The 71,777-nt window shown below is 46.2% G+C and overlaps 1 protein-coding gene and 3 pseudogenes across 1 annotated transcript; 2 read left to right on the forward strand and 2 right to left on the reverse strand.

The window, feature by feature from the left end:
- The first annotated feature begins 7,846 nt into the window (after window positions 1-7,846).
- On the forward strand, window positions 7,847-8,659 carry LOC122125538 (vomeronasal type-1 receptor 4-like). Its single transcript, XM_042700068.1, has one exon. The coding sequence runs from the start codon at window positions 7,847-7,849 to the stop codon at window positions 8,657-8,659; it is 813 nt and encodes a 270-aa protein (XP_042556002.1).
- A 5,078-nt stretch (window positions 8,660-13,737) lies between these two features.
- Window positions 13,738-22,911, reverse strand: LOC122125539 (annotated as a pseudogene).
- A 483-nt stretch (window positions 22,912-23,394) lies between these two features.
- LOC122125540 lies at window positions 23,395-41,454 on the forward strand (annotated as a pseudogene).
- A 28,899-nt stretch (window positions 41,455-70,353) lies between these two features.
- On the reverse strand, window positions 70,354-70,728 carry LOC122125490 (annotated as a pseudogene).
- Window positions 70,729-71,777: the final 1,049 nt, after the last annotated feature.

Raw genomic sequence — 71,777 nt, forward strand, 5'->3', positions numbered from 1 at the left:
ATCAGTCAAATTTGACCCATTCCTTTTCCTTCCCACTTCTCAAGTCCTCTTTTACTCCCTAAGGCCTAATGTTGCCTCCTCCTCCTTCTTCTGTGAGATAGCATTACCCATACTAAGGGTTTCACTTTCCCTGAGAGACTGCTTAGCCTTGGCAGGCATCTTTTCCTTTCATGCCCCAAGTTGGGTGCCAGATGTCGGGTCTTTGTCTGTTCCTCGAAGATGGACGGGGTCCAAGGAAATGTAAGTGTGGCAGCTCACCGGTTCCCCAGCCTCCCTTTGCCTGGGAGACAATCAGACACAGTGGAGAGTCAAGTCAAGCAGAAAAACTCATTTATTAACACACAACAAGCCCTTTTTAAAGCAAAAAGAGCGGGTGGCATGGCAGGGGAGGAAAAGAACCAATCACTGTCAAGTTCACACCCTATCATGCACCTAAGCTTCCACGGTCTGATTATGCAATAAACATAAAGCAAATCGGGCTCTGCCCACTCAACTACCTCTCTCAGCGCCATTTTTGTTGCCCATGTGCTCTACACACAGCCTTGCTGTGTGCAACACCATGGGTGAATGGGAACCTAAGAATGTACAGGTGGGACTGGACTGTACAGGTGGATCTGGGTGCTCAGTTTCTGGCTCATTAACTCCCTCTGGAATGCAGGCCATAGAACCTGAGCTTCGTTTCAGAGGACGGCCATGGTAACTATCGCACCCTGCTTTTCCATCTCAGAGCCATCACAGCAGAATCCTGACCAGTGTCTGACAGTACATCTCTTTACCAGTTTCAGGAAGGGTCCAGCCCTACGTGCCAACCGGAGGGCCACAGAGTGCAGGCAGAGGCTCTGCTAGGCCAGGCACAGTCAGCACCCTGTCACACCCTTTCTGCTTGATCAAACTTTGACACAGTCTTCCCCATCCAATGAAATCTGCATTAAAAAAGTACAATATAAGCGGTTTTGAGAGCTTCCAGAGAGCTGAAGATGTGAGGGTTCGTGGAGCTTAGTGGGTGTAGACAAGGCACTCAGCTCCCATGGGCCTTGCCATAAAAATCTTTTCAGTAGCATCCTTTATGTTGAACCTGTGAGGATTTGTCCCTCGTCCTGATTCCTTTGAGCTGATCAGGTCCACGTGGGGGCAGAAGTTAGGGTGAGGAGTGAACTGAATTAGAGGGGCCGGACTGTGTCTGCTGTTCCATGAGGAAGTGCTTGGTGTGGGAGGTATGACTCAGGTGGTAGAGCAACTGCAGCCGAGCCAATGAGCAAAAGCATCAGATACCTACTTCAATCCCTAGTCTCACATTATAAAAAAAGGAAATGCTTGCTTGCTACTGGGGAAAAATGCTCAAATTTTCAGAGCCACAGCTTTTCTGTTGACTGTGCTCCAACGTTGTAAAGCTGGTTTTTGACATGACAACTTGTACTTCTCATTGTTGCAACAGGTCCACCTATATCCTTGAACGACTTGTTTTTCCCCCATCTCCTCTACAAGTTATACTGACATCAAATATAGTGAAAGCAGTGGTTATACTGTGGGGGAGGGACATACAAAGCAACAAAGAGATAACCTTATAAATGCGTTAGAAACAAATGCATGAAAGAAAAAAAACATTAAAATACATATCTAAGGGTTCATTTTCCTAACATCACATTATCTGACCTTTTCTGCTTGACTCATACATATACTAGATATTGCAAATAAGGGAAACCATGGGACCTATATTTCTTTGGGTCTGGCTTACTTCACTTAATATCATTTTTTCCAAGTTTTTCCATTTCCTAACAAATGGGGCAATGTCAGCCAGAACTTTTATACCAAGTTTTAGAAATATTTACAGAAAGCATAACAAAAGATGGTTGTCTAACAATAAGTATGGATTTAGTTATGCCGCTATACAAGCAATTAGTAAAAGAAGAATTAGAACAGACTACATTAAAATAATAAGCTCCTACAGAGATATTAAACAGTCAATACATAATGACATTGGGCGGTGATACACAATTCGTAATATTTTTTAAAAGTGATTAATTGGGCCAGGTTATGTTGTCGAGTGCAGCCACCAGCATCCAAACATGATGTTGAGGATGCCCATTCATCCACCACAGTCCAAGATTGTACCTGTTAGTAAGATTAGCTCCAGACTAGTCCATTAATTGAGAGTTAGTTCCAGAAATATTGGTAACAAATGGTTGTACATGCCTGCACCTTATTGGATGAGGCTCTCCTATAGATACTACTATTTGTGAAGAGTTAATGCAATGGGGTATCATATCGGATGGAGAAGAATTTGCATGAAGTGGGTGTTCACTTGAGAAAGATGTCATCTGTATATTGTACATTTGATTTTTGTCCGGGATCCAAATTTTATGAGTCATGGATAGCATTATAATACAGCCTGGAATGGAGCCTTTAGAGCTGGTGGTAAAGCAAAAAGGAATTCCAATGTCTGAAGCTGAGATATTTCCCATCTTGCTGTGCTGGATGAAGGGATCCGGGGCTGTATTGTATGCTGATCTATTGACGTGAATGAGTACTTCAACTCCCTTCCAAGTTGTAGGGTGCACAATCGGGGGATCCGGCATGTAAGCCCAATGTGTCAGCGTTTGTGTCATCTGATTGAGCCTCCACAATCCTAACGCAATGCTCAGGGAACCAGCGGGATTTACTTTCTTCCTGCAAAATAACACAAACATGTCCTTGACCCCATGTTAAAACCAGATCAGGCCTGTGCCAATCTCCTGTTAAAGGATCCTTCCACTTAACTTGGGCAAAAGTTCTTTGCTCTTTGATCTCTCTCTCTTTTTTTTTTTCCCAAAAATCGCTGTGCTGTGAAAAGGCCATTACAGTCTAAGCTTAAAAAATTTAGTACAAATAAAGTGTGAGAAGAATATTAACAGGAGAGAAGAGATATAATTCCCCCCTTTTAATTTAAAATTTTGGTGTTTTAATAGCCAGTTGGCTTGTTTAACAATTTCTTGTCCTTGAAGAATATAGGGAATACCTGTAGAGTGAAAAATCTGGTAAGATTTATAAAAAGGTTGAAAAGCTTGTCCAACATATCCCGGACCATTATCAGTTTTAATATGTTTAGGAAGTCCCATATTGGCAAAGCAGTGTAGGGAATGAGCAATACAATGTTTGCTAGTCTTCCCAGTAAAAGGAGTATCCATAACAAAATTAGAGTAGGTATATGGTAACATGGACAAAGTGAAGCCATCCAAAAAATGGAATCAGGCAGGAGTTTAGTCTACTTTTTCCATGGTGGAGGTGGTCAGGGGAATGATGTAGATTTCCTCCAGGTGACTGTCGGGCTGTATCAGCAGCAGCAGCAGGGTCTCTCAGTGGCTCCAAGGGACTGTCACACCTCTTGCAGGGCTGTAAATTTCTACACAGACTGGTTATGGATACAAGTAATACATAGGCTTGGCTGGCTGTGGCCCACTAGTTTTTTAGACTATTTAGATGATAACCCAGAACAAATGACCAAGATGACAACCTTTTTAATTAGATAGTTTTTTAAAATAAGGCTGACTTTTTTAGGCAGATATAGAGGGCTCAGGCCTGTACTACTATTTTCCATGTCTTTTTTTGTCTATTTTGTCACATTTTTTTTTTTATGACTTTGGTCCCTTGTTCGAAAAAGGGGATGATGGGTGAAGATTCATCTGTAACTTCTTCAAACTGACTCAGGGGTGTTGATCCTACCTACCCAGGAACCTATAACCTTAGTCCATTTTACAAAGAGGTTACCAGGGTTAGATGTCATTAAGAACGATATTTCAACTTTTGACAAATGCACAGATTTTTTCTTTTTTTTAATTACAGCAGTGTAGCTTGTTTAGCACTTTGGTTTGTAAAAGCACTTTTAGGAATGCCACCTCTAGTGACCCTAACAATGTCTAAGTCACCTGTTCAGGCCTTTATACAGATGTTAATAGAAACACTCCTAGGTTTACAAACTTTTTCTTGAGCAGATAAACTTTATGTAGCTGATGTTAGCTTAAAAGCTATTGCCAATTAGGGCTTTTGGCACATACAGGGGTTGGGATTTAAACTATCCCCCACATTTTATAACTTTAGATTTTTAGTACTATCACAAGTTTCTGTCCCTACAATGTAGATAGTCATGGATATTAGGCATGCTTACAACCTATCTTCCCATGACCTCCTTGCTCTGACCAACATTTGAAGGGTCATGCACAAATGACTCTAGGATTTGACATTTTTGTCATCCAAGCAGTGGCTTACTGCCTCTGGATGCTCCTCCATTGCTCTTGTCCCAGGAATGTCTTCTCTACACTGGGATAACTGTCTTATCTGTATTTTCCTTAGCTGGTTGCTGGACAGGAACTTGGACGTGAGTGCTGTCCTTCAGCTCTACAACTCAAGGCTAGCACTCTGCCACTATGAGTCCCAAAGCAACTCTGTTTGCTCTTTCAGCACTCTGCTGGATGAGTAGAGGTGACAGTCTCACAGGGACCTTTTTCTGCCCGGGTTGGCTTTGAACCAGTTTGCAGATCAATGAGTCTTATAAAAAGCCACTTTACGCCAATTAAAAGCAACAAGGTGGTCAACATAGAAGTAGCTTTTAAGCATGCTCTTACCTGAAACGTATTAAGAGCCAAAGTTACATCTGACAAACTTATAAGAATCCTCTGTGTTTTGTTCTTGGCTTGCTGGAAACTTAAAAAACATATAAGAAAAAACAGGAATAGTAATCCTAATTTTTTTACTTTGAGGCAAATGTTAAGAACAATTTTACTTTTAAACTTTATATCCAGATATCCATTAGTAATTTTTTAAGCCTCCTATTAATCTCTTTTATTCTTTTATATTTTAGCTTTTAGATACATTAAAAAAATCCCTTAAAATGTCGAGGCCAAGTGTCACTCATTGTCTCTTGGGTGTTTGTTTTAAACCAGATACACATTAAAACTTTTGAACTCAAATGACAATTTTTCCTTGTATGTGCCTTCAAGTGAGCACAGGGGTCCAAGATGACCTTAGAGCTTTACTGTCGGCCCAGAAAAAATATCAGAAGTAATATTAACATATTATACTAGGAAACGAGATCCACTAATATAGCTTACGGTTACTAGATTTGAACTACTTTAATCATTGGATAATCTTATGTGTTAGTATATGATTTGATAAATGACTTTAACTATATGAAGATGTAATAGTCATACTGCAAACATTTTGAATCCCTTTTGTGACTTAAATGTACAAATATTTAAAATTGTGTTGCATTTCTGCTTTGCTGTTTAAGAAAAAGTTGTTTCACACACACAAAAAAGAAGATGTAGCCTATTTCCATCACAAAGTATGACTAGGCCAGGAACAGGAAGGAAATTGTGTCATCTGCTGCCACATCTGTAGAACAACAGATCGCTGTGGAAAATGCAAGTAGTCAGACACAGAAAGGCAAATGCACTTTCTTGAAACACACAAGAACAAGGAATTGTCAGCAAGAACAGAAGGGTCCAGGTGAGGAATCGAGTCACATGCAATGAAGTAGACCAGAAACCCAGGGTGAGGAGTCACTGATGATCCTCTCCTGAGCAAAGTGACAAATTTCTGCTTCAAAATCACAATGGATAATAATGAAAATGAGTAGGGAATTAGAGAAGGAAGCTATCTCCTCAGAAACAACCAGGCACGAAAAGAGATCACGCATCACCCTGCTTTCAGGAATATGCAGGAAATGCTTACCTCTAACTTCCAAAGGGGGTCTCTAGGGATGAAAACATTTTAAGAAAAAAATGGCCATTATTGCCAAAGAAATTCCTGTACAGGAATGTCTCATTCTATTTTCTTTCTTTTTTTGTGCCAGTCCAGGGGTTTGAACTCTGGGCCTGGATGCTGTTGCTGAGCTCTTTTATTCCAGACTGGCATTCTACCAATAGAGAGTGGAGATAAGAATGGCAGATAAGAATCTCATGGGCTTTCTTCACCAGGCTAGCTTTGAACCTTGTTTCTTTAATATCAGGCTCCTGAGTTTGCATCAGTACAGGGTTCCATTTTTCTTTTCTAACAGCATATATGATGATAAAACAAAAGGAGACTGAGATGAGGACGGCTGGGAAGGTGGCTCAGTGGTAGAGTGCTTGCCTAGCATGCATGAAGCCCTGGGTTCAATTCCTCAGCAGCACCTACATAGAAAAAGCCAGAAGTGGTGCTGTGGCATCAATGGTAGAGTGCTAGCCTTCAGCAAAAGCAGCTCAAGAACAGTGCCCAATCCCTGAGTTCAAGTCTCAGAACTGGAAAAAAAAAGCAAGGGACACTTTGGGTAAGAAACTTTGGGGACACATGGCTTACACACCGCTGAGGTTGTTTACAGACAGTCATCTCAAGTTGAGCATCAGTGTCTCCTGCTGGCCTACTGGGATCCAGGAGAGGTAAGCGACTGCACCACTCTCCTGACCCCTGGAGAAGCACCCACATAAAAGTGAAAAGTGTCTTGATAAATGTCACATGGGAGAAAAGAAAAAGTTTACTGAGAACTTGGCTTGCCACCCCAGGTGAAGGGAAAATCACCGCTCCTGCAGGAGACAATCTCAGCTGCGGCCTGCCTGGACCCCTATCTAAGGAGCCCTCTGTAGCTCTGAAGTGCCCATGTGCATCTCAGAAATGACCAACCCTGCCATGCACATCCTGAGAGAAGAGGCGAGCACTTGTGTTCACTGCCACTGGAGAGGCGCAGCCTGCAGGAGAGACTCCAGGTACATGCTCTGGGTAAGATATCACCTTAGGAGCAAGGATTCTTGATTGAACCCGGTTGCATAACAAAGAAACAGGGAAGGATAGGAATGGGTTAGGACAGTGAAAAGAACAGGGGTTCCAAGCCCCTCACCCCCATGTCCTGTTGGTTCCTAACTTCGACTCCCCTCACAGAGTCTGTCCTGGTTTATGTCAAGTGAGGAGGAATTCTGATTGTCCATGGACTGTGGAAGATATGTTCACATAAGTGACTCTAGAATGGGATTTGACCCTAAAATTGCCCCCTCTCTGTCTCTGACATCCACCTCTTTCTTAACCCCCAACATCCCCAATGCAGACCTGGTTCATCTTCCTGGTATTTCTTCTGTGAAATGTGGGCTCCATGTTGAGGAAAGGGTGACACCTGGGACCCACTCCTGCAGCCAGGGTATTGAAGTATAAGTGCATGTGACCCCGGGAACACGTCAGGCATGTTTTATGTTTCTTTCATTAGTCAGTCAGAGAGCTTGAACTTGAGTCTTGTCCATGTTCCTTGAGCCCTTTTTGCTCAAGGCTAGGCCTCTACCACTTTGAGCTACATATCTACTTTCAGTTTGCTGGTGCTTAACTTGAGAGAAAAGTCTCAGAGGCTTTCCTTCTCTGGACTGGCTTTGAATTGGGAATTCAAGGTCTCAACCCCTGAGTAGCTAGGATTACAGTCTTGATCCACTAGGGCCTTGCTTATTTAGAATCTTAGATATGATTCTACAGAGGAGAAATGCAGCTGCCTTCACCTCAGAACCAGACTCACCTTCCTTTAATGCTATTTCTCCAGGTTCACCCATTTCCCTGAACATGTCATCTTCCACTTCCCAATGGATGAATAGAATTGGATTTTTCCTAATACATGAGAGACAGTAGGAGAGTATTTCCAGTGGTTTGAAGGCTGGATGGAGAATGTTGTGTTCCCTTGGCACCATGCAGGCCTCAGTTTCCCAAGCCAGGGCCTCTGAATGAGACTCAAGGAACAGAGAGGATGGGAGATGCTCATGTGTGTATGGAGGTGATCCTCTTAGGCCAGACTGTGGTTGGGTTTGTGGGTAATTTGTCTCTTCTCTCCCATTGTCTATTCCTTTCCTGCATGGGGAACAGGATGAGAGCCACAGACTTGATTCTTAGGCACTTAATTGTGGCCAACTTCCTAAGTTTTCTGTGTAGGAGTGTTCCCCAAACCATGGTGGCTTGGGGCTGGAGAAATTTCTTCAATGATGTGGAGTGCAAAATGGTCTTCTATCTTCACCGAGTGGGCAGGGGGGTGTCGATTGTTAGCACTTGCTCCCTGAGCATCTTCCTTACTCTCAGCATCAGCCAGGGGCATTCCAGGTGGGCAGGGCTGAAGGGGAGAGCCCACAAGCACATTGTTTCCACTGTCTACCTCAGCTGGGGGGTTTTCCTCCTGGTGAGCATTGTTAATCTCAAGTTCATGACCAGACCCAAAGCATACCACAACATGACAAGCTTTAAGGCCTATGGATACTGTTCTTCCGTACATCACGACCCAGCTGCTGATGTGCTGTATGTGGCCATGCTCTCGTTGCCTGATGTTCTATGTCTGGGGCTCATGCTCTGGGCCAGCACCTCCATGCTTTTTATCCTGTACAGACACAAGCGGAGAATGCGACACATCCAGAGGATCAGCGTCTCCACTAGAGCCTCTCTGGAGTCCAGAGCTACTATAATCATCCTCCTCCTGTTGAGTGCCTTTGTCTCCTTTTATACCGTGTCCTGCATCTGTCAGATTTGCTTGTCTGTGATTTACAACCCCAGCCTTGTGCTGCACCATATCTCGGTGTTTACTATGGGCTGTTTCCCATCCCTCTGCCCTTTCCTTCTCACGAGCGGACACTCCACTCCCTGCAGCCTCCTCTTCACCTGCACAAAGAAGAAGAAAATGGTCCTCCCCTGAGGACCACCAAGCTTGCATCTCTGCTGAACTTTGCTTGTCCATTCAACAATCTCCATACCTAGGTAAAAGTCATCTGCTGAGAGATAGAAGTGTGTACACAGGTCCACATCTGCGCATTTGTGTGCTATATATCTGTTTGTGTATTCATCTTTCTCTATTGTGCTGGCCCACAAAATTTTATGAAAGTGGAAATGTTAGATTTTTTAATAATGCTTATTAGGTCATGTCAACTTCTTCCAGAGAATCTGCCCCATTAATTGGTAGTTGTGTCAAATTCAAGATAAACTGGTTCAACTCACCTAACATGTGTTCCTAATTCCATTTTGAGTTTTTTGATTTTTTTTCATTCTTTCTTAATAGTTCCCTATGCAATGAAACAAATAATTCTTAAAGCCCTTTCTGTTCTGGAGAAGAAAGTAGTTGGAAAGAAAATAGCAGGTGGCAATTGTTTCTATCATATTTATAAGATGATTTCTATGTTGCTTTGTATGTCCCTCCCCCACAGTATAACCCATGCTTTCACTGTATTTGATGTTGATATATTTTGTGGAGGGGAAGGGAAAATACAAATCATTTAACTAGGGATACAGGTGGACCCATTGCAACAATGAGATGTACAGTCGTTATGTGGAAAAATGAACTTTACAACTTTGGTGTGGGGGGGAATCAGGTTGGGGGAAGGCGGGAGTATGGGAACGGATAGGAATGAGAAACAAAGAGGAGGCAACGATACTTGATAAGAAACGTACTCGTTATCTCTCCCATATAATTGTAACTCCTCTGTAGGGTATTCTCACAATAAAAAAAAATAAAGAAAAGAAAATAGCAGCTGGGTGTGGTGATTAATGCCTGTGTTCTGAGTTCATGAGGAGGCCAGATTAAAGGATCACATTTCAAAGCCAGTCTAGGCAGAAAACTCTCTGAGACTCTCACCTCCAATAAACCACCAAAAAAAAAACCCAAACAAACATGGAAGTGGTGCTGTGGCTGAAGTGGTAGAGCACTAGCCTTGAGTCAAATTTCCCAGGGACAGATTGTAGGCCCAGATTTCAAGCCCCAGGCCTGGCACAAAGAAGGAAACAGAGAATGAGGGACACAGACACACAGACAGAGACAGACAGAGAAGAGAGAGGGCAAGCCAGCAAAGAAGGAAGGAAGGAAAGAAAGAAGGAAGGAAGGAAGGAAGGAAGGAGGGAAGGAAGGAAGGAAGGAAGGAAGGAAGGAAGGAAGGAAGGAAGGAAGGAAGGAAGGAAGGAAGGAAAGAAGGAAGGAAGGAAGGAAGGAAGGAAGGAAGGAAGGAAGGAAAGAAGGAAGGAAGGAAGGAAGGAAGAAAGGAAGGAAGTCCTGCTGCTGTAGCACTAACCACAAACATCAAGACTCCTTCCTGACAGTTACTCCGTTAGTCTTGTCCTTGCTTATTTCTTACACATAATTTATTTTCACAACTCTTTCTTTTTCTTGGCAGTCTATGTTACAAATATCTAGACTCCGCTAATTCAACAAGCACATTAATTGTACTTCTGAAAAGCACCTTTGTTAATATAAAGTTGTTTTTAAAACACGAAGGCTCCTTGAGAATGTCCCTTGCTTGGCTATTGTGACATTTCCTGCAGTGCTCCTCATGTCCCTTGTTATGAGGTCACTTTACCACAGCCTCTGGGGTGCAGGTTAGGGCTGCTGTGCTGAATGACAGGAGGGGCCTCCTATCCAGGGCTCTCCAATTCCACCCTTTTCTTCTCAAGCATGAATTGAAAGGTGACAGCAAGCCAGAAGTAGCACTGATGCCACGGGGACAGCCATCAGCCCTGAGAACAAAAGCTCAGGGATAGGACACAGTCCCTGAGTTCAAATCCTGGGACCAGCACAGAAAAGGAAAGCAAGCAGATGGCAGGCCTGCCACCAGGAGTCAGCCAGAGACTATGCCAGGTGCTGAGTGGACTCTGGGCTCTGAGCCAGGCGCCTCCTCCTGATCCTGAAGTTCCCACAGCCACCCCACCACAGAAAGGCTTGAACCACAGGCCCTGCCGTCCCTGCACTCCCTCCCCCCACACTCGCTTTAGCTAGATTCCCTCCATGCCCCATGCCCTTAATCCAGCCCAAAGTCATTCCACCCAGCACACGCGTGCTCTGGTCTCCTTGGGGAGCTGTGTGGTGTCATCATTAACCTCACACACACCTGTTCCTTTCCTGAACCTGGTGTTCACGTCCCCAGAGGTCTTCCCCGTCTGTGTCACCTTGGAGAGTGTGGATGTGGACTTAGCCTGCAGACCTAGGGGCAGCATGTGTCCTCCACCAGCTCCCTGCCTTGTGAGGGGAAGCAGGCTTTCCCTGTCCCCAATCCACCCTTTGTCAGCACTCGCTCCCCAGGAGCACCCCACCCTCTACTGATCTTACCCTCTGTCTTGAGCAGGATTCAAATCCAAGACAACCCACACCCCGTGCTTCTCCTAACCCACAGCTCTCAGCAATGCTCCTCCCGCTTTTCCTTTTTTTTTTTTGGTCGGCCCTGGGGCTTGAAATCTGGGCCTAGGAACTGTCCCTGAGCTCTTCAGCCCAAGGTTAGGCTCTGCATCCCATGCATCCCTGCAGTCCGCTGGAAGCACACCTGCCCATCGTCATGCTGACATGCAGCCCTGCCTGGACTTGTTACTTCTGGAGAGTTCCCACATTCAGGTTGCCTCTCTCCATCTCTTTCTCCATTCTTCCTGAGCACCCTCGGTTCTACGCCACTATCTTGTATGAATCCCTTTCCTGTTCCCTGTGTCCTTGCCAGCAGTGGCTGGCCACCCTAATCCTGCTCCCCTGCTGCACACCTGCCAGCCAGAGCTCACAGCCAGCTCCTGACTTGGCTTCATTCACAGCAGCACCTGGTGACTATGCTCAATATCCAGGAGGGATGAGACATGCTCACCTCTCACTCCTGGAGATGAGTTGAAGCTCCTGACAAAGCCTTCCAGGAGAAATGGGTCAGCCTGTGAACCAGCTGGGAGGTCAGCTCTCCCTCACTCCCTGCACCCTTAGCTTGGGGGCTCTGGGCCCATCCCTTGTGCACCTCCTGCTGGTAGAGCAGGCCACACTGTTTGCTATCCTCACAAAACAACCACCCTGGCCAATCGCTGCCATTGTGATGAAAACAGCAGAATTCAGAAGGGCCAAGAAAGTCCTGGGGAGGTTTTGAGGGGAAGTGCTCATGTTAGTTCAGATATGGGAGTAACCATTGACTGACCCCTAGGACAGGCGCCATCTGGCTTCTGTTCCTGGGTCACACCTGAGGCCTGGCATGATGTTGGCCACTATTGCACACTGCACACATCTTGCCTTGTCAGGTCCCTGTCAGACTGTATCTACCTTCCCATTGTTTCTACTTCATTAAAATCCCTAACTACTCACTTCTTACAGCTGATAGTGCCTTGGCAGAGAAAGCTTTAAAGCAGATGGATTCTTGTTATAATGAATTTTTGGTGGGTGTGGGTGGGAAATCAGTAGTGGGGCTTGAACTCAGGGCCTGGGAGCTGTCCCTGGGCTCTTTTCCTCATGGCTAGCACTCTATCACTTGGAGCTTAGTGTCACTTCCAGTGTTCTGGTAGGGAATTGAAGAGTCTCCTGGATTTTTCTGGGCAGGCTGGCTTTGAACTGTGATCCTCAGATCTCAGCCTCAGTAGCTAGGATGACAGGTGCGAGCCACAGGTGTCCAGGGTCTTACTCTTCAAATTATCCAGGACTGGTTGAGCCACACTTGCAGTTTTGGGTGGAATGCAATGTGGGTATGGTGCATAATCTTTAAATGCATTGTTGAAATTTCTTGCAGGTATGTTATATTAAATATTTTACATCTGTGCTCTTCATGGAAATAGGTGTCTAATCCTGTCTCTAGTCTGTTCTCATTTTGATTTGAGAGGGATTTTATTAGCATTCTTCCTTTCCTAGGTTTTGAACCTGTCTGAGAGGCATTGGTGGTAACTCTGAACACCTGGTGTAACCCATCAGCGACTCTATTTACTGCTTGATTAAAGATGAAGTTAGGTGACTAAAGTCATTTTGGATCAAACCTGATGGGTCAAACATGCAAAGAGGTGAATCCATTTCTTGTATGTTTACTAATGTGTTGGATTAATTTTTCTAATATATTTCAGTGACAACTTGAATTTTAACTGTTATGATATTGTAGTTTTTTTAGTTGATGTCTTCACTGTTCTTGGTTGAAGGCTTGTCAGTCTTAGCTATCTTCCCAAGGAAAGTTCTTACCTTCACTTCTTTTTTTTTTTTTGTCAGTCCTGAGGCTTGAATTTTGGTCCTGGGCACTGTCCCTCAGCTCTTCAGCTTAAGGTGTGCACTCTATCACTTGAGGCACAGTCGCCACTTCCAGTTTTCTGGTGGTTGATTGGAGATGAGTCTCATGGACTTTGCTGAATCAGCTGGCTTTGAACCATGATCCTCAGATCTCAGCCTTCTGAGTAGCTAGGAATACAGGCGTGAGCCACCAGAGCTCAGCTTCTTTCACTGATTTTTTTTTTACATTGTTATTTTAATCTCCATTTCTTTCATTTTTACCCTGATTTGTGTGTGTGTGTATGTGTGTGTATGTGTGTGTGTGTGTGTGTGTGTGTGTGTGTTTATGTATGTGCCTGTCCTTTTGCTTAAACTCAGGGCCTGGGCACTGTTGCTAATCTTCTTTCGCTCCAGGCTAGTGTGTTACCACTTGAGCCACAGCTCTGCTTTGTACATTCTGTGGATAGTTTATTGAAAATGAGCCTCATGGACATTTCTGATGCCTTTGAACCACAATCCTCAGATCTGAGCTTCTTAAGTAGCTCTAATTAGTGGTGAGCAGCCATCAGTTCCTGGCTGGCTCTATCCTGATTATTATGATTCTCTTTGTATCCACTGTTCTGGGTTTGTTTTTAGACTGTGCTTCATCGTTGATTGCATTTGAGACACCTGACCTTTTTCCTGGCAGGCCCGCACAGCTGTAAATTCCCTCAGAGAAGCTTTTGCTGCATCCAAGAGGTTCTGGAAAGTTGTGGTATGGTTTTGATTCTTGAATTTGTAAACTTGTTCCTTCATTTGATCCTTAAGTCTTATGGCTGACTTTGGGCTCGACAGCCTATCTCTTGATGAGAGGGTGTCTTAAGCCAACATTCTAACTTGGTCTGGACGTACGGGTCCATGGCATCCAGTAGTACTAGTTCATGAAACCGGGGCAGCAATAGGCATCTGTGTGCTGGCTCGCTGTTTGTCAGCAGAAGTTAACGGTCTTTATCTCATCAACCTAACTTGGGTTTGATGTCTCCCCTGCTCTCGTGGGACAAGCAACTGGGGCTCCATTTCAGGTCTGTTCCCATTTGCTTGGGACAGTTTTCGACCCTGAACTTTCAGTTTTCAGTCTTGGCTGGTGAAGTGTCATCTCTATGTAGTGTTGGTTTATAACTGGGCCGGGCCAGCTCTCCCTCCTGGCTGACAGGCATAGGGTAGAGCCACGACACTCCTTTACAGTTCAGACAGGTGTATACAGATCTGGAAAATACTGTCAGTTTTATGTTGTATATCAATTGGCTTTGATTCAATGCTTGTGCTCAACAATAAAATGGATGATTTTCCCAGGGCAGGGGTGTGGCTCAGTGAACAGTAAGAGGACTTGAGCAGTAGGAGGATGTGAATAATAGGAGGATGTGAACAGTAGGGCCTCCACAGGCAGCCTGAGTCCTTGGCCAGCTCTTCCACAGTAGGCAGCATGCCTAGGGGTCAGGACACTCAGTGTGAGAGTCTCCCCACAGGAAAATGCAGAGCCAAGGTCCCAGGACACTCCCCCCAACACCCACTAAGACCTGAGGGCCAACTGTTTCTACACCTTTATTTCTTTGTGAAAAGAGGGAAAAAAAGGAATAAAATATAAACAGTACAATTGACACAAATAAACCACCGGGGTGGGGGTGGGGGGAAGGAAGGGGAGGAAGGTGGGAGGCAAGTGGGAATGGGGTTCCCATCTCAGCAGCAAGAGGCAGTGACCCAGATGCTCGCGTCTCTCCCTACAGGGCAGGAGTGGCGTCTTCATCCTGGCTGCTGTCCATCCCACCGCGTGTCCCTCAGCCTTTGGGAGGGGGCCGGGCGACGTCTCCCCAGGCTGCTCAGGGAACGTGAGTGGGTCCAGGTCTGGGATCAGGCCATGCACAGGGAGGGCTGTCAGTAACTCACTGGCTCCATGAGGGAGGAGCTCAGGGAGGGCTGAGCTGAGGGTGGGCCGAAGGCCAGGCACTGGAGGCCCAAGCACTGGCTCTTCTTCCAGCATCAGGCAAGAGACAAAACTGAAGGAACAGGAATGGGCTGGCACAGAAGCCCAGCCTGGCCCTCTTGCGCCTCTGCCCAGGCCCCACCACACTCTCCCCATCCACCGGCATGTGTGGCCCCCTAGCTCCTGCCTGGGCACTGCCACCCTCTGTCACTCTCGTCCCCTGCCTAGGCACCACCAACCCTCCCACCTGCCACCTCCCCCCACCCCCAGCCCGCACTAGTCAAGGCCTCCTTGGCATAGTACTTGACGTCCACTTCCTGGTCGTGGGTCAGCTTCTCCAGGACCGGCTTGTCCTCGCTCTGCAGTGTGCTGGAAGCATAGGGGAAAGGGCTGAAGCATGAAGCAGATTGGTGCCCACAGCTGGGAACTCAGTTCAGGCCTGGCCAATCCCTGCCGAATTACAACTTGCATCTCCAGATGGCTAGCGATGCTAAGCCACCCCTTACCTCCCTTTCCTTCACACCCGCCTCCCCATAAGGCTCGCCACTGCCACTGCCACTGCCGACTCCTCAGTCTACAGTGAAGCCGACACTGGCAGGAAGCAGCAGGGAGCAGTGGCAGCTGAACACAGTGGTGCACATCTGGAATCCCAGCCACTGAGGAAGCCCTAGCAATAGCTGGGCATGGTGGCACCCGTTATCCTAGCGGTGTGAGCAGCATGCACAGACCAGGCAGCCTGGGCCACAAATTCACTCTGTGAAGTATAACCAAGGCAAAAAGCGCTGGGGCATGGCTCAAGTGGCAGAATGCTTGCCTAGCAAGGTCAACCCTCAGTATCACCACAAAGGAAGAAACAGTGTAGCTGGAGAGGAGCATAACAACAGCGAGTCCCAGCTCACCTGTTGTCGAGGATGGGCCCGATCTTCTGCAGGGACTAGGCCACACTGAAGGGGACCTTGGCAATGGGGACCCCTGCCATGCGCATGACAGTGCGCAGCATGTACTTGGTGGTGATGTCCTGCCTGCACACCTCCGACAGAACCTGGCCAAGCACGGGCACACAATCAGTACAGTCAGTGACTGGCACCTTGGCCCGGGTGGCGAAGCTGAACAAAACCTCTCTGGCATCCAAAGGTTGCACACAACTGACATCACCTCCCCGCGACTATGATTTACAATGGGCTCAACCATGAACATGCAGCCAATGGTGTATCTCACACCAGCTCACCCACCCCCAGGCCAAGGGTGTCAAAGGCCAGGAGTCCGCCCAGCTCCAGATGTGTACCACTGGCCTTGGCCTCCGGCCTCTCCACTCCCAAGCCTGGTGTCATGGCACGGCTGTGCGTGCCCCTCCCCTGGCAAGCCAGCTCCTGGGTACAGGTGGCACGTGGGCCGCACTCATGTTTATGCAGAAGATGGTGGTCATGCAGTGCAGGTAGTTGGGGTCTCCAGACATATCCAGCACCTTGGGGATAATGGTGGCATGTGCTGACTCCTTCCTGAACCTCCCCACCAGCTTCTTGAGGTTGCTGGTGGCTGCCTCACGAATGGCATAGACTGCAAGGGGGACAGGAAGGCAATAGGGGAGTTTTAGAGTGGGTCATGGCTCAAAGCCAGCCTTTCCCAGGGTTCAAACATCAGGGGGCAGGGCACAGACAGAACAGTGGCGTGGCCCCGCCCACTGGCTGCCAGCTCCTTCTGGCAGGACTCACCATGGTCCACCAGCATGCCATACATAACGAGTTGAGTTTCTCATCAAAGAATTCCACTCCCTGCCAGAGGAGAGAGGTGGTGAGGGCTCCAAGGATGAGGGAGGCCAGCCACCCTCCTCTCCCCTCCCCACCATACCTGGCATGCCCTGGATCATGCACCATCTGACCAGCCAGCAGGGGCATGTACTCGATGATGGCCAGCCACACCCGCCACTTGGCATCCTCGGCTAGCTCCACGATGGCGTGCAGCAGTGACTAGGACAGCTGCCGGATGTCGATCACCTCATTCACGCAGCCCAGGTTGGAGATGATGTTCAGCTGCACCTCCGGGCACTGCAGAGGATGGGGCTTCAGTGATGCCTGGCCCAAGGCAGCCAGGAATGGGGGGAGGGGAGTGCCACCCCACAGCAACACCCTACAGACCTGCCATCTCCCCAGGGCCACTGCCCAGCACCAACCTGGCCCCAGGGACACAGCGACAAGGCCACATACAGAGCCACACTTGACATTAAGTGATGGAGGCTTGGGCATCACATGACACCTGCAGTCATTCTGAGAGAACTTGCAGGAATCATGAGGAAAAATAACACAGTGGGAGAAGAAAGGTGAGCCCCAGCTCCGCCCAGGACAGCTGTGTCAGGACGAAATTGAGGCTTGAGCCAGAAGGGAGGAGTCAGGGCTCTTGGACCACCAGTACTGAGACTTGCCACTTTCATTCCTGTCACCTCAACTCCCTCTACTGACATGAGCCTCCACCAGAGCACAGCCCTGCCTCCAGGGCAAGCCTCATCCATGCCATGCCCCTACTATCCAGCAGGGCTGGGGCAAACACACCAGGTGCTCCATGACAGAAAGAGTTTGAACTGCTTCTGGCTCCCAGATCGTGAGCTCTGATCAATCACGTGCATGCTTACCCATCACACATTGACTCACTTAGCTCAGAAGCCCTCCCACCTCCCCACTGGACTCCATGATAGCCATCAATCACCTTGGCAGGGCGATAGGGGAGGGGAGATTCACCTAGTCCTTCAGCTGGCCCAGGAAGAGGAGCAGGAGGTGCTCGAGGGTGTTGTCTTTGCCCAGGATGGGAGAGAGGCCCATGATGACAGAGGCCAGGGCTGACTTCACATATTGGTTGGCATCTGACACCAGTTCCTGGGAGGGAGGCCCAGGGGGACCTGCCTCAGCCTCCTCTACACATGACTGGCAGGGGACTTGGGAGTGGGCTGCAGGGTCCATGCCTCCATCTCCTTGGCTGCAGCCTGTGACCCAGGTGCCTGGGGCTTTTCCACAGCCTGTTCTGTGCCCTCTTTCCTGCCCAGCTGACTCCCTCCACCAAACCAGTTACCTTAATGCAGGGAAAGATCTGGGTCATGATCACGATCTCTCAACAATCTGCGGAGAGGTTCTCGCAGAACTCTGGGGGCCAGGGTGGGGGATGAGATGGAGCCCGCTGCACCTCCACCCTGAGCTGGCCTCCTCAAGCATGGGTCACGGGCACCCACCTTTCACCTTGTGCGAGGCTGGGGCCCTCACCTCAGCCTCAAAGTCCTTCATCAGGTTCTGGAAGGCGGGCACCAGGTCTGTCTTGGTGATCTCAGGCCCCACTGCTTTCTGGAGCTGGAAACCCAGAACCAGGAAGAGGCCGGGTGTGTGGAACGAAAGGTGGTCTGGCAGCCTCTCTCAGTTATTGAGGTCAAAATCCAGGTAGAAGCGGTGCAAGTGTGGAGACTAGGCAGGCTGCTCTTCCCAGAGCCAGCCCTCGTCTCCAGCAGCGTGCGCCAAAACCACAGACCTTAGTTCACATTATCCCAAGTGGGGCTTTCTGTGACCTGATCCACAAACATGCCAGTGATGCAGAGTCTCTTGCTTTTACATTTGTACAAAAATATAGTGGGCTGAGTCCCTAAATGGGCAGGGCAGCAAAGGAGAGACTCTTCAGAAGAAGGAAGAATGACAAAGAAACTCACAAGGAAATGCTCAACATCCCTGGACATGAAGGAATACAAATCACAACAACTCTGAGATTCCATCTTAATCCGGTTAGATTGGCCAGCATTGTGAATTGGAACAATTGCTGGCAGGGATGTGGAGAAAAGGAGCCCTACTGTGCAGCTGGTAGGAATGTGAACTAGTGCAGCCACTCAGCACAGCAGTCTGTAGATTCCTCCAAATACTACACACAAACCTTCCATACCACCCACACTGAGGCATCTACGCTGAACATCATGACAAGGATACCTGCACACCCATGTTCACTGCCACACTACTCACAATAGCCAAGATATGGAAACAGCCCAGATGCCCCACAGTAGATGAGTGGACCCACAAAAAGTGGACAATGGTTCTTTACACAGCCATTAGAAAGAATAAAATAATGGCATTTGCAGGGAAATGGATGGAACTAAAACAAATCATGTGAAGTGAGGTAAGTCAAGACTGGAGATTAATGGTGCACGTTCTCTGATATAAGGAAGTTAGATCTAAAATGCACTGGGATATGACAAATGCTACAGGATTCCAGAGTCTCACACACCGTGAGACCAAAGGAGAATAGGCTTAGGAGAGAATCACAAAGGCCCAATGCCTAAGCATCTCTTCATATTTATATAAAACATTACACATACTAAAACAAATTCCAAGATGTGGAAACAAAGTACATATATATTTTTTGGGTTTAGCTTTTGATACTTCTGTGTTCCTTATCTGATAAAGAGTCTGTTCTCATGTTATCTCAAGGAGGGTTCAGGGAGGGAAAAAGGATAGAAAAAAAAAGTGCATCCATGGAGCTCACAGGACACTGATGAAAGTGAAATGCACAACTCGTGGGTAGAGATGGGAGGGAGGGGCTGGGAGGGAATGAGAGAACAGCAGACACTCTGTACAAAAGGAAATGTCCTCATTCTCTGACTCATGAATGCCATTGTAATCCCTCTGTACATCCCCTCTATAATAACAGTACACATGTATAAAATGGGCTATGCACAGCAGCTCACACCTACAATGTAGCTAGCTATACAGGAGGCAGAGGTGGAGATCCTAGCTGAAAAATAAATCCAAAGGGTGGGTGTGCTTCAACAAGGGGGGCACCTGCCCAGCGAGCAAAAGGCCCAAGTTCACAGCCCCAGTTTCCAGTATGAACACACGTCTGGACGAATGTGTGCTTAGTGACTCTGCCTTTTCTTGGTTGCCAGATATGCCTTACCCTTGCTCCTGACCACTGCTTGCTCCTGACCACCACCAGAGCCGATGGGTTCACACTAAGGGCACACACAAAGGTAGCCCTCCAAGGGCTTCATGATCTTTTACCAGTGTAACTGGTATGGAGTGCTGGTGGGCAGCCCTGTTTCTACCTCAGATCCTTGTCTGTCTGCAGCTTCTACTCCTGGGCAGGACAAGAGTCTCCCTTGGAGCCCAGGACAGAGAGCATCACTTTTCCACCTTTCCAGGTCCTTCGCGTGTACAAAGCAGGGCAAGTACAGCTTCCCAGTGTGAATGTGCATCCCTGACCGTGCCAAGATCCAGCCCTGGCTTCTCTGCCCACGAATGTTAGGCTGCCCGCTCCCATGCAGGATAGACACGCGTCCCTCTTTCCTTCACCCTTGGCCCTGCCTGTCCACTACAAGCCTTACTCACCTCAGTGAACTTGTCAGCCACCATATAGTGCCAGGACTTTTCCTTGGCCGCCTGGTGCAGTGTGGTCATCACCAGGGCCTCCAGGGCCTCCTGGGGCAGGAGCTGGGCAATGTTCACACAGGCCTCCACCGCCAGCAGAAGCACGGTGTCCTGGGGAGCAGAAGGGGTACTGAGTGCCCATGGGGCATAAGGGCAGAGGGCCCAGTGGTGGGATGGGGGTAGGGGTAAGTGGGGGAGGAGAAAGTGCAGAGCACGGACCTACCTGCTCATCAGAGGCTAGGTTGGAGAACATGGGGATGATCTCACACTTGACATTGTCCAGCTCCAGGACCTTGGCCAACTCACCCAGCTTGGAAGCTGCGGCCCGCTGCATCATGGGGTTGTCATCTGAGCAGAGGTTCTGGAAGTACCTGGGGATCCAGAGTGGCACTAGGCAGGAGGAACTCAAGGAACCCGGAGCGATCAGAGGGCGTGGACCATTGGGCTCCATGGTTGCTGCCCAGGGCATTGGTGGCTTCATGCAGGATAGGAGGAAGAGGGGGGGGGCCTTCGGCTTGGGCAGCTCAACGGAGCAGCAGGTAGGTTTAGTGCACATTCAGGCACCCATGGAGGTGAGGGTACTGCCACTGAGGCCCAGCAGGTGAGCTGATCCGAAGATACAGTCAGGGGCAGTTGGGCAGGCGGTGGCAAGGGAGCCCGGGACTCACTGGTGGAGCTCTGCCTTCACAGCACCAGACACTCATGGGTAGCAGATGGAGAAGAGGCAGCAGGCTGAGGTGTGGGAGGCGAACCAGTCACTCCCCTCTAGCCATTTCACCAGGGGCACGAAGTGGGCTACGAGGTCAGAGGGCTAGTGCTTGTGGGAGATGGCCCACAAGGACTCCACTACCTTTTCCCGCACCACCGTCTCCTCCAAGGTGGACAGAGACTCTAGTGGGGGCTGCAGGGGTGGGGGAGGGGTGGGTGGCACTGATGCTCTGCTCAGCCCTCCAGCCCTGAGGCCATCCCCCTGGACAGCAGCCCACCCCTCTACAATCCCAGTTCCATGGCTCCTGTCTCTGCCCCGAGGATGGGAGCAAGGACCACGCATGCCACTCACCAGCAGGCAGTGAACATACTCTGGACCTCCCACCAGGCCCGTGAAGGTTCCCAGCTGCTCAGCCAGGGCCAAAAAGACCTCATCCTCAGTGTAGATGGTATCTGCAGGGGCAGGGCATTCCCATCACAGCACACTCAGGGGCCCCGGCACCCTGGTATCCTGGCCCCAAGATCGCAAGCTTGCTGTCAAAACCCAGAGTTTTCCCATATGGCCAGCACAGAGAACAAGATACGAGCTTGGGTTGGGTGGGGGAGCACTGCATGACAGGGCCACTCTACACCCCATAGGGTAGGGAGACAGAGTCCCATCCTGTGCAACACTGTGGCAAGCAGATTTCCTGTTCAGGTACAGCTTACACTCTCAGCACTGTTCTCCGCCAAAAATCCTTTTCTATCTGTTCAGACTCGGTTCAGCTACAGCCTCCTGGAGCCTTTGCAGGCTGTCCCTCCCCCAGACTGCCCCAACCACCGTCCTCTGTGCCAGGCTTCTACCTGAAGACAGTGCCAAGCCCAGCCACAGTCTCAGGCCTCAGGGCTGGGCAGGGCAGGCCAGGGCAAAGGTGATCTCTGGGATTCTTCCATTCAGACCTAGGACTTACCAATGGAAGTGCAGCACCCAGTGCTCAGAGCACCACCTCCAGAACCGCGACACTACACTGCTATACTTTAAGATGCCAGCCTGGCATTTTGCTCTACCCCACGATCATGCTGCAGTAATTGCTAACAAAACCAATCCTGTATGTTCTGCTTGCGTGAGACTGTGGCTTCTGCTTTTCTGTCTGGACAGCACCACCTTTTCCCAAAGGACACGGCACCTGCCACATGCAATTGGAGATGCTCCCAGGCAGCAAGTCCAAAGAAGGGACCTAAAGTCCCTTGGGGCTCTGACCCCATTGTGTCTGGATACCGGGCAGCTCTTGGTTCGAAGCTCCCACATTCCCCCCATCCCAAGCCCCAGTTCTTTCCATCCAGGCAGGCAGAACATTGATGAGACTGTCCTCCCAGCTGACACTTAGGTGTTAAACAGACTGAACGCTCTCCATATCTCTAATACGAGTAACACGACTGTGTCCTCCTGGCAGAGCCCAAGGCAGGTCTCAGGCTGGGTGTCTACTCTGGTCTGCGGCTGCCTTCCAGCAGACTTTCGAGAGGACATTCTGCCTCCACCTTTCTCTTCCTCAGCCTTCCCCTCAACACAGTCCTGCAGTACATAAAGCTTGTCTATCTGCCCCTCAGCCTCTGTACCCCATCATCCAGGGCCCCCGCCATGGGCTTCTCTTATTAAGCAGAAGCCATCTCCAGGCACCCCCACAGCACAGGGCCCCAAGAGTCCCCACCTGTAAGGAAGGAGAGGAGTATACTTTGGGTCCTTTCTGCTCCAAGGGCCAAGGCGATGGTGGACAGCTTCTTGATGCTGTTGAGGTGAAGCTGAGGAGAGAATAAGGAGGGAGAATGTCAGTAATCCCAGACTCAAAGGAGCTCCACAGTGCTGGGAGCAGACTTTCAGCACACCCACCATGCCCTCCTCTGACCTGGAGCGCAAAGTTCAATAGAAACAGCGCACTTTCCGAGTTCATGTACGATCACACACGCTGCCCACCACTGGCTACTACACCTCATACTCCACTTAGTAGCAACCACTGCATAGCATGCATGCATGCATGCTCTGGGCCAGGCCCTAGACAAGGCACATACACCTGCGACCTCACTGAACCCTCAAAGCCATCGTATAATGCGTGAAGTGGCTCACAGCGTTAATCCTGTGAGGCTCAGGACAAGGCAGAAACTGGCCAGCTCACAGAGCTAAGAGGATGGCTGGCGGAGCAGGTATTTAAACACAAGACTTGTGGCTAACGGTGATGATAAGAGAACAAACAATAGGATACTATTACTACAAAAACAAAAGTCAGTTATGCTGATGCACACCTGTAATCCCAGTACTCAGCAGACTGATGTGGAAGAATCATGACTTCAATCCAGCTTGGCGTACATAGTAAGATCTTTTCTCAAAATAGCAATGACCACATAGGGGCATCCACAGCTGTGCTGTGCGTAACACCATGGGTGAATGGGAACCCGAGATTGTAAAGGTGGGTCTGGGTGCACAGTTTCTGGCTCATTAACTCCCTCTGGAATGCAGGCCATAGAACCTGAGGTTTGTTTCAGAAGAAGGCCATGATAACCACTGGACCCAGAGTTTCCATCTAAGAGCCATTGCAGCAGAATCCTGACAAGTGTCTGACAGTAAATCCCAAGACTGATTACGGGACGGGTCCAGCCCCATGTGCCAACAGGAGGGCCAAAGAGTGCAGACAGAGGTGCTGCTAGGCCCCAAGCCTGGCCCTGTCAGCACCCTGTCACACCCTTTCTGCTTAATCACACTTTGACACAGTCTTCCCCATCCAATGAAGTCTGTATATATATATATATAGTACAAAACCAGAGGGTTTGGAGAGCGTCCAGAAAGCTGAAGATGTGAGGGTTCATGGAGCGTAGGGGGTGTAGACAAAGCACTCGGCTCCTGGGGCCTTGCCATACACTTCTTTTCAGTGGCATCCTTATGGTAAACCCGTGAGGATTTGTCCCCGGTCCTGATTCCTTTGAGCTGATCAGCCCCACGTGGGGGCAGAGTAAGAAACACAGGCAAGCAAACTGGGACTTCACATCCGCAGCAGGGGAAGTTAGGGTGAGAAGTGAACCGAATTAGAGGTGTCGGACTGTGTCTGCTGTTGCATAAGGAAATACTCGGGGAGGGAGTTATGGCTATGGTGGTAGAGCACCAGCCAATGAACAAAAGCATCAGATACGCAGTTGAAGTTCTAGTCTCAGATAAAAAAAAAAGAAAGAAAAAAAAAGGAAATGCTTGCTTTCTACTAGGGAGAAATGATCACACTTTTCAGGGCCACAGCTTTTCTATTGACTGTGATGGAAATGTGGAGAAAAATCAGGGAATTTTGTTTGTCTTTACACATGGGCTGTAAGCTATTTCCAAGTCCTGAGCCAGTGCTGGTGAACAGGAAAATAGTGTCTGTGGGTGAGTGTTTCAACATGGCAAGATAAGTTCACTCTGATTTGAGGGTAGGTCCTTGAGCAAACCACAGTGTCCTCCTAAGCACCCCAGCTGGAGAAGACTCAGTACACAGAGGGCACAGCCTGGGAACAGAGGCAGGGGGAGGCTGAGGATACATCAATAAGCCCAAGAAAATCAAGAACCATAACTGGGCCTGAAGTGAGGAGAGGAACTCAGAGTGGATCCCCATAGAAGCTGTGAATGTAAGCCACTGGGTGAGGCTATTTGTCCCAGCAGTCCCAGAGAACAGGTGCATCAAATTCTCATAGTGTGTTTACATGAAAGGAGAAGCAGCAGCGAGACCCTCCCTCCCCTGAAGAAACTAGGGTGGGAACAAGGGACACCTGTTGAGGGCAGCCTGCATAGACAGGTTCCTAACCCGATAGCTCCGATTGCGACCACTGCAGTGGACTGCAAACCCTACCTTGTGTGCTTCTCCTGCCTAGGTCCAGTGCATGGAACACAATGATGTCATGTGTGCTGAGTGCAGTGACATCACTGAGACCAGCTAACCCTGGTGGGCACAGAAGGCCTCCTCCCCCAGGGTATGGCAGACCAGGAAGCTGCACTGAGGTGAAGAGTAGGCCCCACACCCAGGGAAAGAAAAGAGTGACTGAGAGCTTCCCTGCAGATGATCCTCTCATCAAGACATTTAAGCATCTCTTTGGGATCACAATGGAACTGATGAACAGCTAGGTAAATAATGCAGCTGGGCTTAGTGACATGCACCTGAAATTCCAGCCCTGAAGAGGCTGAGGCAAGAGGATACTAGGTTCAAGGCTAGCCGGGACTACACAGTTGAGACCCTGTCTTCAAAAGCAAAAGAGGGGCTGGGGACGTGGCTCGGTGATAGAGTGCTTGCCTTGCATACAGGAGACCCTGGGTTTGAATCCTCAGCACCACATAAGCAGCAAAGGCTGGAAGTGGCACTGGGGCTCAAATGGTAGAGCCCAACCCAGAAGCTCCATGGTGTCTGCAGAGAAATGAGTGAAACTGAACATGGTCATGTGGAGCTAAGTCAGCCAGGTTCAGAGCAGTGGAGTCACAGGCCCAACTGTGGATGAATGCATAAAGAAGATTTAGCCTGGTCAGTCGGTGATTGAGTATCGGGCCAGAGGCATAATCTTGAGATCCCGCCCCTCCGGGTGCCTTTGAGGACCTTTCATCAGAATTTTTGAGTCTGAGGCACAGTTCAGTGCCAGGATGATGAAAGCTGACATGGATGTTGATGCTGAAAATCAGATGGAACTGGAGGAAAAAGCACTACATTAATTAAGTGTTGGAACTCCAACACACACTTGAAGATCTCTCAGCAAGAGTAGATGCAGTTAAGGAAGAAAACCTGAAGCTAAAATCAGAAGACCATGTTTTTGGACAATATATAGAAAACCTCATGTCTGCTTCTAGTGTTTTCCAAACAACTGACATGAAAAGTAAAAGAAAGGAAGAGATTTAGTTCCCTTCTCATTTATGGAATTGCTGGTTCTCTCTCCCTCTCTCTCTCCCCCTTTCTTTCTCTCCATCCCTTCCCCCACCCTCCTTTTCTCTCCCCTTTAAAACTAGGGAAGATTCCAAACATTACAGTACCTTTGTTTGTGGCTTCATTGAATGTTTATGAAAATAATTTCAAATCTAGGCAAAATTAACTACTTAAGAGGAGACTTCCATGAGTCTGTGTATTATGTTAGTCTAAGAAAATGTGCAGATGTGTTGTAAAGACTTTATAATTAGAATTGCATATATTTATGAAACTTGAAAATGAATGTTTTATTGAATTTGCTTTGGTATATGGGCTTAGTCTTTTATTACACGCTTACTTAATAAGATATACAAGAAAATAACCATGTAGTTAAAATGTGACCAAAGTCATGTACTGAATGCTCAGCTTTATGTATGTACCTGTTCACCATTGTGTGCCTCTCCTCCATCTGCCTCATCCTTCCCATTTACCTTCTCCTAAGTCAAGATAATTTCACATTTGTAAAAGTTCTTTGGATAGTAATCACCCGACAACAATCTGATCTGTAAGTCCTGAAGTTAACCAAAACCTTGCCTAAAGTTTGTCAGTTGTACTTTCTAATAATAATATAGGACTGATGGTTTCTCTTTAATCATTTGAAAGCAGATTTGGACTATAAAGAGGATTGTTGAAACTAAATTATCAAATTGAGATCTATTTAAAAACAAAGAACCAACTTGCTTTTGCACGAAATAACCCACTTGCTATCTGAAAAGATAAGAATTTTGGTTATGGGCTGCGATGGTGGCTCAGTGGTAGAGTGCTTGCCTTGCATGTATGAGGCCCTGGGTTTGATTCCTCAGCACCACATAAGCAAAAAGAAAAAAGCGGGAAGTGGGGCTATGGCTCAAGTTGTAGAGGGCTAGCCTTGAGCTGAAGAGCTGAGGGACAGCACCCAGGCCTAGAGATCAGGCCTCATGACTGGACTCCCCCCCCTAAAAAAAATTTTGGTTATGTATTGATTAGAAGTAGAAAGTCTGGGAGGAATACAGAGAAATAGGTAAAAATATAATGTGATAAACATAGCAACCAACTCCAAATGTTTTCACTTCCAATTTGTATTGTCTCTGGCACAGAAGAGATCTTCCAGGAAATATATATATATATATATATATATATATATGAAAATGGGTTAAGTTTGATTGATCTTACATACACCACATGCTATGCTATTCCAGCTCTAGGATTTGGTTGCAAGGTTTATTTGTTGTACCTAGTCAATGAACTGTTACCAAATTCCTTGAAGAGTATACTGGTAGTAGAATCATGAATGAGAGAATTTTATATGTATAATAATTGGTAAGCTCAGTATTTTTTTAAATTTTTTTTATTGTAAAGATACTATACAGAGGGTTACAGTTACGTTAGCAAGGTAATGAGTACACTTCCTATTGAGTATTGTTTCCCCCTCCATTGTTTTCCCCCTACCATCCCTTTGCTCCCTACTTTCCCTGATGTTCTTTTTATTAAAAATTGTGGTTAAGTGATTACATAATTTCCCAAATTTCACAGTATTGTGGAATAATTATGCTCATTTAAAGTCACAAGTTCATTCTAACTTTCCTGGGGCAAATTGTCTATCAAAGTCTATAACATATAATGGTGTACACTATGCACCATACATGTGATCAGCAGCATGGGAAGCTCAGTATTTTTATCTCACTCTGTAAATTTAACTAATTGGTTGGTAGAATTTTAGTCATTCTCATAACAATTTCTAAAAATTTAGTTCATAGATTCCATTTGGTAAAGGAATCAATATCAGAGGTAATATTAAGTTATTAAACTAGGAAATGAGATGCACTAATATAGCTTATGGTTATTAGATTTGAACTACTTTAATCATGGGATAATCTTATGTGCTAGTATAAGATTTCATTAATGACTTTAACTATATGAAGATGTAATTGTCATACTGCAAACATCCCTTTTGCATCTCTTTTGTGACCTAATTTTACAAATATTTAAAATTGTGTTGCATTTCTGCTTTGCTGTTTAATAAAAAGATGTTTCACACACACAAAAAAGAAGATATAGTCTATTTCCATCACAAAGTACGACTAGGCCAGGAACAAGAAGGAAATTCTGTCATTTGCTGCCACATGTGTAGAACTACAGATCACTGTGGGAAATGCAAGAAGTCAGACACAGAAAGGCAAATGCATGTTCTTGAAACAGACAAGAACAGGGCAGAGGAATTGTCAACAAGACTAGGAGGGTCCAGGTGAGGAATGGAGTCACATGCAATGAGGTAGACCAGAAACCCAGGGCGAGGAGTCACTGCTCATCCTCTCCTGAGCACAGTGACAAATTTCTGCTTCAAAATCACCACTGCTAAGATGAAAATGAGTAGGGAATTAGAGAATGAAGCTACCTCCTCAGAAACGACCAGGCATGAAAAGAGATCACCCTGCTTTCAGGAATATGCATGAAATGCTTACCTCTAATCTCCAAATGAGTTCTCTAGGGATGAAAATATTTTTAGAAAAAAATGGCCATTATTGCCAAAGAAATTCCTGCACAGAAATGTCTCATTCTATTTTCTTTCTTTTGTGCCAGTCCAGCGGTTTGAACTGGGCCTGGATGCTGTTACTGAGTTTTTTTGTTCCAGGCTGGCACTCTACCACCAGAGAGTGGAGATAAGAATTGGAGATAAGAATCTCATGGGCTGAACAAGTTTACACTCCCACCAACAATGAAGTAAGCTTCCCTTCTGTCCACATCCCCTCCACCATCTGTTGTTATTGGAGTTCTTGATTTTTGCCATTCTAACTGGGGTGAGGTGGTATCTCATTGTTGTTTTGATTAGCATTTCTTTTATGGCTAGGGAGGTTGAGCATTTCTTCATGTGTCTGTTGGCCATCCTTCTTTCCTCTTCAGAGAAGTTTCTCTTTAAGTCTTTAGTCCACTTATTTATTGGGCAGTTGTTTCTTTGAAGATTTGTTGTTAGGGGATTTAATTTTTTGAATTCCAGGTATATTTTAGATATGAGACCCTTGTCTGTTGGATAGCTAGTGCAGATCTTCTCCCAATCTGTGGGCTTTCTATTGATCTTGCTAGCTATGTCCTTTGCCATGCAGAAGCTCTGCAACTTCATGCAATCCCATTTGTCCAACCTTTCTTTGATTTGTTGTGTTTCTGGATCTCTATTAAGAAAATTTCTGCGTGTGCCAAGGAGACCGATGGTTTCTCTTATTCCATCCTGTAATATTTTCAGAGTGTCTGCTTTGACTCCAAGGTCTTTGATCGATTTAGAGTTGATTCTGGTGCAGAGTGATATATAAGGATCTAGTTTTAGTTTTCTACAAGTAGTTAACCAATTTTGCCAACACCATTTACTGATGAGACTGTTGTTCTTCAATTCTATTTTTTTTTTTTTTGCTCCCTTATCAAAGATTAGATGGCTATAGATCTGTAGGTTCATTTCTGGGTTTTCAATTCTATTCCATTGGTCCTGAGGTCTGTTCTTGTGCCAATACCAAGCTGTTTTGATTACTATGGCTTTATAGTAGAGTTTGAAATTTGGTATTGATATTCCTTCAGCACTGTTCTTTCTGTTGAGGATTGTTTTTGCTATCCGGGTCTTTTATTGTTCCATATGAATTTTTGGATTGCCTCTTTTATTTCCTTGAAGAATGAGGTTGGAATATTGATAGGTATCACATTGAATTTGTAGATAGCTTTGGGAAGTATTGCCATTTTCCAATCCAGGAACATGGGAGTTTTTGCCACTTTCTAAGTTCTGTTTTGATTTCCTTTTTCAAGTTTTTAAAGTTTTCATCATAGAGGTCCTTCACTTCTTTGGTTAAGTTAATTCATGGGTATTTTATTTTTTGTGGGGCTATTATGAATGGAGTTGCTTTCCTAATTTTAGCCACACTTTTCTCCTTGTTAGCATACAGAAAAGCCATTGATTTTTGAGGGTTAATTTTATACCCTGCTGCTTTGCCAAAGTTTTGAATCAGCTTGAGTAATTTGGGAATGGAGTCTGTGGGATTCTTTAAATACAAGATCATGTCATCTGCAAATATGGAGAGTTTTATTTCTTCTTTCCCTATTTGGATCCCCTTTATGTTTGCATCTTGTCCTATTGCTGTAGCTAGGCATTCTAATACTAGATTGAAGAGCAGTGGAGAGAGTGGACATCCTTGTCTCGTTCCTGAGTTTAGAGGAAATGGCTTTAGTTTTTTACCATTAAGTACAATGCTGGCTGTACATTTGTCATATACAGCCTTTATTGTATTGAGGAAGGTCCCATGGATTCCTAATTTTTCCAGAACCTTTATCACAAAGTGGTGTTGGATCTTGTCAAATGCTTTTTCTGCACCTATTGAGAAAACCATGTGGTTCTTATCCTTGCTCTTGTTGATGTGATGAATTATATTAATTGATTTGTGTATATTGAACCAGCTTTGCATCCCTGAAATGAATCCTGTTTGATCGTGGTGTATGATTTTTTGGATGAATTGTTGAAGTTGGCCAAACTTTTGTTTAGAAGTTTTGCATCAATGTTCATCAAAGAAATGGGTGTATAGTTCTCTTTCTTTGATGAGTCCCTGCCTGGTTTTGGGAAGAGGGTTATGAGGGCTTCATAGAATGAGTTCGGTAGTGAACTTTCTCTTTCAATTTCATTGAAGAGTTGGAGGAGTATTGGTGTGAGCTCTGCTTTGAAGGCCTTGTAGAATTCCACTGTAAAACCATCTGGTCCTAGACTTTTCTTAGATGGGAGGACTCTTATTGCTGTTTCTATTTCAATACTTGATATGGCCCTGTTAAGATGGTTTAACTCATCTTGGTTTAGTTTCTGCAGGACATTTTCTTTTGTGCAGTGAGTGCCTCTCATTCCCTCCTAGCCCCTCCCTCCCGTCTCCACCCACCAGCTGAGCAGTTCACTTTCATCAATGTCCAGTGAGCTCCATGGATGCACTTTTTTCCATCCTTTTTCCCTCCTTGGACCCTCCCAAACATAACATGAGAACAGACTGTTTATCAGATAAAGAACACAGAAAAATCAAAAGCTAAAACCAAAAAATATACATGTATTTTGTTTCCACATCTTGGGATTTGTTTCCATATGTGTAATATTTTATATAAATATGAAGAGACGCTTAGGCATTGGGCCTTTGTGATTCTCTCCTAAGACTATTCTCCTTTGGTCTCACTGTGTGTGATTCTCTGGAATCCTGTGGCATTTGTCGTATCCCAGTGCATTTTAGATCTAACTTCCTTATATCAGAGAATGTGCACTGTTAATCTCCAGTCTTGACTTACTTCACTTCACATGATTTGTTCTAGTTCCATCCATTTCCCTGCAAATGACATTATCTTATTCTTTCTAATGGCTGTGTAAAGTTCCATTGGCCACATTGGGGGTCTACTTATCTACTGTGGGGCATCTGGGCTGTTTCCATATCTTGGCTATTGTGAGTAGTGTGGCAGTGAACATGGGTGTGCAGGTGTCCTTGTCATGATGCTCAGTGTAGATGCCCAGGAGTGGGTGGGAGGGAAGGTCTGTGTTTAGTATTTGGAGGAACCTGCAGACTGCTGTGCTGAGTGGCTGCACTAGTTCACATTCCCACCAGCTGCACAGTAGGGCTCCTTTTCTCCACATCCCTGCCAGCATTTGTTCCAATTCAAAATGCTGGCCAATCTAACTGGATTAAGATGGAATCTCAGGGTTGTTGTGATTTGTACTTCCTTCAAGCCCAGGAATGATGAGCATATCCTCCTGTGTTTCTTTGCCATTCTTCTCTCTTCTGAAGAGTCTCTCCTTAGCTCCCCTGCCCATTTAGTGACTCAGCCCACTATATTTTAGTATAAATGTAAAAGCGGGAGAGTCTGCATCGCTGGCATGTTTGTGGATCCGGTCACAGAAAGCCCCACTTGGGACAGTGTGAACTAAGGTCTTTGGTTTTGGCACACGCTGCTGGGGACGTGGCCTGGCTCTGGGGAGAGCAGCCTGCCTAGTCTCCACACCTCTGCACCACTTCTGCCTGGATTTTGTCCTCAATAACTGAGAGAGGCTGCCAGACCCCCTTTCGCTCCACACATCCCGCCCCTCCCTGGTTCCAGGTTGACAGCTCCAGAAAGCAATGGGGCCTGAGATCACCAGGACAGACCTGATGCCTGCTTTCTAGAAGCTGATAAAGGACTGCGAGGCCAAGGTGAGGGCTGCGGGCTCTCACAAGGTGAAAGGTGGGTGCTCGTGACCCATGCTTGAGGAGCGGGGGCTCAGGGTGGAGGTGCAGCCGGCTCCATCTCATCCCCCGCCCTGGCCCGCAGCGTTTTGCGAGAACCTCTCTGCAGATTGTCGGGAGAACGTGATCATGACCCAGATTGGGGGAGGGAGTCAGCTGGGCATTAAAGAAGGCCCAGAACAGGCTGTGGAAATGCCCCAGGCACCTAGGTCATAGTCTTCAGCCAAGGAGATGGAGACAAGACCTCTGCAGCCCGCCCCCAAACCCCCTGCCAATCATGTGCAGAGGATGCTGAGGAAGGTCCCCTTGGGCCTCCCTCCCCTTTCCCTCCCAGGAACTGGTGTCAGATGCCAACCAGCACGTGAAGTCTGCCCTGGCCTCTGTCATCATCGGCCTCTCTCCCCTCCTGGGCAAAGACAACACCATTGATCACCTCCTGCCACTCTTCCTGGCCCAGCTGAGGGACAGGTGAGTATTCCCTCCCCGAGTCCCCCACCCAGGTGATCGATTGCCATTGCGGAGTCCAGCAGGTATCCCCAGGGCCAGTTTGGGGCTGGGGCAGTGACCTTGGGGAGATGGCAGGTCTGTAGGGTGTTGCTGTGGGGTGGCACACCCCTCCCCCCATTCTGGGACGCCTTGGGCCAGGCATCACTGGAGCCCCATCCTCTGCAGTCCCTTGAGGTGCGGCTGAACATCATCTCCAACCTGGACTATGTGAAGGAGATTTTCGCCATCCTGCAGCTGTCCCAGTCACTTCTGCCAGCCATCGTGGAGCTAGCCCAGGATGCCAAGTGGCGGGTGCGTTTGGCTATCATTGAGTACATGTCCCTGGTGGCTAGGCAGCTGGTGTGTGATCCAGGGCATGCCGGGTAGGGCAGGGAGGGGAGAGGAGGCTGGCTATCCTCCTTCACCCTCTGAGCCCTCACCACGTCTCTCCTCTGGCAGGGAGTGGAATTCTTTGATGAGAAACTCAACTCATTGTGCATAGCATGGCTGGTGGACCATGATGAGTCCTGCCATAAGGAGCTGGCAGCCAGTGGGCGGGGCACGCCACTGTTCTGTCTGTGTAGCCCCCTGCTGTTGGAAACTTGAGGGAGGCTGGCGCTGAGCACTGACCCACTCTAAAACTCCCCAATGGCCTTCCTGTCCCCCTTGCAGTCTATGCCATCTGTGAGGCATCCACCAGCAACCTGAAAAAGCTGGGGGACAAGTTCAGGAAGGAGTGGGCCCATGCCACCATCATCCCCAAAGTGCTGGCCATGTCCGGAGACCCCAACTACCTACATCGCATGACCACCTTGTTCTGCATAAACGTGAGTGTGGCTCGCGTGCCAACTGCACCCAGGAGCCGGATTGCCAGGGGAGAGGCACACACAGCCCCGCCGTGACACCAAGTTTGGGAGTGGAGAGGCCAGGGGCCACGGCCAGCTCTACACATCCAGAGCTGGGTGGACTCCAGGCCTCCGGCACCCTTGGACTGGGTGTGGGTGACCTGGTGTGAGACACACCGTTGGCTGCATGTTCAGAGTTGAGCTCATTGTAAATCCTAGTTGCGGGGAGGTGGTGTCAATTGTGTGTGCCTTTTGGATGCCGGTGAGGGTTCTTGCCGCCTCGACACCCAGGCCCAGCTGTCAGGCACTGACTGTACTGATTGTGTGCCCATGCTTGGCCAGGTTCTGTCAGAGGTGTGCAGGCAGGACATCACCACCGAGCACATGTTGCCCACCGTTGTTCAAATGGCAGGGGACCCCGTCGCCAAAGTCCGCTTCAATGGGGCCAAGTCCCTGCAGAAGATCAGGTCCATCCTCCACAACAGGTGAGCTGGGACTCGCTGTTGTTATGCTCCTCTCCAGCTACACTGTTCCTTCCTTTGTGGTGATTCTGAGGGTTGACCTCACTTGGCAAGCATTCTGCCACTTGAGCCATGTGCCCAGTGCTTTTTACCTTGGTTATATTTCACAGAGTGCATGTGTAAGCCCAGGCTGCCTGGTCTGTGCATGCTGCTCACACTTCTAGGAATAGGGGTGCCACCACACCCAGCTATTGCTAGGGCTTCCTCAGTGGCTGGGATTCCAGATGTGCACCACTGTGTTCAGCTGCCACTGCTCCCTGCTGCTTCCTGCCAGTGTAGGCTTCACTGTAGACTGAAGAGTCAGCAGTGGAGGTGGTGAACCTAATGGGGAGGGGGTGTGAATGGAAGGGAGGTGAGGGGTGTCTCAGCATTGCTAGCAGTCTGGAGATGCAAGGTGGTGGCCAGGCCTGAACTGAGTTCCCAGCTGTGGGCCCCATCAGCTTCAGGCTCCAGCCCTTTCCCCTCTGCTTCCAGCACCCTGCAGAGCGAAGTCAAGCCAGTCCTGGAGAATCTGACCCAGGACCAGGACTTTGCCCTGGAGGCCTTGACTGGTGCGGGCTGTGGGTGGGCGGGCAGTGGCAGGTGGGAGGGGTGGTGGTGCTTGGGCAGGAGCCCGGGAGGGCCAGAGTATGGCAGTGCCCATGCAGGGTCTGGGGGCCAGATAGGCAGGTGGATGGGGAAAGGGTGGTGGGGCCTGGGCAGGAGCGCAAGAGGGCCAGGCTGGGCTTCTGAGCCGGCCCTTTCCTGTTCCTCCAATTCTGTCTCTTGCCTGATGCTGGAAGAAGAGCCAGTGCTTGGGCCTCCAGTGCTTGGCTCCGGCCCACCCTCCGCTCAGCCCTCACTGATCTCCTCCCTCAAGGAGCCATTGTGTCGCTGACAGCCCTCCCTGTGCATGGCCTGAACCCAGACCTGGACCTATGCAGGTTCCCTGAGGTCCCTGGGGAGACGGCACCTGGCCCCCTCCCAAAGGCTGAGGGACATGCGATGGGATAGACAGCAGCCAGGAGGAAGGTGCCACTCTGCCCTGTAGGGAGAGACGCGAGTATCCGGGTCACTGCCTCTTGCTGCTGAGATGGGGACCCCATCCCCACCTCCCTCCCACTTCCCTCCCCTTCCCTCCCCCCACCCCCTACCCTGGTGGTTTATTTGTGTCAACTGTACTTTTTATATTTTATTTCCTTTCCCCCTCTTTTCACAAAAAAATAAAGGTATAGAAACAGTTGACCCTCAGGTCTTAGTGAGGGTTGGGGGGAGTGTCCTGAGGCCTTGGTCTCTGCCCTTTTCTGTGAGGACAATTAGTCCTAAGTGCTCACACTGAGTGTCCTGACCCCTAGGCAGAGCTGGCCAAGGACCCGGGCTGCCTGCGGAGGCCCTACTGTTCACATCCTCCTATTATTCACATCCTCCTACTGCTCAAGTCCTCTTACTGTTCACTGAGCCACACCCCTGCCCTGGGAAAATCATCCATGTATTTTGATGAGCACATAGCATTGTCTCAAAGCCTGGGTTTCCCACTGGGTACGGCAAGCATTCCCAAGGCCCCTGTGGTCGAGGACATCAGTGTGAGTCTCCTTTACGGCTTTATATCTTTTTTTTTTTTGGTTACTCATGTGTATTAAACTCTGGTCCTGGCTGCTGGACCTCAGCTCATCAGCTGAGAGCGAGCACTCTACCACCTGAGCCACAGCCTCACTTCTGGTTTTCTGGCACCTGGCTAGGTTTGTGTCTTTTAAAGTCTGGATTCTACTTGAGAAAAACATATTTACGTTTCTTGTCTGGCTTGTTTTCCTTCCCAAGATGTATGATGAAATACAGGTTCATCCATTTTCCTGCAGGTGCCAGGCTTTGTTCTTCATGGAAAGTTGTTTTTTTTAGCAGAACAGACAAATATATGAGATAGAAAGGAGTAGATGGCAATAGATAGCATATGAAAAATTTGGAGCTATTTGGTGGTGGGGAATTGATATACAGCATAAAGCAGACAGTATTTTCCGGATCTGTATACACCTGCCTGAACTATAAAGCTGTGACCCAGCTCTACCCTGTGCCTCTCAGCCAGGTGGGAGAGCTGGCCTGGCCCAGTTATAAACCAGCACTGCATAGAGATGACATTTCACCAGTCAAGACTGAAAACTGAAAGTTCAGGGTGGAAAACCATGCCAAGCAAATGGGAACTGACCTGAAAGGGAGCCCCAGTTGCTTGTCCCATGAGAGCAGGGGAGACATCAAACCCAAGTTAGGCTGCTAAGATAAAGACTGTCACCCTCTGCTGACAGACAGTGAGCCAGTGCACAGATGCCTACTGCTGCCCCGGTTTCATGAGCTAGTACTACTGGAGGCCATAGACCCTTAAGTCCAGGCCAAGTTAGAATGTTGGCTTAAGACCCCTCTCATCAAGTGATAGGCTGTTGAGCCCAAAGTCAGCCATAAGACTTAAGGATCAAATAAAGGAACAAGTTTACAAATTCAAGAATCAAAACCATAGCACAACTTTCCAGAACCTCTGGGATGCAGCAAAAGCTTCTCAGGAATTTACAGCTATTTGGGCCTGGCATGAAAACAGTTGTCTCAAATGCAATCAATGATGAAGCACAATATGAAAGCAAATCCAGAACAGTGGATAGAAATACAATCATAAGGTCTGGGAAGGTGACTCAGTGGTAGAGCACTTGCCTTGCATGCTTGAGGCCCTAGGTTCAATTCCTCAGCACCACATAAGCAGGAAAAAAAAGCCGGAAGTGGAGCTGTGTATCATCTGGAAGACTACTATCCTTGAGCTAAAGAGCCGAGGTACAGTGCCCAGGCCCAGAGTTCAAGTCTTAGAACTGGAAAAAAAGAGAAGGGACACTTTGGGTAAGAAACTTTGGGGACACATGGCTTACACACCGCTGAAGTTGTTTACAGACAGTCATCTCAAGTTGGGTCTCAGTGTCTCCTGCCGGCCTACTGGGATCCAGGAGAGGTAAGTGACTGCACCACTCCCCTGCCTCCTGGAGAAGCACCCACATGAAAGTGAAAAGTGTCTTGATAATTGTCACACGGGGGAAAAGAAAAAGTTTACTGAGAACTTGGTCTGCCACCCCAGGTGAAGGGAAAATCACCGCTCCCGCGGGAGATGACCTTGCCTGCCGACCTCCTGGACCCCTATCTAAGGAGCCCTCTGCAGCTCTGAAGTGCCCATGTGCATCTCAGAAATGACCCGCCCTGCCACACACATCCTGAGAGAAGAGGCGAGCACTTGTGTTCATTGCCACTGGAGAGGCGCAGCCTGCAGGAGAGACCCCAGGTTCCACACTCTGGGTAAGGAATCACCTTAGGAGCAGGGATTCTGGATTGAAACCGGATGCATGACAAAGACACAGGGAAGGATAGGAATGGGCTAGGACAGTGAAAAGAACTGGGGTTCTAGGCCCCCCCACCCCCAAGCCCTGTGGGTTCCTCACTTCCTCTTCCTCACAGAGTCTGTCCTGGTTTATGACAAGTGAGGAGGAATCCTGATTGTCCAGGGGCTGGGGAAGATGTGTTCACATCAGTGACTCTAGAATGGCATTTGAACCTAAAATTGCCCCTCTCGTTCTCTGTCATCCACCTCCTCCTTCAACCGCACCATCCCCACTGCAGACCTGGTTCATCTTCCTGGTATTTCTTCTGTGAAATGTGGGCTCCGTGTTGAGGAAACGGTGACACCTGGGACCCACGCCCCCAGCCAGTGTATTGAGGTATAAGTGCATGTGACCCCAGGAATGTGTCACGCATGTTTCAAGTTTCTTTCTTTAGTCAGTCAGAGAGCTTGAACTTGGGGCTTGCCCATGTTCCTTGAGCCCTTTTTGCTCATGGCTAGGCCTCTACCACTTTGAGCACAGGTCTACTTCTGGCTTGCTGGTGCTTAACTGGAGAGAAGAGTCTCACAGACTTTACTTCTCTTCTCTGGTCTGGCTTTGAATTGGGCATCCAAGGTCTCAGCCCTTGAGTAGCTAGGATTACAGGCTTGAGCCACTAGGGCCTTGCTTGTTTAGAATCTTAGATCTGATTCTACAGAGGAGAAATGTAGCTGCCTTCATCTCAGAACCTGATTCACCTTCCCTTAATGCCATTCTCCAGGTTCACCCATTTCCCTGAACATGCCGTCTTCCTCTTCCCAATGGATGAATAGAATTGGATTTTTCCTAATACATGAGAGACAGTAGGACAGTATTTCCAGTGGTGTGAATGCAGGATGGAGAATGTTGAGTTCCCTTGGCACCATGAAGGCCTCAGTTTCCCAAGCCAGAGCCTCTGAATGAGACTCAAGGAACAGAGAGGATGGGAGATGCCCATGTGTCTATGGGGGTGATCCTCTTAGGCCAGACTGTGGTTGGGTTTGTGGGTAATTTGTCTCTTCTCTCCCATTATCTATTCCTTTCCTGCATGGGGAACAGGATGAGAGCCACAGACTTGATTCTTAGGCACTTAATTGTGGCCAACTTCCTAAGTCTTCTGTGTAGGAGTGTTCCCCAAACCATGGTGGCTTTGTGCTGGAGAATTTTCTTAAATGATGTGGGGTGCAAAATTGTCTTCTATCTTCACTGAGTGGGCAGGGTGGTGTCGATTGTTAGAACTTGCTCCCTGAGCATCTTCCTTGCTGTCAGCATCAGTCAGGGAGACTCCAGGTGGGCAGGGCTGAAGGGGAGAGCCCACAAGCACATTGTCTCCACAGTGTACCTCAGCTGGGGGGGGGATCTTCCTCCTCCTGAGAATTGTTTGTCTCATGTACATGATCGGACCCAAAGCACATGACAATATGACGAGCTTAAAAGCCTATGGATACTGTTCTTCCATGTGTCATGATCCAGTTGCTGACGTGCTGCACGTGGCCAAACTCTCGGTGCCTGATGTTCTGTGTCTGGGGCTCATGCTCTGGGCCAGCACCTCCATGCTCTTCATCCTGTACAGACACAAGCAGAGAATGCGACACATCCAGAGGACCAGTGTCTCCACCAGAGCCCCTCTGGAGTCCAGAGCCACCATAAGCATCCTCCTCCTGGTGAGTGCCTTCGTCTCCTTTTATACCATGTCCTGCATCTGTCAGATTTGCTTATCTGTAATTTACAACCCCAGCCCTGTGCTGCACCATATAGCGGAATTTGCTATGGGCTGTTTCCCAGCCCTCAGCCCTTTCCTGCTCATGAGCGGACACTCCATTCCCTGCAGCTTCCTTTTCACCTGCACAAAGAAGAAGAAAGTGGTCCTCCCCTGAGGACCACCAAGCTTGCATCTCTGCTTAACTTTGCTTGGCCATTCAACAATCTCCACACCTAGATAAAAGTCATCTGCTGAGAGATAGAGGTGTGCGCACGTGTCCACACCTGTGCATTTGTGTGCTATATATCTCTGTGTGTGTTCATCTGTCTCTGTTTTGCCGGCCCACAGAATTATATGAATGTGGAAATATGAGATTTTGAATAATGCCTATTAGGTCATGTCAAGTTCCTCCCGAGAATCTGCCCCATTAATTGGTAGTCATGTCAAATTCAAGATATACTGGTTAAACTCGCTTAACAGGTTTTCCTAATTACATTTTGAGTCTTTTGATTTTTTTTCTTTCTTTCATAATAGTTCCCTATGCAATGAAGCAAATAATTCTTAAAGCCCTTTCTGTTCTGGAGAAGAAAATAGTTGGAAAGAAAATATCAGCTGGCAATTGTTTCTAACATATTTATAAGATGATTTCTATGTTGCTTTGTATGTCCTTCCTCCATGGTATAACCCATGATTTCACTGTATTTGATGTTGGTATAATTTGTAGAGGGGGAGGGAAAAAACAAATCTTTTAACTAGGGATACAGGTGGACCCATTGCAACAATGAGATGTACAGTTGTTATGTGGAAAAATGAACTTTACAACTTTGGTGTGGGGGAGAATCGGGTTGGGGGAGGGCGGGAGTATGGGAAGGGATGGGAAGGGGAAACAAAGAGGAGGCAACAATGCTTGATAGGAAACATACTCGTTATCTTGCCCATATAATTGTAACTCCTCTGTAGGGTATTCTCACAATAAAAAAAAAATAAATCAAAGAAAATAGCAGCTGGGTGCGGTGGTTGATGCTTGTGTTCTGAGTTCATGAGGAGGCGAGATCTAAGGATCACATTTCAAAGCCAGTCTAGGCAGAAAACTCTCTGAGACTCTCATCTCCAATAAACCACTAAACAAACAAACAAACATGGAGGTGGTGCTGCGGCTGAAGTGGTAGAGCATTAGCTTTGAGCAAAATCTTACCAGGGACAGAATGGAGGCCCAGATTTTAAGCCCCAGGCCTGGCACAAAGAAGGAAAGTGAGAATGAGGGACACAGACACACAGACAGAGACAGAGAAGAGAGAGGGCAAGCCAGCAAAGAAGGAAGGAAGGAAGGAGGGAATGAAGGAAGGAAGGAAGAAAGGAAGGAAGGAAGCAAGGAAGGAAGGAAGGAGTAAGGAAGCAAGGAAGGAAGGAAGGAGTAAGGAAGCAAGGAAGGAGGAAGGAGGGAAGGAGGGAGGAAGGAAGGAAGGAAGAAAGGAAGGAAGGAAGAAAAAAAGGGAGTCCTGCTGGTGTACCACTGACCACAAATATTAAGGCTCCTTCCTGACAGTTACTCCCTTCATCTTGTCCATGCTTATTTCTTACACATAATTTATTTTCACAACCCTTTCTTTTCCTTGGCAGTCTATGTTACATATCTCTAGACTCTTTGCTAATTCAACAAGGACATCAAGTGTACTTTTGAAAAGCACCTTTTAAATATAAAGTTGTTTTTAAAACACGAAGGCTCCTTGAGAAAGTCCCTTGCTTGGCTATTGTGACATTTCCTGCAGTGCTCCTCATGTCTCTTGTTATGAGGTCACTTTACCACAGCCTCTTGGGTGCAGGTCAGGGTTGCTGTGCTGAATATGAGGAGGGGCCTCCTGTCCAGGGCTCTCCACCTCCACCCTTCTGTTCTCAGGAATGAATTGCAGGGTGACAGCAAGCCAGAAGTAGCACTGATTTCCCGGAGACAGTCAAGAACCCTGAGCACAAAGCTCAGGGATAGGACCCAGGCCCTGAGTTCAAGTCCTGGGACCGGCACAGAAAAGGGAAGCAAGCAGATGGCAGGCCTGCCTCCAGGAGCCATCCAGGGACTATGCCGGGTGCTGTGTGGACTGTGGACTCTGAGCCAGGTGCCTCCTCCTGATCCTGAAGTTCCTACAGCCACCCCACCACAGAAAGGCTTGAACCACAGGTCCCGTCCCTGCACTCCCTCCCCCCACACTCACTTTAGCTAGATTCCCTCCATGCCCCATGCCCTTAATCCACCCCAAAGTCATTCCACCCAGCACATGCATGCTCTGGGCTCCATGGGGAGCTGTCTGGTGTCATCATTAACCTCACACACACCTGGTCCTCTCCTGACCCCTGGTGTTCACGTCCCCATAGGTCCTCCCAGTCTGTGTCACCTTGGAGAGTGTGGATGTGGACTTAGCCTCCTGACCTAGGGGCAGCGCGCGTCCTCCACCAGCTCCCTGCCTTGTGAGGGGACACAGACATTCCCTGCCCCCAACCCACCCCCTCTCAGCACCCGATCCCCAGCAGCACCCCACCCTCCACCCACCTCACACTCTGTCTTGAGCATGATCCAAATCCAAGACAACCCAAGCCCTGCACTACCCCTCCCCCACAGCGTTCAGCAAGCTCCACACACTTTTCCTCTTTTATTTTTTGGTTGACCTTGGGGCTTGAACTCTGGGCCTAGGTGCTGTCCCTCAGCTATTCAGCTCAAGGTTAGGCTCTGCACCCCATGCACCCCTGCAGTACACTGGATGCACAGACACCCATCGTCATGCTGACATGCAGCCCTGTCTGGACTCATTACTTCTGGAGAGTTCCCACATTTAGGAGGTTTTTCTCTGCTGCGGACCGGCTCTGTCGGGATGACGGAGGACACCTAGTGGAGGTAACTGGAATAGGTGGGGAGATGGCAAACAGACAACTCACACACAAGAGGCTTTGTCGGGACGACGGAGGACACCTAGTGGAGGTAACTGGAATAGGTGGGGAGATGGCAAACAGACAACTCACACACAAGAGGAGTGAATGCTGAGTGCGATTTATTGCAGAGGATAACAAGCTTTTATAGCAAAAGTCTCCATGAGAAAGGGCAAAATTTTACACAATGTTGCTGCAAGACTTCGTTCTTGGGTGGTCACCAGCTGGTCGTCTTATCTTGTTTTTTGGATGACGAAGTATGACGATAGGCACTTGTTCCAGGCTTTACCTCTATTTTTAAGAAATACAATTGGTTTCGATGTTTATCACCTATTAACCACTAACCAGAGCATATGGGCAAGCTGCTGAACAGAAAGGCATGAAGTCTAGTACTTCATAGTTACTTTTGTTTAGTTTTATACTTTATAAGTTTCAAATCTTTTCTAAGCAATTGTGCTTCTTTGCCATTCTTTAGGGGGTCCCCAATTTGTGGCCCAAAATCATGATGTTCAGTATACTTAGTTAAATCTGGCCATATATCAAATTTAAGCTCATAGTGTCTTTTCTGTAACCCTTTCACATAATCGTTTACTCTTCTCCATAGAGGCCTTAACTGTCTCATAAGATCTTTCTTGTTCCTTCTTTGATAGTAAGCACCAAGGAGGCCTAGATCTAGCAAGTCTCTCAGTAAATGAAAGAGAGTAATAGGAAGTTCTTTCTCCTAAGTAGTTTTCCCAACGGTTGCGATCCTTATCATACACACCTGTTAAAGGCTATGGATCTGGGGGAAGTCTTTAGGGTCCTCTAGATAATGGAGGATCCCACCATTTTCCTCTGATAAGCCATTGCCACCTTCCATCTACCAACTTCTTAGTAATGTTATTTAGCTTTTGGTCTAAATAGCCCTCTACAGCTTTCTTATCTACAGGATATCTATATGAGTCTATTGTATATGCTTTACGATTAAACGGAAGTCTCCAATAGCCATACACTCTTTCTGCTCTAGCTGTGCCTACAGCTTCTTGTAAATCTCTTACAAACAATTCCTTCTGCTGAAGTGACGTCATGAAACCCCCAATACTTTTATATTTACTTATGACTTGTCTACTAGCCTCCATAAGAGGGGCTTTCAGGGTAGCACTTAACTCTGGTGAGTTAGTCATATTCTCAGGACACTCATCAGATGTTGGAGTCGTCAACACTTCCAAGAAAGAGCCTTGAATAAGGGAACGTTGAGCATGAGTAAGTAGAACAAGCAGCAGAAACAGTAAAAGATTAATAGGCACTCCTATACAGTGAAGAAAAGAAAAACAGGAATAGAAACACATCTTTCCCAGGGGTTTGCCAGCCTTTTCCAGGAAGTAGGCCTCTTTGAAGCCCCATTCTCAGATCTGAAAGCAGGTTTCCCATGCTAAGCAGACTCCACCGGAGTAGGCGTGGCATTTCTCCATCTCTGTCTCCTCCTTTTCTCCTGAGCACCCTCAGTTCTATGCCACCATCTTGTACGAATCCCTTTCCTGTCCCCTATGTCCTTGCCACACTGTGGCCGGACCCCCCGACTCTTGTTCCCCCGCCGCACACCTGCCAGCAAGAGCTCACAGCCAGCTCCTGACTTGGATTCATTCACAGCAGCATCTCGTGACTATGCTCAATATGAAGGAGGCATGCTCACCTCTCACTCGTGGGGATGACTTGAAGCTCCTAACAAAGCCTTCCAGGAAAAATGGGTTGTGGCACAAAGGTGCGACTCAGCTCATGAACCAGCTGGGAGGTCAGCTCCCCCCCACACCCTGCATGCTTAGCTTGGGGGCTCCAGGCCCCACCCCTTGTGCACCTCCTACTGGTAGAGCATGCCACACTGTGGTTGCCATCCTCGCAAAAGAACCAGCCTGGAGAAGTGCGGCCATTGGGAGTAAAACAGTGGAATTCTGAAGGGCCAAGAAAGTCCTGTCCTGGGGAATTTTGGGGGGGAAGACCTCATGCCTGGTTAGATCTGGGAGTAACCATTGACTGACGCCTTGGACAAGCGCCATCTGACTTTGTTCCTGGGTCACACCCGAGTCCAGGCATGATGGTAGCCACTATTGCACATTGCACACACCTTGCCTAGTCAAGTCCCTGCCAGACTGTATCTACCTTCCCATTGTTTCTACTTCATTAAAATCCCAACTACTCACTTCTTACAGCTGATAGTGCTTTGGCGGAGAAACCTTTAAAGCAGATGGATCCTTGTTATAATGACTTTTTTGGGGGGAGATTGGCAGCGGAAAATCAGTAGTGGAGCTTGAACTCAGAGCCTGGGTGCTGTCCCTGAGCTCTTTTACTCATGGCTAGTGCTCTACTACTTGGAGCTTAGTGCCACTTCCAGTTTCCTGGGGTCCCTGCACCCTGGGATCCTGGCCCCAAGATGCACAAGCTAGCTGTCAGTACCCAGAGTTTTCCCATATGGCCAGCACAGAGAAAAAGATATGAACTGGAGGTGGGTGGGGGAGCACTGTGTGACAGGGCCACTCTACACCCCTCAGGGAGGGGAGACTGAGTCCCATCCTATGCAACACAGTGGCATGCAGATTTCCTGCTCAGGTACAGCTTACACTCTCAGCACTGTTCTCTGCCAAAAATCCTTTTCTATCGGTTCAGACTCGGTTCAGCTACTGCCTCCTGGAGGCTTTGCAGGCTGTCCCTCCCCCAGCCTGCCTCCAACCACCGGCCCCTTGCCCGGCTTCCACCCGAAGACAGTGCCAAGCCCAGCCACAGTCTCAGGCCTCAGGGCTGGGCAGGGGAGGCTGGGGCACTGGCAATCTCAGGGATTCTTCCTTTCTGACCTAGGACTCACCACAGGAAGAGAAGCACCCAGGCTCAGAGCACCACGTACAGAACAGCGACACTACACTGCTGTCTTTTAAGATGCCAGCCTGGCATTTTGCTCTAGTCCACAATCATGCTGCAGTAATCACTCACAAAACCAATCCTGCATGTTCTGCAGGCGTGAGGCCGAGGCTTCTGCTTTTCTGTGTGGACAGCACCAAGTTTTCCCATAGACAGCTCCTGCCACATGCGACTGGAGAAGCTCCCAGGCAGCAAGTACAGAGAAGAAGGAACCGAAAGCCACTTGGGACTCTGAACCCAACTGTCTGCATTCCCTGGCAGCTCTTGGTCTGAAGCTCCCACATTCCCACCATCTACTGCCCCAGTTCTTTCCATCCAGGCAGGCAGAACATTGTCTGATGAGACTGTCCTCACAGCCGACACTTATGTGTTGAATGGACTGAATGCTCTCCATGTCTCTAGTATGAGTCACATGACTGTTTCCACCTTGCAGAGCCCAAGGCAGGTCTCAGGCTGGGGGCCTCACTCCGGGTCTGCAGCTGTCTTCCAGCAGACTTCCGAGAGGACATCCTGCCTCCATCTTCTTCCTCAGCCTTCCCCTCAACACAGTCCTGCAGTACATAAAGCTTGTCTACCTGCACCTCACCCTCTTACTCCATTATCCAAGACCCCTGCCGTGGGCTTCTCTTATTAAGCAGAAGTAATCTCGAGGCACCCCAACTGCACTGTGCCCCAAGAGTCCCCACCTGTAAGGAAGGGGAGCAGTTCACTTCTGGTCTTTTCCACTCCAAAGGCCAAGGTGATGGTGGAAAGCTTCTTGATGCTGTTGAGGCGAAGCTGAGGAGAGAATAAGAAGGGAGAATGTCAGTAATCCCAGACTCAAGGGAGCTCCACAGTGCTGGGAGCAGACGCTCAGCACACCCTCCATTCAATCCTCTGACCTGGATCTCACAGTTCAGTAGAAACAGCGCACTTTCTGAGTTCACGTAAGATCACACATGCTTCTCACCACTGGCTACTACACCACATACTCCACTTAGTAGCTGCGGCTGCATAGCATGCTCTGGGCACGGCCCTAGACAAGGCACACACACCTGAGACCTCACTGAACCCTCAAAGCAATCATACAAGGCATGAAGCTGGTTCACAGTGTCAATCCTGTGAGGCGCAGCACAAGGCAGAACCTCTTGCCAGCTGACAGAGCTAAGAGGAAGATTGGCAGAGCAGGCATTTAAACTCAAGACGTGACTTACGGTGATGATGAGAGAACAAACAATAGGATACTATTACTACAAAAGCAAAAGTCATGTAGGCTGATGCACACCTGTAATCCCAGTATTCAGCAGAGTGATGTGGAAGAATCGTGACTTCAAAACCAGCCTGAGGTACATAGGAAGATCTTTTCTCAAACTAACAATAACAACAGAGGGGCAACCTCAGCCGTGTTGTGGGCAGCACCATGGGTGAACAGAAACCCAAGACTGTACAGGTGGGTCTGGGTGCACAGTTTCTTGCTCATTAACTCCCTCCGGAATGCAGGCCATAGGACCAGAGCTTTGTTTCAGAAGAGGGCCATGGTAACTACTGCGCCCAGCGTTTCCATCTCAGAGCCATGGCAGTAGAACCCTGATCAGTGTCAGATGGTACATCCCAACACCCGTTACGAGATGGGTCCAGCCCAATGTGCCAACAGAAGTGCCACAAGGTGCAGGTGGAGGTGCTGCTAGGCCCCCAGCCTGACCCTGTCTGCACCCTGTCACACCCTTTCTGCTTGATCATACTTTGACACAGTCTTCCCCATCCAATGAAATCTGCATTTAAAAAAGTACAAAAATGAGAGGAAAAAGCACAACATTAATCAAGTGTTGGAACTCCAACACACACTTGAAGATCTCTCAGCAAGAGTAGATGCAGTTAATGAAGAAACCCTGAGGCTAAAATCAGAAGACCACGTTTTGGGACAATATATAGAAAACCTCATGTCTGCTTCTAGTGTTTTCCAAACAACTGACATGAAAAGCAAAAGAAAGTAAGGGATTGAGTTCCGTTCTCATTTATGGAATTGCTGCTTCTCTCTCCTTCTCTCTCTCTCCCTTTCCTTCTCTCCATCCCTTCACCTACCCTCCTTCTCTCCCTCTTTAAAACTTGGGTAGATTCCAAACGTTACAGTACTTTTGTTTGTGGCTTCATTGAATTTTTATGAAAATAATTTCAAATCTAGGCAAAATTAACTACTTAAGAGGAGACTTCCATGAGTCTGTGTATTATGTTAGTCTAAGAAAATGTGCAGATGTGTAGAAGAGACTTTAGAATTGCATATATTTATGAAACTTGAAAATGAATGTTTTTTTGAATTTGCTTTGATATATAGGCTTAGTCTTTTATTACACGCTTACTTAGTAAGATATACAAGAAAATAACCGTGTTGTGAAAATGTAACCAAAATCATGTACTGAATGCATAACTTTATGTATGTATCTGTTCACCATTGTGTGCCTCTCCTCCATCTGCCTCATCCTCCCCATTTACCTTCTCCTAAGTCAAGATAGTTTCACATTTGTAAAAGTACTTTGAGTAGTAATCACCGGACAGTAATCTGATCTGTAAGTCCTGAAGTTAACCAAACCTTGCCTAAAATTTGTCAGTTGTACCTTCTAATCATAAGATAGGCCCAATGGTTTCTCTTTAATCATTTGAAAACAGATTTGGGCTATAAAGAGGATTTTATGTTGAAACTAAGTTATCAAATTGAGATCTGTTTAAAAACAAAGAACCAACTTGCTTTTGCAGGAAATAACGCACTTGTTCTCTGAAAAGATAAGAATTTTGGTTATGGGCGCTGAAGGTGGCTCAGTGGTAGAGTGCTTGCCTTGCATGTATGAGTCCCTGGGTTTGATTCCTCAGCACCACATAAGCAAAAAGAAAAAAGCGGGAAGTGGCACTATGGCTCAAGTTGTAGAGCGCTAGCCTTGAGCTGAAGAGCTGAAGGACAGCACCCAGACCTAGAGTTCAGGACCCATGACCAGCCCCTGCCCCCTAAAATAAAGAATTTTGGTTTTGTATCAATTAGAAGTAGAAAGTCTGGGAGGAATACACAGAAATAGGTAAAAAATAATGTGATAAATGTAGCAACCAATTCCAAATGTTTTCTCTCCAGATTTGTATTATCTCTGCACAGAACAGATCTTTCGGAAAATATATATATATATGAAAATGGGTTAAGTTTGACTTATCTTACATATACCACATGCTATGCTATTCCAGCTCTAGGGTTTGGTGGCAAAGTTTATTTGTTGTACATAGCCAATTAAATATTACCAAATTCCTTGAAGAGTGTACTGGTTTTAGAATCATGAATGAGAGAATTTTATATGTATAATAATTGGTAAGCTCAGTATTTTTATCTCACTCTGTAAATTCAACTAATTGGTTGGTAGAATTTTAGTCATTCTCATAACAATTTCTAAAAATTTAGTTCATAGATTCCATTTGGTAAAGGAATCAATATCAGAGGTAATATTAAGATATTATACTAGGAAATGAGATCCACTAATATAATTTACAGTTATTAGATTTGAACTACTTTAATCATGGGATAATCTTATGTGTTAGTATAAGATTTCCTAAATGAGAGTTCTGGGAAGATGGCGGAGGAGAAGCTGGAGGCAAAACAAGCTCTCACCTAGAAAGCAGTTTTAGAGTTCCAGTGAACAGTCCTAAGCCAGAGAATCACACCAAGTGTGCCATCACAGGACAGAGAGTTAGGCCAGAGAGGGAAAATCCAGACAAGGAGACAGATTGGAGCTCTTGTCAGCTGCTGCCGCTGTGGCGGCAGCGGCGGCACCAGTGGTGCTGCCATTCCTGAAACAAAGACAGTCTGGGACGAAAGAGCCAGGCGTGGCGGGCGAGTGGATTCTACTCAACACCAGCAAGAACTGACAAGGAGCAGACATCTTCATCCTGCAGTTCGCAGACCAGAGACGACCCAGGAACCAAGACTCGGCGTGAGTAGAAGCCTGATGTCCTCACTCCTTCTCAGGGAGCAGAGGAGGGAAGGCCACCAATCCCCCCCACCCCCAGGACCGGAGATCTCCATCTTGGATACTGATAAAGCTCAGCGGAGCTGCTAGCTCCAACTCAGGCCTTGGAATAAAACTAGGGTCATTTAGCAGGTCACAAGAACTTAATGGCGTGACCTGCCAGACTCAGCTCCACCCAGGGAAAAGTCACCCAGTTTGGGCGCCAGCCCTAGGAGTGGCTTTCTTCACCGGGTAATCAGAGCCAGAGGCTGACCCTCTCTTTAGTAGCCTTGACATCAATAAACAGAAACCCTGAGAGTGGCTCCAGGCTGGGCTCTGTGAGTTTCTCACAAACTAGCACCCAGGAAAAGCTACTGTTTGCTGAAAGGCCTCAACTCTACCCAGAACCTAGCCTCATCACAGCATCTCCAAACTTGAGGAAAAAGCCATCTCCCTCTTTTGTGATACTCAAAGCACATCCCCCTCCCATTGAACTAACTTGGGAGGAGGATCACAAAATCCTGGGTAAAGCAGAGCATTTTTCTGCCTGTCCAAACAAACTGACTTAAGAAACCAACCAAGCCACAGGACCACAAGCAGACCAGAGACTCCAACCAGAGACTGATTACAGACACAAGGGAGATACAGGATTTTTCCCAACCCTCCCCAAAATATCAAAGAACGTTTTTCCCCCTTTTTCCTCTTCTTCTTCTCTTTTTTAAATACCTTTTACAAATTTTTTTTTCTTTTCTAAAACTTTTTTAAATTTTTTTTTAATTTTTTTTTATTGTAAAGCTACTATACAGAGGGTTACAGTTACATGAGTGAGGTTATGAGTACACTTCCTCTTGAACATTGTTACCCCCTCCATTGTTTTCCCCCTACCATCCCCTCCCTCCCTCCCTTCCCCGAGGTTCTTTTTTTTTTTTTTTGATTGTGATTAAATGATTACATAATTTCAAAGTCACAAGTTCATTCTAACTTCCCTGGAGCAAATTGTCTACCACAGTCTGTAATATATAACAGTGTTCACATGTTATATACCATATTTGTGATCAGCAGCATGGGGATATTTAGTAGTGGTTCAACCAGATGAGCGGGAGTTCTTTGTTTCTTAAGTCCTGTTAGTTTTGTCGTATCACCTAACCTTTTGGATTTAGCATCCACTTATCAGGGAGACCATGTACCGTTTGTCTCTTCGTTCTTGGCTTACCTCGCTCAACATGATTCCTTCTAGCTCCATCCATTTCCCTGCAAATGCCATTATTTTGTCATTTCTAATGGCTGCATAATATTCCATTGTGTATAGATACCACAATTTTTGGATCCATTCATCTGTGGTGGGGCACCTAGGTTGTTTCCATATCCTAGCTATTGTGAATAGTGCTGCAATAAACATGGAGGTGCACGTGTCCTTGTATATTGGTTCCTGTTGTTCAGGGTAGATGCCTAGAAGTGGTATGACTGGGTCGTAAGGGAGGTCAATCTTTAGCTTTCTAAGGACCCTCCAGACTGCTTTCCAAAGTGGTTGTATAAGTGTACATTCCCACCAGCAGTGTAATAGGGTTCCTCTTTCTCCACATCCCCTCCAGCATTTGTCGTTGGCTGATTTGTGGATGTGGGACATTCTGACTGGGGTAAGGTGGTATCTCAGGGTTGTCTTTATTTGCATTTCCTTCACCACCAGGGATGATGAACATTTCCTCATGTGTTTCTTTGCCATTTTTATTTCTTCATTTGAGAAGTCCCTCTTTAGTTCCCTTGCCCATTTAGTAATTGGTTTGTTAGGTTTGGGAGGGATTAGTTTCTTGAGTTCCCTGTATATACAGGATGTTAACCCCTTGTCTGATATATTGCTGGTAAATATCTTTTCCCAATTAGTTGGTTGTCTTTCTAGCTTAGTTGCGATAGATTTAGCTGTGCAGAAGCTTTTTATTTTAAGGTAGTCCCATTTGTCGAGTCTCTCTCCAACTTGTTGTGACCCTGGGACTCTGTTCAGGAAGTTCCTTCCTGTGCCTATTAGTTCAAGTGTCTCTCCTACTCTGTCCTGTAGTAGTTTCAGAGATTCAGGTTTAATGTTAAGGTCTTTAATCCATTTTGAGTTGATGTTGGTGCATGGTGATAGGCTGGGGTCCACTTTTAGTTTTCTGCATGTGGCTGCCCAGTTTTCCCAGCACCAGCGGTTGAAGAGGCTGTGTTTCTTCCATTGTATGTCTTTGGCTCCTTTGTCGAATATCAGCTGGCTGTAGGCCTGTGGATTTATATCTGGATCTTCTATTCTGTTCCATTGGTCTTCGGGTCTGTTTTTGTGCCAGTACCATGCTGTCTTTGTGATTATAGCTCTATAGTAGAGTTTGAAGTTCGGCATGGATAGCCCTCCCATATTGTCTTTATCCCCTAGAATTGTTTTGGCTATTCTAGGTCTTTTGTTGTTCCATATAAATTTTTGGACTGTTTTCTGTATTTCAGTGATGTATGTCATTGGGATTTTAATAGGAATTGCATTGAATTTGTATATTAGTTTTGGAAGTATCACCATCTTTACTATATTAAGTCGGCCTATCCAGGAGCATGGGAGGTCTTTCCATTTCCTAGTGTCTTCTGCAATTTCTTTCTTTAACTTTTTATAGTTCTCATTAAATAGTTCTTTTACATCTTTGGTTAGGTTAATTCCTAAATATTTTATTTTTTGGGAGGTTATTGTGAATGGGGTTGCTCCCTTTATTTCCCTCTCTTCCTGTGCGTTATCAGTGTATAGGAAGGCAACTGATTTTTGTGGGTTTATTTTGTATCCTGCTATTTTGCCGAAGTGACTTATGATTTCTAAAAGTTTGGGGATGGAGTTTTTGGGATCGTGGAGGTATAGTATCATGTCGTCTGCAAAAAGGGATAGTTTCACTTCTTCTTTCCCTATGCGGATCCCTTTAATGTCTTTTTCTTGCCTTATTGCCCTGGCTAAGGGTTCTAGGACTATGTTGAAGAGGAGTGGAGACAGTGGACATCCTTGCCTTGTTCCTGTTTTTAGGAGGATTGGTTGTAGCTTTTCCCCATTAAGTATAATATTGGCTATTGGTCTGTCATAAATGGCTTTTATTGTTTTTAGAAATGTTCCTTCTATTCCTATTTTCTCCAGAGCTTTTAGCATGAATGAATGTTGAATTTTATCAAAGGCCTTTTCTGCATCTGTGGCGATAATCATGTGATTCTTGACCTTGGCTCTATTGATATGCTGGATTACATTTATTGACTTACGTATGTGAAACCATCCCTGTGTCTCTGGGATGAAGCCTACCTGATCATAGTGTATTATTTTTTTAATGTGTTTCTGGATTCTGTTAGCTAGAATCTTGTTAAGGATCTTTGCATCTGTGTTCATCAAGGAGATTGGCCTGTAATTCTCCTTTTTGGTTGGGTCTTTGCCTGGTTTGGGGATGAGTGTGATATTGGCTTCGTAGAATGAGTTTGGGATAGCTCCCTCCTTCTCTGTTTCTCTGAAGAGCTTGAGGAGTATGGGTATTAGTACTTCTTTAAAGGTCTTATAGAATTCTGCTATGAATCCATCTGGTCCTGGGCTTTTTTTTGTTGGAAGACTTTTGATAGCTTCCTGTATCTCATTATAGGATATTGGCTTATTTAATTGGTTAACTTCTTCTTTGCTCAGTTTGGGTAACTTGTATTTCTCTAAAAATGCATCCATTTCCGCCAGATTTTCTTCCTTTAGAGAGTATAGCTTTTGAAAGTAGTCTGTTAGAATTGTTTGGATATCTTGGGTACGTGTTGTGATGTCTCCCGTGGCATCCCTAATCCTATTAATATGGGTTTCCTCTCTTCTTTTTTTAATTAATCTTGCCAACGGGCCATCAATTTTGTTTATTTTTTCAAAGAACCAGCTTTTTGTTTGGTTTATTTTGGTTATGGTTTTCTGATTTTCTAATTGGTTAATCTCTGCTCTCAATTTGGTTATCTGGCTTCGTCTAGTAGCTTTAGGTCCCATTTTTTCTTGTTTTTCTAGCTGTTTTAGTTGCAACATGAGATTATTTACTTGGTCTGTCTCCATTCTCTTGATGTGGGCACTGAGGGCAATAAATTTGCCCCTCAGGACTGCTTTTGCTGTGTCCCACAAGTTTCTTTGTGAGGTGTTTTCATTTTCATTGAGTTGTAGGAAATGCTTTATTTCTTCTCTGATCTCTTCTGTTACCCAGGCCTTGTTAAGGAGTGTGCTGTTCAATTTCCATGTATTAGAGAAATTTCTGTGGTATGCTTTGTTATTGAGAGCTAGCTTGAGTCCACTGTGGTCAGATAGGATACAGGGGATTATGTCGATCCCTTTGTATTTGCTTAAGTTCCTTGCATGAACTATGATATGGTCTGTTTTGGAGAAAGTTCCATGAGCTGCTGAGAAGAATGTGTACTGTGTTGTTTTAGGGTGAAATACTCGGTAGATGTCAGTTAATTCCGCTTGAAGTATGGCCTCACTTAATTCGGTAGCTTCTTTGCCAATCCTCTGGTTGGTAGACCTGTCCTTTGGTGAGAGTGGCGTGTTAAAGTCTCCTAGTATTATCGTATTGGGATCTATTTTATTCTGTAAGTTTGAGAGCATTTGTTTAACATATCTGGGTGCACCGATATTTGGGGCATATAAGTTGATGATGGTTATATCCTCCTCTTGGATTGTTCCCTTTATTAATATGTAGTGTCCGTCCTTGTCTTTCTGTACTGATTTTAATGAAAAGTTTATTTTGTCAGATATCAGGATAGCTACACCTGCTTTCTTATTGGGGGAATTTGATTGGTAGATCCTTTTCCACCCCTTCACTCTGAGTTTGTTTGTATGTTTGGCTGAGAGGTGGGTCTCCTGAAGGCAACAGATGGATGGGTCTTGTTTTCTGATCCAGTCCTCAGTTCATTTTCTTTTAATTGGCGAATTCAGCCCATTTATATTAAGAGAAAGTATAGAGAGATGCATTGTTGTCCCTGCCATTCCGTTTTCCTAAGTTTTTCTTCTTTCCTTTCCTCCTGTGCTTGCTCAGTTAGACTTTGAGTAATGCCTGTTTGGGGCAGGTCCCAGTTCCTGGTTGCTTTCTTCAGGTTGTGTCCCCCCTCTTAGAATTCTTTGTAATGCTGGCTTAATGTTTATGTATTCATTTAGTTTTTCTTTGCTATTAAAAGTTTTCAGTTCTCCATCGAATGTGAATGCTAGCTTTGCCGGGTATATCAGTCTGGGTTGGCAGTTATTGGCTCTCAGGGCTCGTATGGTGCTTTCCCAGGCTTTTCTTGCATTCATTGTTTGTGTGGAGAGATCTGCAGTGATTCTAATTTTTTTCCCGTTGTAGTATAGCTCCTTCTTCATTTTTGCTGCATGCAGGATTGTTTCCTTATTATTCAGATCCATCATTTTTACTATAATGTGCCTAGAAGTGTTTCTCCTGGGATCTTGCTTGTTGGGTGTTCGATAAGCTTTTGTGATGTAGTTAAGATGGTGGTTTTTGAGGTGGGGAAAATTTTCATTGACTATCTTGTTAAATAGGTGTTGCATTCCCTTGCTCTGGAATTCCTCACCTTCGTCCACTCCGATTATGCGAAGGTTAAATTTTTTAGCATTATCTGCTTGCTCTTGAATTTCCCTTTGGTTTAATTTGAGTGATTTTTCCATATCTGTCACTTTTTGGTCCAGTTGGTGTATTCTGTCTTCTGTATCTGACACTCTACCTTCCATTTCATTCACTCTGTTGACCGTGGCTTCTATTGTGGTTTGCATGGTGGAAATGGATCCCTTTATGGATTCAATGTTGGTTCTCAGAGTACTGATCTCACCTCTCAATGAGGTGAGATCAGTATGCATTACCTCTAATTTGGCGTTTATCTCACTTCTTACTGAGGTTTGTGCCGCTTCTATTTTTGCATCCAACTTTTGTTTGATGTCCTGTATATCTTTTGATAGTTCATCCTTGTGCTCTTTCAATTTCTGATCCATTTCTCGCTTTATTTCTTGAGTCATTGCCTCCAGCAACCCTTGGATGTAGTTTTTGTCTTCCATTCCTGCTTTGCTCCCACTGGGGCTCTCCCCTGCGTGGCTGCTGGCTTTTGAGGTGAGCTTGCTGTCCTGGGTAGTGGTAAACCTTGTGATTTTTCTCTGTGATTTTCGCATGGGGGTTCAGGAGACTGCTCTTCAATCTTGTTTTGGTGTGTCTGTCTTTGCTTGGTTGCTGATTCTGTATTGGTAGAGAGAGTCTGTGCCTGATCTGGATTCTGTTGGGAGCCTATTTCCAGCTGCTATTCTGACTTACTTAGGATTCTCAGCTCTCTGCTGTAGCAATTCCCGCCTTTGGAAGGGTTGAGCAGCCTAGACTGCTTGTGTTTGCTCCTGCGGGTGCCCTTGGGAAGATCAGATGCTCTGGATGCACTCTCCCAAATACTGGAGTCTGCTATGGGCTCCTGATGTGTTTTTGTTTGTTTGTTTTGGGCTGGTTGTGGGCTTGAACTCTAGGTTTGGGTGCTGTCCCTCAGCTCTTCAGCTCAAGGCTGGCACCCTACCATTTGAGCCACAGCCCCACTTCTGACCCTTTTTGCTTTGTTCAGGCGCCGGTCCCCGGGCCTGGTTCCGGCCCCAGCCTGGAGCGCGCTCGTTAGGCCTGTGCTAATGTGTATACCACCTAGGTTATGCAGCCTGGAGGACACAGTTCAAATTTCTTCTACTGTTGGTAGTCTTGACCCAGGGGCGCTGTTCCTGGCTTGGGCATTTAAGCTCCCTTCCAGGGGCGCTCTTGCTCTGGCCTGGCCAACAGAGTGTGCTCCACCAGCTGGTGGAGCTCTCGAACAGTTCCCAGTTTTAGTGGGTCCTGTGGTCCGGGTGTTGGGGTAGGGAGTCTAGGTCAGGGTCTGGGGATTTCCTCCAGCTCTGGTCTCCCTTGAGGGATTCACTGTCCCCTGTTGGGTACTCACCCTGTAGGTCGTCAGTTGTTGTTGCAATCCGAGTTCAGTTGGGGTGGTTGCGGGCTGAGTTGGGCGGCCCCCCGCCGGGTAGTTGCATCACGATTGGGCGGGTGGTCTGCCGACAGGTCCCTTTGTCGCGCTGCTGGTGCCGGGCGGCTTTGGCGGGATGGAGCCTCTCCGCTCCAGTGGAGAGTAATGGGTGGGGGTGGGATCCTCGTGGAGACTCCCGGCTGGTAGGTTTCTCTGTTCCTGGCGATCCGCTGTTCTGCAATCCGGTACCCGGTGATCTGCAAGCAGCCCCCTGTGTCTCTGTGGCTCCGGCAGCCCCGGCCGGGCCGGCTGGCCGGCGGCTTGGTGCACTGCCGCGCGGCCAGTAAAGGTTGGGGGAGGGGTCATCGCTCTTCTCTGTTCTGAATTTCTTCTTTTCCTCTCTTTCTTTTTTTGTTATTTTCCACCTCTGGTTTTTCTCTGAGTGTTCGTCTTTTTGTTGTTGTCGGTCTCTTGGGGAGATTAAACGTTGGAACTCGAACTCTCTTTTTGGTTGGAGAGAGCTGTGGCATTTCCCTACTGCCCCGTCGCCATCTTGGTCCCCCCTTCCTGACCCATTTTTCTTGGAAGGCTTTGTCAGGAGCTTCAACTCATCCCCAGGAGTAAGAGGTGAGCATGTCTCATCCCTCCTGGATATTGAGCATAGTCACCAGGTGCTGCTGTGAATGAAGCCAAGTCAGGAGCTGGCTGTGAGCTCTGGCTGGCAGGTGTGCAGCAGGAGAGCAGGAGTCAGGTGGCCGGCCACTGTGTGGCAAGGACACAGGGAACAGGAAAGGGATTCATACAAGATAGTGGCGTAGAACCAAGGGTGCTCAGGAAGAAAGGAGACAGAGATGGAGGAAGACAACCTGAATGTGCGAACTCTCCAGAAGTAACAAGTCCAGGCAGGGCTGCATGTCAGCATGACGATGCGCAGCTGTGCTTCCAGTGGACTGCAGGGATGCATGGGATGCAGAGCCTAACCTTGGGCTGAAGAGCTCAGGGACAGTGCCTAGGCCCAGAGTTCAAGCCCCAGGGCCGACCAAAAAAAAAAAAAAAGGAAAAGCGGGAGGAGCATTGCTGAGAGCTGTGGGGTAGGGGAAGCACAGAGCGTGGGTTGTCTTGGATTTGGATCCTGCTCAAGAGAGAAGGTGAGGTCAGTAGAGGGTGGGGAGCTCCTGGGGAGCGAGTGCTGACAGGGGGTGGAGTGAGGAAAGGGAAAGACTGCGTCCCCTCACAAGGCAGGGAGCTGGTGGAGGACACACGCTGCCCCTAGGTCAGAAGGCTAAGTCCACATCCACACTCTCCAAGGTGACACAGACGGGGAAGACCTCTGGGGAAGGGAACACCAGGTGAGGAGAGAAACAGGTGTGTGTGAGGTTAATGATGACACCACACAGCTCCCCAAGGAGACCAGAGCATGAGTGTGCTGGGTGGAATGACTTTAGGCTGGATTAAGGGCATGGGGCAGGTACGGAATCTGGCTAAAGCGAGTGTGGGGGGAGGGAGTGCAGGGATGGCAGGGCTTGTGGTTCAAGCCTTTCTGTGGTGGCCTGGCTGTGGAAACTACAGGATCAGGAGGAGGTGCCTGGCTCAGAGCCCAGAGTCCACTCAGCACCGGGCATAGTCCCTGGCTGACTCCTGGTGGCAGGCCTGCCATCTGCTTGCTTTCCTTTTCTGTGCTGGTCCCAGGATTTGAACTCAGGGCTTGTGTCCTATCCCTGAGCTTTTGTTCTCAGGGCTGATGAATGTCCACGGGACATCAGTGCTACTTCTGGCTTGCTGTCACCTTTCAATTCATTCCTGAGAAGAAAAGGGTGGAGGTGGAGAGCCCTGGACAGGAGACCCCTCCTCACATTCAGCACAGCAGCCCTGACCTGCACCCCAGAGGCTGTGGTAAAGGGACCTCATAACAAGGGACATGAGGAGCACTGCAGGAAATGTCACAATAGCCAAGCAAGGGACTTTCTCAAGGAGCCTTCGTGTTTTAAAAACAACTTTATATTAACAAAGGTGCTTTTCAGAAGTACACTTAAGGTGCTTGTCGAATTAGCAGAGTCTAGAGATATGTAACATAGACTGCCAAGAAAAAGAAAGAGTTGTGAAAATAAATTATGTGTAAGAAATAAGCAAGGACAAGACTAATGGAGTAACTGCCAGGAGGGAGTCTTGATGTTTGTGGTTAGTGCTATACCAGCAGAACTTCCTTCCTTCCTTCCTTCCTTCTTTCCTTCCTTCCTTCCTTCCTTCATTCCTTCTTTCTTCCTTCCTTCTTTCCTTCCTTCCTTCTTTGCTGGCTTGCCCTCTCTCTTCTCTGTCTGTCTCTGTCTGTGTGTCTGTGTCCCTCATTCTCTCTTTCCTTCTTTGTGCCAGGCCTGGGGCTTGAAATTTGGGCCTCCATTCTGTCCCTGGGAAATTTGACTCAAGGCTAGTGCTCTACCACTTCAGCCACAGCACCACCTCCATGTTTGTTTGCGGGGTATTTTGGTGGTTTATTGGAGATGAGAGTCTCAGAGAGTTTTCTGCCTAGACTGGCTTTGAAATGTGATCCTTTGATCTCGCCTCCTCATGAACTCAGAACACAGGCATTAATCACCGCACCCAGCTGCTATTTTCTTTTCTTTATTTTTTTTATTGTGGGAATACCCTGAAGAGGAGTTACAATTATATGGGCAAGATAACGAGTACGTTTCTTATCAAGTATTGTTGCCTCCTCTTTGTTTCTCATTCCTATCCGTTTCCATCCTCCAGCCCTCCCCCAACCTGATTCCCCCCACACACACCAAAGTTGTAAAGTTCATTTCTCGATATAATGACTGTACATCTCATTGTTGCAATGGGTCCACCTGTATCCCTAGTTAAATGAGTTGTTTTTTCCCTTCCACTCCACAAAATATACCAACATCAAATACAGTGAAAGCATGGGTTATACTGTGGGGGAAGGACATACAAAGCAACATAGAAATCATCTTATAAATATGATAGAAACAATTGCCACGTGCTATTTTCTTCCAACTACTTTCGTCTCCAGAACAGAAAGGGCTTTAAGAATTATTTGTTTCATTGCATAGGGAACTTAAGAAAGAAAGAAAAAAAATCAAAAGACTCAAAATGGAATTAGGAAAACATGTAAAGCGAGTTTAACCAGTTTATCTTGAATTTGATACGACTATGATTTAATGGGGCAGATTCTCTGGAAGAAGTTGACATGAACTAATAAGCATTAGTTCAAAATCTAACATTTCCACTTTCATATAATTTTGTTGGCCAGCACAATAGAGACAGATGAACACACACACAGATATATAGCACACAAATGTGCAGATGTGGACCTGTGTGCACACTTCTATCTCTCACCAGATGACTTTTATCTAGGGATGGAGATTGTTGAATGGACAAGCAAAGTTCAGCAGAGATGCAAGCTTGGTGGTCCTCAGGGCAGGACCACTTTCTTCTTCTTTGTGCAGGTGAAGAGGAGGCTGCAGGGAGTGGAATGTCTGCTCATGAGCAGGAAAGGGCTGAGGGATGGGAAACAGCCTGTAGCAAACACCGAGATATGGTGCAGCACTGGGCTGGGGTTGTAAATCACAGACAAGCAAATCTGACAGATGCAGGACATGGTATAAAAGGAGACAAAGGCGCTCAACAGGAAGAGGATGATTATGGTAGCTCTGGACTCGAGAGAGGCTCTGGTGGAGACGCTGATCCTCTGGATGTGTCTCATTCTCTGCTTGTGTCTGTACAGGATAAAAAGCATGGAGGTGCTGGCCCAGAGCATGAGCCCCAGACATAGAACATCAGGCAATGAGAGCATGGTCATATACAGCACATCAGCAGCTGGGTCCTGACGCACGGAAGAACAGTATCCATAGGCCTTAAAGCTCGTCATGTTTTCGTATGCTTTGGGTCCGGTCATGAACTTGATATTAACAATGCTCACCAGGAGGAAAACCCCCCAGCTGAGGTAGACGGTGGAGACAATGTGCTTGTGGGCTCTCCCCTTCAGTCCTGCCCACCTGGAGTGCCCCTGACTGATGCTGAGAGCAAGGAAGATGCTCAGGGAGCAAGTGCTAACAATCGACACCCCCCTGCACACTCGGTGAAGATAGAAGACCATTTTGCACCCCACATCATTGAAGAAATTTCTCCAGCCCCAAGCCACCATGGTTTGGGGAACACCCCTACACAGAAGACTTAGGAAGTTGGCCACAATTAAGTGCCTAAGAATCAAGTCTGTGGCTCTCATCCTGTTCCCCATGCAGGAAAGGAATAGACAGTGGGAGAGAAGAGACAAATTACCTACAAACCAAACCACAGTCTGAGCTAAGAGGGTCACCCCCATAAACACATGAGCATCTCCCATCCTCTCTGTTCCTTGAGTCTCATTCAGAGGCCCTGGCTTGGGAAACTGAGGCCTGCATGGTGCCAAGGGAACACAATGTTTTCCTTCCAACATTCACACCACTGGAAATAATCTCCTACTGTCTCTCATGTATTAGGAAAAATCAAATTCTATTCATCCATCGGGAAGAGGAAGATGGCAAGTCCAGAGAAATGGGTGAACCTGGAGAAATAGCATTAAGGGAAGGTGAATCAGGTTCTGAGGTGAAGGCGGCTGCATTTCTCCTCTGTAGAATCAGATCTAAGATTCTAAACAAGCAAGGCCCTAGTGTTTCAAGACTGTAATCCTAGCTACTCAGGGGCTGAGACCTTGGATTCCCAATTCAAAGCCACCCATAGAAGGAAAGTCTGTGAGACTCTTCTTTCCAGTTAAGCACCAGCAAACCGAAAGTAGATATGTGGCACAAAGTGGTAGAGGCCTAGTCTTGAGCAAAAAGGGCTCAAGGAACATGGGCAAGACTCAAGTTCAAGCTCTCTGATTGACTAAAGAAAGAAACTTGAAACATGTCTGACATGTTCCCGGGGTCACATGCACTTATACTTCAATACTCTGGATGCAAGAGTGGGTCCCAGGTGTCATCCTTTCGTCAACACGGAGCCCACATTTCACAGAAGAAATACCAGGAAGATGAACCAGGTCTGCATTGGGATGTTGCGGGTTAAGAAGGAGGTGGATCACAGAGACAGAGAGGGGGTAATGTTAGGGTCAAATCCTATTCTAGAGTCACTTATGTGAACATATCTTCCCCAGTCCATAGACAATCAGGATTCCTCCTCACTTGTCATAAACCAGGACAGACTCTGTGAGGAGAGTCGAAGTGAGAAACCAACAGGACTTGGGGGTGAGGGGCCTGGAACTCCTGTTCTTTTCACTGTCCTAGCCCATTCCTATTCTTCCTGTTTCTTTGTTATGCAACCGGGTTCAATCAAGAATCCCTGCTCCTAAGGTGATACCTTACCCAGAGTGTGGAACCTGGGGTCTCTCCTGCAGGCTGCGCCTCTCCAGTGGCAGTGAACATAAGTGCTCACCTCTTCTCTTAGGATGTGCATGGGAGGGCGGGTCGTTTCTGAGATGCACATGGGCACTTCAGAGCTGCAGAGGGCTCCTTAGATAGGGGTCCAGGAGGGCCGCAGCTGAGTTCGTCTCCCTCAAGAGCAGTGATTTTCCCTTCACCTGGGGGGGCAAGCCAAGTTCCCAGTAAACTTTTTCTTTTCCCCCATGTGACAATTATCAAGACACTTTTCACGTTCTCATGGGTGTTTCTCCAGGGGACAGGGGAGGGGTGCAGTCGCTTATCTCTCCTGGATCCCAGCAGGCCAGGAGGAGACACTGAGGCTCAACTTGATATTACTTTCTGGAAACAATATCAGCAGTATGTAAGTCATGTGTCCCCAAAGATTCTTACCCAAAGTGCCCTTCCTTTTTTTTCCCCGTTCAGAGACTAGAACTCAGGGCTTGGGCACTGTTCCTGAGCTGCTTTTGCTCAAGGCTAGCACTCTACCATTGGTGCCACAGCACCACTTCTGGCTTTTTCTATGTATGTGCTTCTGAGGAATTGAACCCAGGGCTTCATGCATGCTAGGCAAGCACTCTACCACTGAGCCACCTTCCCAGCCCTCCTCATCTCAGTCTCCTTTTGTTTTTTCATAATATATGCTGTTAGAAAAGAAAAGTGGATGCCTGTACTGATGCAAACTCCAGAGCCTGGTATTAGAGAATCAAGGCTCAAAGCCAGCCTCGTGAAGAAAGCCCATGAGATTCTTATCTCCAATTCTTATCTCCACTCTCTGGTGGTAGAGTGCCAGTCTGGAATAAAAGAGCTCAGCAACAACATCGAGGCCCAGAGTTCAAACCCCTGGACTGGCACAAAACAAGAAAGAAAATAGAATGAGATATTCCTGTACATGAATTTCTTTGGCAATAATGGCCATTTTCTTCTAAAAATGTTTTCATCCTTAGAGACCCCATTTGGAGATTAGAGGTAAGCATTTCATGCATATTCCTGAACGTAGGGTGTTGAGTGATCTCTTTTCATGCCTGGTTGTTTCTGAGGAGGTAGCTTCATTCTCTAATTCCCTACTGATTTTCATCATTAGTAGTGGTGATTTTGAAGCAGAAATTTGTCAGTCTGCTCAGAAGAGGATCAGCTGTGACTCCTCACCCTGGGTTTCTGGTCTACCTCATTGCATGGACTCCATTTCTCACCTGGACCCTTCTGGACTTGCTGACAATTCCTCTGCCCCGTTCTTGTCTGTTTCAAGAAAGTGCATTTGCCTTTCTGTGTCTGACTTCTTGCATTTTCCACAGCGATCTGTAGTTCTACAGATGTGGCAGCACATGACACCATTTCCTTCTTGTTCCTGGCCTACTCATACTTTGTGATGGAAATACGCTACATCTTCTTTTTTTTTGTGAAACATCTTTTTATTAAACAGCAAAACAGAAATGCAACAGAATTTTAAATATTTGTACATTTAAGTCACAAAAGGGATTCAAAATGTTTGCAGTGTGACTATTACATCTTCATATAGTTAAAGTCATTTATCAAATCATATACTAACACATAAGATTATCCAATGATTAAAGTAGTTCAAATCTAGTAACCGTAAGCTATATTAGTGGATCTCGTTTCCTAGTATAATATGTTAATATTACCTCTGATATTTTTTTGGAACCGACAGTAAAGCTCTAAGGTCATCTTGACCCCTGTGCTCACTTGAAGACACGTATAAGGAGCTGGCTTACTTAAAAAACACCAGGTGCCCGGGATTGCTTTGCTATGTCTGCAGAGTTTGTTTTACTTTCTACCGGTGGACCTTGTCTTGTTTTACTGCATCTGTTTATATTGAAATTTTCCTTGTTTTTCTGGACTATTATAACCTTATGTTACCTCTTGACTTCTAATAGTATATATTAGTGAAAGTTAAAAATAAACGATGCTGTAGTCTTGAGCTGCAGACCTCCTGACCCCATCATTTGTCTTATGTCTTTATTTTTCTCATCCTTGCTCCCTAATTCAGGATTCCCTTTCGTTGCTGGCAGGCTCCGGCATGTGGCGCCCGATTCGGGACCTGAAAACCTGGGATCAAGGCAGAGGACCCCGCTAAGGTAAGAGGACGCGTCCAGAAAAAGAAGAGTGGGTGAAAGTATAGTTGGGAGTAAGAAATTATGGGGCAAGGTAAGAACCGCACATCATATGTGCAGGCTCTTAAGGGCATGCTTCAAGTTCGAGGAGTGAAAGTTGGACAGAGGCAGTTAGAGAGTTTCATTCGCTTTGTCAAGGAAGTATGTCCATGGTTCCCAGAGTAAGGAACCCTTAGTTTAGAAACTTAACAAAAAAAAAAAAAAAAAGGAAGAAAGAATTCAGGGACACTATGATGCAAATGGCCTGTAAGTTAAAACATTGCTGCTTTGTGATTGTCTGGTTCTGTGTAGCCTGCAGGTTCTGTATTGGGTTTGGCTAGAGTCTTGGCAGACGCACTATAAGACAGCCAACTGCGCCTCGGGGAGACGTCTCCAGGATCCCCATCAGGGTAAACTATCCACAAGTGCTGACATTTTGGCCTGTCTATAGTTAGGCACTTTCTGTCTGACAGTCTACAAAGCACATGTTGTAAATGTGTTTTGTCTCAATGTTTGTGTGTATGTATTTTGGAATTCTTGGAATGTTTCTTCTCTCAGATTCATCCTGAAGCGAGAGCCCTGAGGAGGCTGGCTAACACCCCCTTTTAATATCTGTTTCTCTCTAGTTCCTTCTTTTTTACTTATACTTTAAACTGACCCCCCTTTCTACCCTTCACTGCCACCTCCTCCACCCTCTCTGGATCCAGAAGTAGGGGAGCGATGGGGGGTGAAAAACCTGGAGGATCTAACAATAACTTAAAAGGGCCAGCAGGGAGAACTTGCAGCCAGATGAAAATGCAACTGACCATCTGCAAGTGACACCAGCAAGATCTTAGCATGGGGCCTTGGCCCAGGGGGTCAGAGTATTGGGGAGAACCTGTCAGTCTGAGGGGACGACCACTAGGGACTTCTTTCCCTTGCCCCAAGATGATTGGGAATTCTCCACCTTGGAAGGCCCCTGCGTCAACGTTTGCAGGAATCTAAAAGAAAAATCCTCCAGAGGTGAGTAGAGGGGGTTCCAGTCCCGTGGTAAGTAGATTTGAGTCCCACTTGTGAATGGTAGTGAGATGTTGCCCCATTCACTGAGACCTGATTTTGTCTTTGTGGCCACTTGCCTGTCTTGTTTACTTCAGTGTGTTTTCTGTTATGTTTTCTGAGGTAGGGATAAACTGGGGGCCCATTAGCCCCCCAACTCAGCGTTTGGTTGTTGTCTTGTCTAGTTCTGTTTTAGAATTGGTACCAGTTTTAAATGTACATACAACTGATTTTCATTTTTGCACGGTTTAAGATCTGTGTGTGTTTTGTATGTGTTTGTGAATATGTTCAAGATAAAAATTATCAGTGTGCTGTAACAATTGGGTAAGTTTAAGTTAAAATTTAAAAGGTTATGAGGTTTGGACACTACCAAAAATTTTAAAGACTTTTTACATTGTTTTCAATGACTTTTTAAGGATTCTTTACCATAAAAAAAAATTAAAAATCTGGTATTTTAAAATGCATAAGGCTGTTTACACTGTTATCAGTTATCTGGCTTTAAAAATGCATTGGCTGTTTGGAATTTAGTTCTCTTGGCTAAAATGTGGGGATAAATATTAAAAGTTTAAATATCAATGTTTGTTTAACACTGTCAAATACATTACCTGTTCTATCTTTCTAAAACTGTGTATGTTCATTCAAAAACCAAGAGATAAGAAAAGGAAAAAACTAAAAGCCATCAACTGACCTATCTTTAGGTGTAAGGGGTAAACTCGTAAAAGTGCAGTTCAGCTGGTCATACATGGTGGGACGGGCCATGGGAGGAGTCCACACATGGTAAAAGAGGACAAGCTGGCACAAACGCAGTTCATCTTACCCTAAAGAGTGAGATTTGTTGCGTTCCCATTCCATAGGAGGGTCCAAGTGGCCCAGCTTTGTTCTGTCCTTTTTCTCTACAGATAAATACTAGAAACATGATGGTAAAAATTAGTGATGTGATGATCAGATTAGTATTGCTAAAACTGCCCCTTGGTCTTAAAAAGAGGGTTAAAAAATGTATTTGTATAATATGACTTGCTTTCAATGATGTTCTTCAATTAGGATATGTTTTTAAACTCATAAATGTGTTGTTTAACTTCTTGGTACAGTGATGATTGTAATTCTTGCCTTAAGAAAAAAATTGTCATTTGAGTTTAAAAGTTTTAATGTGTATCTGTTTTAAAACAAAGAGCAAAGAGACAATGAGTGACAGTTGCCCTCAAGATTTTAAGGGATTTTTTTAATGTAATTAAAAACTAAAATATAAAAGAATAAAAGAGATTAATAGGAGGCTTAAAAAATAAGAATGGATTTCTGGATATAAAGTTTAAAAGTAAAATTGTTCTTAACATTTGCCTCAAAGTAAAAAAATTAGGATTACCAAAATAATTGCTTAATTGCTATTCCAGTTTGCTCTTAGAGGTTTTCTAAGTTTCCAGCAACCCAAGAACAAAACACAGAGGATTCTTATAAGTTTGTCAGATGTAACTTTGGCTCTTAATAAGTTTCAGGTAAGAGCATGCTTAAAAGCTACTTATATGTTGACCACTTTGTTGTTTTTAATTGGAGTAAAGTAGCCTTTTATAAGACTCATTGATCTGCAAACTGGTTCAAAGCCAGCCCGGGCAGAAAAAGGTCCCTGTGAGACTGTCACCTCTACTCAGCCAGCAGAGTGCTGAAAGAGCAAGCAGAGTTGCCTTGGGACTCATAGTGGCAGAGTGCTAGCCTTGAGTTGTAAAGCTGAGGGACAGCACTCAGGCCCGAGTTCATGTCCAGCAACTAGCTAAGGAAAATACAGATAAGACATCTATCCCAGTGTAGAGAAGACATTCCTGGGACAAGAGCAATGGAGGATCATCCAGAGGCAGTAAGCCACTGCTTGGATGACAAAAATGTCAAATCCTAGAGTCATTTGTGCATGGCCCTTCAAAAATTGGTCAGAGCAAGGAGGTCATGTGAAGATAGTTTGTAAGCATGCCTAATATCTATGAGTATCTACTTTGTAGGGACAGAAACTTGTGATAGTATTAAAAAGCTAAAGTTATAAAATGTCGGCAATGGTTTAAATCCCAACCCCTGTATGTGTCAAAGGCCCTAATTGGCAATAACTTTTGAGCTAACACCAGCTACATAAAGTTTATCTGCTCAAGAAAAAGGTTTGTAAACCAAAGAGTGTGTTTCTATTAACATCTGTCTACAGGCCTGCACAGGTGACTTAGATATTGTTAGGGTTACTAGAGGTCACATTCCTAAAGATGCTGCAAAAGATGATTCTTTGCTCATCCTCCCCTTTTTAGAACAAGGGTCCAAAGTCATAAAAAAAAAATGTGACAATATAGACAAAAAAAAGACGTGAAAAATAGTAGTACAGGCCTGAGCCCTCTATATCTGCCTAAAAAAGTCAGCTTTATTTTAAAAAAAAAACTATCTAGTTAAAAAGGTTGTCATCTTGGTAATTTCTCCTGGGTTATTGTCTACATAGTCTTAAAAACTCGTGGGGACACAGTCTGTGAAGCCTATGCATTACTTGTATACTTAACCAGGCTGTGTAGAAATTTACAGCCCTGCAAGTGGTGTGACAGTCCCTTGGAGCCACTGAGAGACCCTGCTGCAGCCTGACAGTCACCTGGAGGAAATCTACATTGTTACCCTGACCACCTCCACCATGGAAAAAGTAGACTAAACTCCTGCCTGATTCCATTTTTTTGGATGGCTTCCCATTGTCCATGTGACCATATACCTACTCTAATTTTATTATGTCTACTCCTCTTACCAGAGAGACTAGCAAACATTGTATTGCTCCTTCCCTACACTGTTTTGCCACTCTGGGACTTCCTAAATATATTAAAACTGATAATGGTCCGGGATATGTTGGACAAGCTTTTCAAACTTTTTATAAATCTTACCAGATTTTTCACTCTACAGGTATTCCCTGTATTCCTCAAGGACAAGAAATTGTTAAACAAGCCAACTGGCTATTAAAACACCAAATTTTTTAATTAAAAGGGGGAAATTATACCCCTTCTTTCCTGTTAATATTCTTCTCACACTTTATTTATACTAAATTTTTAAAGCTTAGACTGTAATGGCCTTTCCACAACACAGCGGTTTTTGGGGGAACAAAAAAGAGAGCAAAGAGCTTTTGCCCAAGTAACATGGAAGAATCCTTTAACGGGTGATTGCCATGCGCCCGATCCAGTTTTAACATGGGGTTGAGGACAGGTTTGTGTTATTTTGCAGGAAGTAAATAAATCCTGCTGGTTGCCTGAGTATTGCGTTAGGATTGTGGAAGCTCATACAGATGACACAAACACTGACACACTGGGCTTACGTGCTGGATCCCCCGATTGTGCACCCTACAACTTGGGAGGGAGTTGAAGTAATCATTCACGTCAATAGATCAGCATACAATACAGCTCCGGATCCCTTCATCCAACACAGCAAGATGGTAGATATCTCAGCCTCATACATTGAAATTCCTTTTTGTTTTACCACCAGCTCTAAAGGCTCCATTCCAAGCTGTATTATAATGCTATCCATGACTCATAAAATTTGGATCCCGGACAAAAATCAAATGTACAATATACAGATGACATCTTTACCAACTAAACACCCAGTTCATGCAAATTCTTCTCCATCCTATATGATACCCCGTTGCATTCATTCTTCACAAATAGTAGTATCTACAGGAGAGCCTCATCCAAAAGGTACAGACATGTACAGCTATTTTTTACCAATATTTCTGGAACTAACTCTGAATTAATGGACTGGTCTGGCGCTAATCTTACTAACAAGTACAATCTTGGACTGTGGTGGATGAATGGGCATCCTCAACATCATGTTTGCATACTGGTGGCTGCACTCAACAACATAACCTGGCCCAATTCATCCCTTTTAAAAAATATTATGAGTTGTGTATCACCACCCCATGTCATTATGTATTGACCTTTTAATATCTCTGTAGGAGCTAATTATTTTAATGTCACCTGTTCTAATTGTTCTTTTACTAATTGCTTGTATAGAGGCATAACTAAATCCATACTTATTGTTAGACAACCATCTTTTTTTATGCTTCCTGTAAATATTTCTAAAACTTGGTATAAAAATTCTGGCATTCAGGTGTTAAGACAATTGAAAGAACTAATGTGCCCTCGTTGATTTGTTGGGCTACTTGTAGCTGATGTTTTGGCCTTTATTTTGTTAGCTGCCTCCGCAGTGGCAGCTGCTGTGATACTAACACAAAATGTACAAACAGTCCATTATCTTAATCAGCTTGCTCATAATACTACATAAGCCCTACCTCTGGACTCTAAAGTGGCAAAAACTGCTATAAAAAAAAACTGTTTAAACAATTTCAATGCTATATCGCTTCCCTGAATTATGTCAAAGGATTGCTAATGTCATTCCTTGGCCTGGGAATGCTTTTACTGATGGTTTTTCTATGCCTTCCTTGTATTATACGTGCACTGCAAAACTCTCTTGAGTTTAGCCAGCCAGCTACATAAGATCAAGCTCCATATAAATAAATTCCCCCCGAGAGGAACTACAGCCAGAGATGGGTAAGAGAGGGTGCCAGTCTGACCAACCTAAGACAGGGCCTTCAGCTTCGCTCTGAAAAAGTTCCCGATGACGGGTAAGGCAGACAAGGTGATCCACCCAACCTGAGACAGGCGGGTTCGCTTCTTCAAAGACGGGGTGATATTGATTCCTTTACCAAATGGAATCTAGGAACTAAATTTTTAGAAATTGTTATGAGAATGACTAAAATTCTACCAACCAATTAGTTGAATTTACAGAGTGAGATAAAAATACTGAGCTTACCAATTATTATACATATAAAATTCTCTCATTCATGATTCTAATACCAGTACACTCTTCAAGGAATTTGGTAACAGTTAATTGACTAGGTACAACAAATAAACTTTGCAACCAAACCTTAGATCTGGAATAGCATAGTATGTGGCATATGTAAGGTCAGTCAAACTTAACCCATTTTCATATATTTAGATATATGTATTCCCTGGAAGATCTGTTCTGTCCCAGAGACAATACAAATCTGGAGTGAAAACATTTGGAGTTGGTTGCTACATTTATCACATTATTTATTACCTATTTCTATGTATTCCTCCCAGACTTTCTACTTCTAATCGATATATAACCAAAATCATTTTTTTTGGGGGGGGGGTCCGGACATGGGGCCTGAACTCTAGGCATGGGCACTGTCCCTCAGCTTTTCAGCTCAAGGCTATCCCTCTACAACTTGAGCCATAGCGCCACTTCCGGCTTTTTTCCTTTTGCTTATGTGGTGCTGAGGCATCGAACCCAGGGCCTCATACATGCAAGGCAAGCACTCTCCCACTGAGCCACCTTCGCAGCCCATTACCAAAATTCTTATCTTTTCAGATAGCAAGTAGGGTATTTGGTGCAAAACAAGTTGGTTCTTTGTTTTTAAACAGATCTCAATTTGATAATTTAGTTTCAACTTAAAAATCCTCTTCATAGCCCAAATCTGTTTTCAAATGGTTAAAGAGATACCATCAGTCCTATCTTATTATAAGAAAGTACAACTGACAAACTTTAGGCAAGGTTTTGGTTAACTTCAGGACTTACAGATAAGATGACTGTCAGGTGATTACTACTCAAAGTACTTTTACAAATGTGAAACTGTCTTGACTTAGGAGAAGGTACAAGGGGAGGATGAGGCAGATGGAAGAGAGACACACAATGTTGAACAGGTATATACATAAAGCTGTGCATTCAATACATGATTTTGGTCACATTTTCACAACATAGTTATTTTCTTGTATATCTTAATAAGTAAGCCTGTAGTAAAAGACTAAGCCTATATATCAAAGCAAATTCAATACAACATTCATCTTCAAGTTTCATAAATATATGCAATTCTAATTATAAAGTCTCTACAATACATCTGCACATTTTCTTAGACTAACATAATACCCAGACTCATGGAAGTCTCCTGTTAAGTAGTTAATTTTGCCTAGATTTGAAATTATTTTAATAAGCATTCAATGAAGCCAGAAACAAACGTACTGTAACATTTGGAATCTACCCAAGTTTTAAAGGGGGGAGAGAGGGAGGGAGGGGGAAGGGACAGAGAGAAGGAAAGGGAGAGAGAGAGAGGGAAAGAGAAGCAGCAATTCCATAAATGAGAAGGGAACTCAATCCCTTACTTTCTTTTGCTTTTTGCGTCAGTTGTTTGGAAAACAGTAGAAGCAGACATGAGGTTTTCTATATATTGTCCAAGAACTTAGTTTTCTGATTTTAGCTTCAGGTTTTCTTTCTTAACTGCATCTACTCTTGCTGAGAGATCTTCAAGTGTGTGTTGGAGTTTCAGCACTTGATTAGTAAGTCGTGTTTTTCGTTCACTTCCATCTGATTTTCAGCATCAACATCCATGTCAGCATTCATCATCCTGGGCACTGAACTGTGCCTCGAACAGAAAAATCCTGATGAAGGGTCGTCAGAGGCACTGGGAGGGGCAGAATCCGAAGATCACGCCCCCGGCCAGGGACTCCAGCACTGACTGACCAGGCTCCATCTTCTTGATTCGTTCATCCACAGTTGGGCCTTTGACTCCACTGCTCTGAACCAGGCTGACTTTACTCCACACAAACATGTCCAGTGTCACTCGTTTCTCTGCAGACACCATGGAGCTTCTGGGTTGTTTCTTGGCTGTGGTGAATAGTGCCGCAGTAGATATGGTGTTCAAGGACCAACATATTCTTGAGAATATACCTACATATTTCATTTTCTATTGTCTTTTTTTTTCGGTCGGTTGTAGGACATGAACTCTGGGCCTGGGCGATGTTCTTCAGCCCTTCAGCTCAAGGCTAACACTCTACCACCTGAGCCACAGCAACACTTCTGGCTTTTTCTGCTTAGGTGATGCTGAGGAATTGAACCCTGGTCATCATGCATGCAAGGCAATCAGTCTACCACTGAGCTACCTGCCCAGCCCCTCATTTTCTATTCGTTTTTTTTTTGGTCGGTCATGGGGCTTGAACTCAGTCTGGGCACTGTCCCTCAGCTCTTCAGCTCAAGGCTAGTGCTCTACCATTTAAACCACATTGCCACTTCCAGCCTTTGCTGCTTATGTGGTGCTGAGGAATCAAACCCAGGGCCTCCTGCATGCAAGGCAAGCAGTCTATCACAGAACCACCTTCCCAGACCCTCTTTTGCTTTTGAAGACAGGGTCTCAACTGTGTAGTCCAGGCTAGCCTTGAACCTAGTATCCTCTTGCCTCAGCCTTCTCAGTGCTGGCATTTCAGGTGCACATCACTAAGCCCAGCTGCATTTTTTACATAACTGTTCATCAGTTCCATTGTGATCCCAAAGGGATGCTTAAATGCCTTGATGAGAGGATCATCTCCAGGGAAGCTCTCAGTTACTTTTCACCTTCCTGGGACATAGGACCACTCTTCACCTCAATGCAGCTTCTTGGTCTGCCATGCCCTGGGGAA

Source organism: Dipodomys spectabilis, unplaced genomic scaffold (assembly GCF_019054845.1).
Source record: "Dipodomys spectabilis isolate Male_0828 unplaced genomic scaffold, ASM1905484v1 ptg000266l, whole genome shotgun sequence".
Lineage (NCBI taxonomy): Eukaryota > Metazoa > Chordata > Mammalia > Rodentia > Heteromyidae > Dipodomys > Dipodomys spectabilis.

What these genes read in the sequence shown, in the direction of transcription:
- LOC122125538 (XM_042700068.1), top strand. Translation starts at nt 7,847, where the DNA reads ATGAGAGCCACAGACTTGATTCTTAGGCACTTAATTGTGGCCAACTTC.